We start from the raw sequence: 72089 nt of genomic DNA, 5'->3' as shown, positions 1-72089 counted from the left end.
ACAAGTACTTAGAAATCAAAGAGTATTTATGAATTCATGAAATGTTTAACTATTCAAAGGAGAATTTTTGCATAAATTAAAATGGATGAAAATAGTGCTTAGGGAAATTGCAGACTGGAATATAGATTGCATAAATATATGGATTGCATAAAAGGACAAGTGCTTACAAGAGTAAGAAAGAAAAGAAAAATATAAAAAAATAAAATAAAATATAAAGAACAAGGAACAAGTAACTCGGTTAAACACTTAAACTAAAGAAAAAAAAACATTAAAATAGAATTTCTTTCTTTCTTCTTCTCGGAAAACAGGGCCTCCCCTGTTTGTTTTTTTTTTTCTGTGGACCGAAGTAGCCGAGCCTTCTTCTTCCTTGGACCTGCCTGTTCCCTTGTTTCTTTGGACAAACCGAAGGAGCCAAACTCCTTCTTCTTCCTTCGACGAGTCAGCCACCACCCCCAACCGAGCACTCCTCTCCCCCCTTCCTCTTTTTAAAGCTCCTCTTCCTCCTCTCTTATATAGACCCCATCAGCAAGCACGTGGAGAGGATCGTGATCAATGGGAGCTGATCATGGGTGAAGATCCGGCGCGGATGCAGGGATCGGCTGGGCGGATCGCGGACTTTCTTCTTCGAGCTATGCTGGGATCACGGGATGAGCTGGATTACCAGCTGCTGGCAGTGGGATTCCTTGGATGCGGAAGGATGGGGTTTCGAATCCGGAATGGTTGCACGGCTGGACGCGGTGCGGAAGGAAGGAGGCGCGGGCTGAGGCGGAGGAGGAGCGATCTTGGCGTGATCCGTGGAGGAGATTGACCACAGATGCGGTGGATGCTGATTCGGGAAGGACGTTGGCTGCGATTCCTTGATCACAAACGGAAGGAGATGCGATGAAGACGCGGTGCGGGATCATCGGGATTGGAAGCAGAAGAGGAAAGATGCTGGGAGCTGAAACGGAAGGTGGGAACGGCTTGCATCAAGGGATTCCGGGAGGTGGGGACGCGGGCTGGTGAATTCTTTCTTCTCCCCTTCTTTCGCATGGGACCTGGCACGCGGTTGGGATGCTGAGGATTTTGCCGGGATCACGGATGAGAGGCGCGCTTGGATCTCGGGAGGAAGGAAAGGGCGGTGATGCACTGCGGGCGGCTGGAGTGGAAGTTGAATCGGGAGCTGGAAGACACCAAGTTCCGTCCAATTAGTGATATATATAAAATTAAAAAAATAGTATGATATGAAATTTGGCTTGTAGGGTCATCTGTTCTGACTGGAGGTCAATTGCAAGTCTTTCAAGTCATGGGTCACCAGCACCTCATAGTTATGATATGGTCAAATTAGATTTGCCCAAAATTCTTTCCTAATAGCATAAAGAAATTGGACCCGATTCGGACCCGAACCCGACCCAATCTTCAACCGGGTCGGATCTGGGAAAGGATCATTCTTAAGTCAAATTTATACTCAATGTGCATTTTATTTTCAATTTATGAAAATCTGTGCCAAACCCAAATATAATATTAATCCAGTGAATTTATCATTATCGGTTAGCAATAATACTAATTTAGGTGACATGTGGGTCGCACTTTTGTGCTCTCATCAACAGGCAGAGAAGGAGAATGCCCGCCGGAAGGAGAAAGCAACGCCCGATGCGAAGGCTGACGGAAAGCTCCTAAGAGTGCCCGGAAGAAAGCTCCAACACCACAGCAATGGCGGCTGAAGGAAGAAAACTAGGAGCGAGGAAGGGTCAAGTAATGTCCTAGGACCCCCTTTTCAGGCTTTATAGAGGCCAGTACATCGGCCCTGATCAGGTAGCCTAAATGATCAGACGATCCGGAATTCACCACGTGGCGGGCCATAAGACGGCCTCAACAAATCCCCCTGAATCGCCCCACTATATGTTGATCATTATGGAAGGCGCCCCGGAGCTCGAAATGATGATGGCTGGCCTCTTGCATTCCGTTAGACGAGACACTTCAGAGAAGGGAGCATTAATGGCCGGCTTCTCGCATTCCGCCAGATAGGATGCTTCGGGGGATGGAGAATTAATGGTCGAAACCCTTCTTGCCCTACTCCAGTAACCCCCCCAAAAAGGAATGCCCATGTGGAACACTGAAAAATTTCTACGGCAGATTTTACTCGAAAAAATCTGGCGGCTCAAACCTCCCAAGTCCGACGTCGAGCTTCCAGCTATGAAATGTGCCGAGGTATACCCAGCTCGGTACGCATCTCTTTTTGCCTACATGATCGAAGCACTGGACGATCAGGAGTCTGCTTACTTCCATTGCCCAAGCTGTAGGGCAGCTCGACCTCAAAAGTGGGGGCAAATGATGAGGGGCAAAATGGATCATCTAGCCAACAACTAAAAGGCCACCCAGTTTCGACCCAATAAATGTCAACGCGAATCGGCTGAATTCTCACTTCGGTCCAGAGTCAGCTCGACTTCGGGACTCCGCCAAAAGCTCCACCAGCTTCAGATATTCGCCGACTCTTCCGACCAAATTCGGGGTGCCTCCAGTATTCGCCGACCCGCCCCAACCAAGCTTGGGGCGCCTACCCCAATAGTATGCCCCGACCCTCGAGCTTGGGGCGCTTCACTAAGCACACTTCGGAACCCGGAAAGCCGAGCTACTCTCCGCACCCGTCAAGCCAACCTTGTCAAACGCATGATGCGATCTTCCAACGAGCTCGGTCTTGCCAATGACTGCACCCTTGTGCGAGCCTACGCCCATCTACGTGGCCGTACATCACAACACTACCGTACCATATCTCCATAGCCGGCCTTCAACAGTCAGACGGCACCTTGACTACTTCGGCCATACCCTGCTGTGACTGTCAACATCCTACCATTCTCAAGAACAGGCAGTACTACACGCCACCAACCAACCTGAGCTGCGCGCCATCCGGCTCAGAACCACGCCCCCTCATGATGAGGGCCGACAATGCCTCTACCACATGGGCCTCTCTGTCGGGACTATAAAAAGCTCGGTCAGATAACTTCTAAAGAATTTTTGTCTGGACTAAATTATTCCACTCTAACTTGATCGTCGGAGGGCCCTCACTGGAAACACCGGTGAGGCTTTGTGCAGGTCCACGGCCGTCGTGCAGGAGGTGGCTTCCATCTTCTCCTTCCAACCACCGACGACTCCCTCGACTCTACCAGCGTGGTCACCCTCGGGCCAAATTTGAACCACAACAATATGTATTTTGCATCATCGAGGCTGAGGATGATAGTGTTATTTTAATGATTAACAAGCAATTATCTAGAGTATGTTATAAGTTAAATCGATACGTCATTTATAAGTTTATTACTCTCAGTATATTTTGTATTAATTGATATAGATACATTTCATTGTTCATTTGAATGAATCTAACCTTGAGATGCAGCAAAGTGTGGATTGAGTCGACCCAAAGGATGATTGGGTCGACCCCGGCACATCAAGAAAATATTTGGCACACTTCTGCAAGATTGGCACAGATGAACAGTGAGTTGGGTCGACCCAAGATAAGCATGAGTCGACCCAAACTTCAAGAACCTCAAAACATGAAAGAAATATGTTCTCTGGATTTACTGAGCGGGTCGACCCAAACAGTGGTTGAGTCGACCCAAGCTTGAGTCGACCCAAACCCTGAGAGGGTCGACCCAAAGGCAAGACAGAAAGGCAGACAGAAAATGGTTCTCTGGAATTACTGAGAGGGTCGACCCAAGAAGAAGTTGAGTCGACCCAAGTGAACTTTGAGTCGACCCAAAGAATGGTTGGGTCGACCCATGGGAAGGAAGGCTGAAATTTCAAGTTTCTCTGTTTTCTGAGAGGGTCGACCCAAGGAATGTTTGAGTCGACCCAAGTAAAAGTTGGGTCGACCCAAGGACAGGTTGAGCCGACCCAAGCACGGGCAGAAGCATAACGGCTAGTTGTGCAGAAGTACTTTTTGGACTCCCAACGGCTATAAACGGCTAGTTTCTTCAATCCAACGGTCAGGAAGGACTATTTGGAGGTTGGAGAAGTATTTAAGAGGGAGTATTCATCAGAGGAAGTAAGCTTGGGAAAATACATCAAGTGCATTTGTGGAGTGATTGATTAAAACCCCATTTGATTTTGATGAGCTCAAAGCATTTGAGTATATCTTTTAATTACTAATGAATTCAATTGAGTGTTTCAGTGAAAATCCTGTCTAAGTGTCCCAAGACTTGGTTCATAATTGTTGGATAAGTTAAGGAGTCTGTTTGAACCAATATCTGAGACTCGAGTCGACTCCCGAGTATCACGAGTCGACTCCAAGCGTATCAAGTTCACTGGCACGAGCTCGAGTCGACTCCAGATGAGTACGAGTCGACTCCGACTGAGAACAGACAGAAGAACAGAAAGGATCAACTCAGAACCTGTCAACGAGTCGACTCCTGAAGTGCGCGAGTCGACTCCAATGTTCACCAAGTCGACTCCAGGGAAGTAAGAGTCGACTCCAAGCAGTCACAGGCAGAAAAGTCAGAGAGCAGTTTTCGGGTCTGAGATTCGAGTCGACTCCAGTGGAACGCGAGTCGACTCCGATGGTTGACAGGTCGACTCCAAAGAAAGCAAGAGTCGACTCTCAGCGGTACACAAAGAAAGTCAGAGACCATTTTATGGACTCTGAGATTCGAGTCGACTCCCGCAATACGCGAGTCGACTCCAAGACACCGCGACCCCAAGACAGACAGAAAACCAAGTGACTGCCTCTGAGATTCGAGTCGACTCCCAGACAGCTCGAGTCGACTCCAAGACAGCTTCACGTCAAAAGGCAGAAGACCATCTTTCGGAAACTGAGAGCCGAGTCGACTCCAAGGAAGTTCGAGTCGACTCCAAGACTGGACGAGCCAAAAGACAGAGGATCGGGAGTTCGGGCTCTGAGATTCGAGTCGACTCCCAGGACAGTCGAGTCGACTCGAGTGGACAAAATTCAAAATTGGATCCACGGACTTTAGTGGATGAGCCGACTCCAAAATTGCCAAGTCAGCTCCAGAAGATGACGAGTCGACTCCAGGTCAAGACGAGTCGACTCCCAGTCGTGAAGGCAACTTTAATTCAAATTTGGAACAGTTGCCGAGTCGACTCCGGAAAAGCTTGAGTCGACTCCCGCTACAGCCGAGTCGACTCCTGATCGCGCGAGTCGACTCCAACCCACCAACGGTCATATTGTCAGGCTGCGCAGAGTGTTCAGAACGGGCAGAAAAAGCACTCTAACGGCTAGTTTCCGTGGGGGTTGGCTTAAATAGCCACAGAGGACTGTAGCAAGGGAGAGAACAACTATTTCACTCCAACTAATCAAGCATTCAAGCTCCGCAACGTGCTCTTCAACGAAAAAGAGGAAGATCTGCATTTACTGCTTCCAACTACATCTTCCCAGCAATTAAAGCCTCCTTCTCCTGCATTCAAGTCGACTACTCTTTCAAGAGGAGACCAGAAGTTTAAGAAGCCATTCCTCATCTCCAATCTAAAAGCGTTTGAGGCTTCTTAACTTCATTTATTGTTCATATTGTTTTCATCTGCTTTTTGAGAAGCTCATTTTCTATTTTCTTTTTACAACTTGTATTTACTTGGTTCAATCGGGGATTGAATCAAGGGGATTGAGGTTGGTTGGTGAGCCGAGTTAAAACCAACGTGTGTAAGGGTTCGATTGTGATCCCGAGAAAACAATCGGGGGTGGTTCTAGTCGGTGAGCCTGGGAAAACCGACCGAGTTCGTTGTGAGCTCGTAAAACAACAAGTTTGGTTGTGAGCTTGGAAAACAACCGGCTGTAATCCAAGGGGATTATAGTGAATTCCCAAGTGAGACTTGGGGAGTGGACGTAGGAGCAAGGGTTAGCTCCGAACCACTATAAAACTTGTGTTTGTGATTGATTGTCTCTCCTTCTTCTCATTTCATATTACTCACAGCACATAGTAATTAATTAAATAACTTGCAATAGTTTTTAATTAATCATCCATAATGTTTTAAATTATCTAAATTATTTTAAAACCCAATTCACCCCCCCCCCTCTTGGGTTGTCTATCTGGGCAACAAGTGGTATCAGAGCCTAAACTCTTCCACCCAAGAGTAAAAGATCGAAATGACAACCCCATTTGGATCTTCCCACATTGAGGGTCAGTCCACCCAAAGACCCCCATTCTTTAATGGGTCTGACTACTCATATTGGAAGGCTAGGATGAGAATATTCATCCAAGCCCAAGACTATGAGATGTGGACTATTGTAGTAAATGGGCCATACATCCCATCCATATATGTAGATGGTGTCAAGGTACCCAAACTAGAAACGGATTGGGATGAACATGACATGAGGAAGGCACAACTAAACTCTAAAGCTATAAATGTGTTTTATTGTGCCTTAGATAGAAATGAATTCAATAGGGTCTCTACTTGCAACTCTGCAAAAGAGATTTGGGATAGACTTGAAGTGACCCATGAGGGCACAAATCAAGTTAAAGAATCCAAAATAAATATACTGGTTCATAAGTATGAACTATTTAGAATGGATTCTAATGAGACAATCACTAGCATGTTCACTAGGTTTACAGACATTGTCAATGGCCTAAAAAGCCTTGGCAAGAGCTATACTAACAGTGATCTTGTCAGGAAAATCCTTCGGTGTCTACCTAGGTCGTGGGAAGCTAAAGTGACGGCAATCCAAGAAGCCAAGGACTTGAACAAGTTACCACTAGAGGAGCTTCTTGGATCCCTAATGACGCACGAGCTAACCATGAAGCAACACAACGAGGAAGAGTCCTCCCATAAGAAAAAGGTAATAGCTCTAAAATCTACTTCATCTAACAAGGACTTATCTTGCAGTAGCAGCAGTGACGAAGAAGAGGATGAAGAAGATGATGGTGAGGCTCTTCTTGTGCGCAAGTTCAAGAGATTCATCAACCACAAGAAGTCCTATCATCAAAGGAGAGGCCCCTCAAATTTCTACCGCAAGGACAAAGGTAAGGAAAGGGAAAACGAGGGGATTGGGTGTTACGAGTGCAAGAAGCCGGGTCACATAAGAGCTGAATGCCCTTTACTGAAAAAGGGGAGCAAGTACAAAAAGAAGAAGGCTCTTGTCACGACTCTATCCGACTCCGACTCATCATCCTCTTCATCGGATGAGGAACAAGAGGAAAAGGCCAATCTCTGCTTCATGGCCAATGAAAGTGAGGTAACATCCGAATCACCTTTAGATTTTACTTTTGATGAGCTTTATGATGCTTTTAATGAATTAATGATAGAATATAAGGCAATAAATCTGAAGAATAAAGAACTAAAAATAGCTAATCAATCATACATACTTAAGTACGATAAATTAGTTAAGGATAAGGACTTAATCACCAAAGAAAATATGGAACTTAAGACAAGCAATAAACTTTTAACTCAAAAGACTAATACCTTAACTAAAGAAAATGAAAGGCTAAATAAAGAAACATTAGAACCCAAAAACCATAAACAAATCCTAAACAAGGATCTCACAAAAGAACTTAATGATCTAAAAGCAGAAAATCAAACACTAACTAAAGAACTTAACAAATACAAACCCTTAGTTGAAAAATTTACCTATAGTTCTGAAAAGTTAAACATGATACTTAATAGTCAACGAGCCGTATTTAATAAAGCGGGGTTAGGATATAAACCAAGAAATAAACAAAAACTTCTTAGTAACTTCTTTGTTAAAGCTGGGGAAACTAAAACTAAGAAAATAACCTGCTTTTGTTGTGGAACTATCGGACATAAGGTAAATGTATGTGACTATAGGAAAAGTAAAACAAAAAGGAAAATAAAAAGGGTATGGGTTCCAAAAGGAACCAACTTGACTAACCATGAAGGACCCAAGAAAACTTGGGTACCTAAGATGACATGATTTGCTTGTGTAGGAGTGTCTTGCAGCCAAGGTCAACAAAAACTGCTGGTATTTGGATAGTGGCTGCTCAAGGCACATGACGGGTGATAAAGATCAATTCTTCACCCTCGAAGCTAAGAAGGGAGGTGCTGTGACTTTTGGAGACAACAACCAAGGTCACATCATTGGTATTGGTAAAGTTCAAATCACCCCTTCTACTTTTATAGATAATGTTAGATATGTTGATGGTCTTAAGCATAACTTGTTAAGCATTAGTCAATTATGTGATAAAGGATATGATGTTATGTTTAAACCATCACTATGCATTATAACAAATCCTAATGATAATAGTTTAGTTTTTAAAGGGATTAGGCGTGGAAATGTATATGTTGTAGACCTAGAAGATCTTGCAAAACATAACCAATGTTTAGTTGTTAATGAAACTAAAGAAAATGATGCTAGTTGGTTATGGCACCGTAAGTTAGGTCATGCAAGCATGGACACAATAACTAAACTAGTTAAAAGAGACTCCGTGATAGGTTTGCCAAAATTAAAATTTGAAAAGAACAAAATATGTGAAGCATGTCAATTTGGCAAACAATCTAGGAACTCATTTAAATCCATAAAATGTGTCTCTACTTCTAGACCTCTAGAATTATTACACATGGATCTATTCGGTCCAACTAGAACAACAAGCCTAGGTGGAAATAAATATGGTCTAGTCATTGTAGATGATTATTCTAGGTACACATGGGTCATGTTCCTAGCACATAAGGATCAAGCATTTTCTGTCTTTAAGAAATTCCATAAAGAAGTAACCAATGCTAGAGATAACTCAGTAATAGCTATTAGAAGTGACCATGGTACCGAATTCGAAAATCAGTCATTTGAGGAGTTTTGTAGTAAAAAGGGGATAACCCATAATTTTTCAGCACCTAGGACACCACAACAAAATGGAGTTGTGGAAAGGAAAAATAGAACACTAGAAGAAATGGCTAGAACTATGTTATGTGAAAGTAACCTCCCTAAGTACTTTTGGGGAGAAGCCATTAATACTTCTTGCCATATATTAAATAGAGTTTTGTTAAGACCCATTATAAAGAAAACACCTTATGAACTTTGGAAAAACAGAAAACCAAAAGTTAATTACTTTCATGTTTTTGGATGTAGGTGTTTTGTTCATAATAATGGGAAAGATAATCTAGGTAAATTTGACTCTAAATCGGATGAAGGAATATTCTTAGGTTATTCTACAACTAGTAAAGCCTATAGAGTCTTTAATAAAAGAACCTTAGTTATAGAAGAATCTATACATGTTGTTTTTGATGACTCTAGTGACATCTCGTCTAGTAAGAAGATTAATTTTGATGATGATGTTGAAATACTTGAAGAAAAGATAGATGAGATGGGATTTCAAGATAATAATCAGAAGTTGATTGAAGGAGAATCATCAAGCCAAGAGGGTATTGTGGATCATGGGCTAACTAAAGCTTGGAGGTATGCTCATGGGCATCCTAAGGAACTAATTCTAGATGATCCATCTCAACCCGTTAGGACTAGAGCATCCCTTAGGAATTTGAATAACCATCTAGCTTTTGTTTCATACTTTGAGCCCAAACATATAGAAGAAGCCGAAAATGATGTAAATTGGATAAATGCAATGCAAGAAGAAGTAAACCAATTTACTAGAAACAAAGTGTGGAATCTAGTAGAGAGACCTTCTGAATATCCAATTATAGGTACTAAATGGATATATAAAAATAAGCTAGATGAAAATGAAATTGTTATAAGGAATAAGGCTAGACTAGTAGCAAAGGGTTATAATCAAGAAGAAGGCATAGATTTTGATGAAACCTTTGCTCCCGTAGCTAGACTTGAGGCTATTAGATTATTATTAGCATATGCATGCTCTAAGGACTTCAAACTATATCAAATGGATGTAAAAAGTGCTTTTTTAAATGGGTATATTAATGAGGAGGTATATGTAGAACAACCTCCTGGTTTTGAAAATCATCAATATCCCAATCATGTATATAAACTAAACAAAGCACTTTAAGGTTTAAAACAAGCACCTAGAGCATGGTATGAGAGGCTTAGCAAATTCCTATTAGAACATGAATTCTCTAGGAGAAATGTAGATACAACATTATTTCTGAAAAAGCAAAATAAGGATATGTTATTAGTACAGATTTATGTTGATGATATCATTTTTGGTGCTACTAACAATCGCCTCTGCGAAGAGTTTGCTGATTTGAGGCAGAGTGAGTTTGAGATGAGCATGATGGGAGAGCTGAACTACTTCCTCGGGCTTCAAATCAAACAGTCTGAAGGAGGCATCTTCATCAATCAAGCTAAATATATCAAGGAGATGCTCAAGAAGTTTGATATGGAGGGAAACAAATCAATCAGCACCCCCATGAGCTCATCATGCAAATTAGACCAAGATGAATCAGGTAAATCTGTAGATCAAAAACTTTATAGAGGTATGATAGGATCTTTACTGTATCTTACTGCAAGTAGACCTGATATTATGTTTAGTGTATGCATGTGTGCTAGATATCAGGCTAATCCTAAAGAAACACACCTAGCTGCAGTTAAGAGAATTTTTAAATACTTAATAGGAACTAAGAACATAGGGCTATGGTACTCTAAAGAATCTAGCCTAAACTTAATAGGATACACAGATTCAGACTTCGCTGGATGTAAGCTTGATAGAAAAAGTACCAGCGGGTCGTGTCAATTTCTAGGAGAAAACCTTATCTCATGGTTTAGCAAGAAACAAAACTCGGTTGCATTATCCACTGCAGAAGCTGAATATGTTGCAGCCGGGAGTTGTTGTGCTCAAATCTTATGGATTAAACAACAGTTAGAAGATTATGGCATTAAACAAGATAAAATTCTCATTAATTGTGATAATACAAGTGCCATAAATCTAACTAAAAATCCAATTCAACATTCAAGAACTAAACACATTGAGATAAGACATCACTTCATAAGAGATCATGTATTGAATGGTGATGTGACACTCCAATTTGTTTGTACTGATAATCAATTAGCAGATATTTTTACAAAACCCCTAAGTGAAGAGAGGTTTAGTGTGCTTAGGAGGGGATTAGGAGTGATTGATCCATCCTAGTGGTAGTTTTCACTAGATTCATTGATTTTGATGATTACAATATGGTTAAAATAGAGTTCCTTTTTCAATGATCATCAAATCAGATCTTAATTAGGTGATTTTCCCTCATTTGGCATGATTATAGCATGATTTTTAGGTGCGTGCCAAGGTTAGAGACGACTCGAGTAAGTTACAGAGCCGGCTCCTAAGGGGGAGTCGACTCGCGCATTGGCGGGAGTCGACTCGCAAAGATGGCAGCAGAGGGGGAGTCGACTCGCATATTGTCGGGAGTCGACTCGAGGCCTACAGGCGCATAAGGAGAGTCGACTTGCGCATATTCTGGAGTCGACTCGAGGTCGAGTCGACTCGCGACTCAGTGGAGTCGACTCGCAGTCGGGATCCGACTTTTTAACCCTAGATTTGTCGTTTCGAAAACACTTTTCTCTCAAGCCGCCACTGTTCAAAAAGCCCTAGAGCCGACTCCTAGGTCGTCCCCGATCGTCTCCAACCCTTTTTCCGTCGATTTTTCACCGGTTCTTAGGGTTTTCGTCCGTTCCTAGGTCGTCTCCGGTCCGTCCCAAGCTTCCTCCGTCGACCCTTCTCCGTCCTTTAGGTTCTTCATTCCATTTTAGGTCAAAATGCCACGTAAGACCGTGGTTAGGAAGAGGTCCCGTCCCGAGGCCGGTCCCGAGCGGCGCTCCAAGGCGCGGCACGATCCCGCGAGGCAACCACCTCCGGCTCGTTCCCCGCCTAGGGCGGTTCCTGCGAGGCCATTGGCCGGGAAGGTCATCTCCACCGGGAGGTATGTCGATTTCGACTTCCTCTCCCGGGAAGGTTTCACCATAGGTGAAAGACTTAGGGTCCAGGGCTTAGAGTTCTTCCTTACATTGGACCTCCCCACATATCCAGGGCTCGTTAGAGAGTTTTACGGTACCGTCCATCGGAGAGATGGGGGTATCGAGGGCACAGTAGCCGGTGTCCCTGTGTTTGTCATGGAGGATCTTATTGGCCACATCCTCCACCTTCCACTAGTAGGGGTGGCTCCCACACATCCCGAGGACAGAGTTGAGGCCCTTACGGCCGTTCTCGGGCATCCACCCCAGTCACCCGTAGACGAGGTATCCGCCAGCTCACTACCGATTGAGATGCGGATCCTCTTGAGTATACTGTCTAGGTCCATCTTCCCTAAGACAGGGAGATTTGATTTTGTAAATGAGAGGGACCTAGCTCTTATGTTCTATATGCTTCACGACACCCCAATCAACTTCCCTAAACTCATATATCGATACATGTGTGAGCCCCTAGATAGACCTAGGCTCACCCTCCCATATGGCATGATATTCACCCTTCTGTTTAGGGAGTACGAGGTTCCCATTCCTGAGGGGGAGCCCTTTCGCGCTTTGCGATGGACTGATCGCACGCGTGCGGGGACCCTACACAGGATGGGGTTTCGGAAGAGAGAGGGGGTATGGGTTAGGAAGTCTACCCTCACCGCTCAGACCACCAGACCTTCACCCATTCCTGAGCCCGATTCAGACTACCCAGACCTTCCAGACCATCCAGACCTTCCATCCACTCCTCCTGCTCCTACCACCTCCGCCGGACCTTCCTCCTCGGCACCACCCTCTATGGCGGTCCGGATTGATCCTGAGCAGCTCCGGGAGCTGCGACAGGAGATAGTCAGAGAGGTGAGGGATGAGCTGCTTCGGGAGCTCCGAGGTGCGGTGCCTGCTCCCACTCCTGCACCCGTATCTTCTCAGTTGATCCCTTCCTTGACAGCCGTGACTGACATGACGGCTCATGTACGGGAAGAGATCTACAATGTCCGGAGTTTGGTCCAGGCCCAGTTCCAGAGCATGAGTGAGGTCACGAGCACCACTCGACAGATGCGAGAGGACATAGGTCGTGACATGCACACCACCACCGAGGGGGCCGAGCGCTTGTCGAATGTACTCATCGACAAGCTGGACGCACTTCAGACGTCAGTGACTGGGCTTCAGACGTCGGTGACTGAGCTCTCCACTACACATAGCAGAGCCACTACGTCTATTATCACGCAGCTCGGACATGTTACAGATGCAGTCACCCTCCTCATGGAGCAGAGCCGATTGAGAGGAGGAGCACCATCCTCGAGAGAAGGAGCCACATCCTCGAGAGGAGGAGCCACCTCATCGAGAGGGGGAGATACATCCTCGAGGGGGGGATCTTCATCCTCGAGGAGACCATAGATGTTCTTTTTGTTTTGTTTTGTATTGTTTTGCTTTACTTATTGTATGGTCAAATGTATTCACATTCATATCAATACAATGAGTAGACATCTTATCTTCATTTCTGTGCCATTTGATGATTGGTTGTGCCATTTGTGCCATTGATTGTGTGTGATTACCTCCTTTTTGATATGATGACAAAAAGGGGGAGAAATATGTATAAAATATGTAAAAGGGGAGAAACATGGATAAAATATGTAAAAGAAATCAATAAAAAGATAAACTCTTAAAAACACACACAAATTTGTTCTAAGTGGATTCGGTACCTCGAGGCTCATTATCTCTCTTTTGGGGCTCCTAATGGAGTAATCTCCAGAATCTATTCAAGAGATATTCGGAGATTAGCTGAATCTTACTCATGAACAAATTGACAGATTTTTCCCTCTAAAAACCAAAAAATTCAGTTCAAAAACTTCAAAGCATTAAAAGGAAATTCAGAGAATCAAAATATAGTTGAATGCATATGTTGAGGGGGAGAATCTGAATTTTAATCAAACTAAATCATTAATGACATATAAGCCAAATAATTGATTGCATCATATGAAGGCTTATATAATTCCAAATGAAAGGGGGAGCTTTAACTCCGAAATTTAATGTTTCACTCCTTTCAAGCTTGGATAAATTGAATTACCAGACATTTGAATTCATTTGTGGATTTTATTTCATTATTTATTGAGCAATTCATTTTACATATACTCAATGTTTTGTCATCATCAAAAAGGGGGAGATTGTGGAGTGATTGATTAAAACCCCATTTGATTTTGATGAGCTCAAAGCATTTGAGTATATCTTTTAATTACTAATGAATTCAATTGAGTGTTTCAGTGAAAATCCTGTCTAAGTATCCCAAGACTTGGTTCATAATTGTTGGATAAGTTAAGGAGTCTGTTTGAACCAATGTCTGAGACTCGAGTCGACTCCCGAGTATCACGAGTCGACTCCAAGCGTATCAAGTTCACTGGCACGAGCTCGAGTCGACTCCAGATGAGTACGAGTCGACTCCGACTGAGAACAGACAGAAGAACAGAAAGGATCAACTCAGAACCTGTCAACGAGTCGACTCCTGAAGTGCGCGAGTCGACTCCAATGTTCACCAAGTCGACTCCAGGGAAGTAAGAGTCGACTCCAAGCAGTCACAGGCAGAAAAGTCAGAGAGCAGTTTTCGGGTCTGAGATTCGAGTCGACTCCAGTGGAACGCGAGTCGACTCCGATGGTTGACAGGTCGACTCCAAAGAAAGCAAGAGTCGGCTCTCAGCGGTACACAAAGAAAGTCAGAGACCATTTTATGGACTCTGAGATTCGAGTCGACTCCCGCAATACGCGAGTCGACTCCAAGACACCGCGACCCCAAGACAGACAGAAAACCAAGTGACTGCCTCTGAGATTCGAGTCGACTCCCAGACAGCTCGAGTCGACTCCAAGACAGCTTCACGTCAAAAGGCAGAAGACCATCTTTCGGAAACTGAGAGCCGAGTCGACTCCAAGGAAGTTCGAGTCGACTCCAAGACTGGATGAGCCAAAAGACAGAGGATCGGGAGTTCGGGCTCTGAGATTCGAGTCGACTCCCAGGACAGTCGAGTCGACTCGAGTGGACAAAATTCAAAATTGGATCCACGGACTTCAGTGGATGAGCCGACTCCAAAATTGCCAAGTCAGCTCCAGAAGATGACGAGTCGACTCCAGGTCAAGACGAGTCGACTCCCAGTCGTGAAGGCAACTTTAATTCAAATTTGGAACAGTTGCCGAGTCGACTCCGGAAAAGCTTGAGTCGACTCCCGCTACAGCCGAGTCGACTCCTGATCGCGCGAGTCGACTCCAACCCACCAACGGTCATATTGTCAGGCTGCGCAGAGTGTTCAGAACGGACAGAAAAAGCACTCTAACGGCTAGTTTCCGTGGGGGTTGGCTTAAATAGCCACAGAGGACTGTAGAAAGGGAGAGAACAACTATTTCACTCCAACTAATCAAGCATTCAAGCTCCGCAACGTGCTCTTCAACGAAAAAGAGGAAGATCTGCATTTACTGCTTCCAACTACATCTTCCCAGCAATTAAAGCCTCCTTCTCCTGCATTCAAGTCGACTCCTCTTTCAAGAGGAGACCAGAAGTTTAAGAAGCCATTCCTCATCTCCAATCTAAAAGCGTTTGAGGCTTCTTAACTTCATTTATTGTTCATATTGTTTTCATCTGCTTTTTGAGAAGCTCATTTTCTGTTTTCTTTTTACAACTTGTATTTACTTGGTTCAATCGGGGATTGAATCAAGGGGATTGAGGTTGGTTGGTGAGCCGAGTTAAAACCAACGTGTGTAAGGGTTCGATTGTGATCCCGGAAAAACAATCGGGGGTGGTTCTAGTCGGTGAGCCTGGGAAAACCGACCGAGTTCGTTGTGAGCTCGTAAAACAACAAGTTCGGTTGTGAGCTTGGAAAACAACCGGCTGTAATCCAAGAGGATTATAGTGAATTCCCAAGTGAGACTTGGGGAGTGGACGTAGGAGCAAGGGTTAGCTCCGAACCACTATAAAACTTGTGTTTGTGATTGATTGTCTCTCCTTCTTCTCATTTCATATTACTCACAGCACATAGTAATTAATTAAATAACTTGCAATAGTTTTTAATTAATCATCCATAACGTTTTAAATTATCTAAATTATTTTAAAACCCAATTCACCCCCCCCCCCCCCTCTTGGGTTGTCTATCTGGGCAACAGCATTCAAGAGAAAACCCTAGCAAGGCAAGCTTCATCCAAGTGCTTCATTCAAGAGTCAAAAGAAAGTGGTTGAGCAGATTCTAAGAGTCATTAAGAGCTCCATCCACTCTTGAAGAGTAAAGCATCCTTGACAAAGAAGAGAGAAGACATATCAAGCGATAACTATTCTCTAAACTCTTCTTTGTAGACTATATTGTTATATTTGCTCATCTAGGAGCTTAAATCTTCTTACTTCTTTTATTAATCACCTTGTTGTAAGGTTTGTTGGTAAGCCCGTAAAACCAACATTGTAGGTTGTTGGTAAGCCCGTAAAACCAACGTAGGTTGTTGGTAAGCCCGTAAAACCAACGTAGGTTGTTGGTCAACCCGCAAAACCAACATAGGTTGTTGGTAATCCCGTAAAACCAATTGTATAGGTTCGTTGGTGAGCCCGTAAAACCAACATAGGTTTTTGGTGAACCCGGAAAACCAAAGTGTAAAGGTTTTTGGATTGTGAGCCCGGAAAACAATCCAACTGTAATCCGCGAGATTATAGTGAATTCCCAAGGGGTCGCTTGGGGAGTGAACGTAGGTGCTAAGGAGAGCACCGAACCACTATATATTGTTGTGTTTGTGTTGTGCTTATGTTTACATTTATTCTTGCATTATCTTCCATCTTTGTTCTAGTTTAACTCATTCAAATAATCTAAGAAAGCAACCACCGCACTTAATTAAGAAAGCTTTTAAAACACCAAAATTGAGAAGAAACCAATTCACCCCCCCTCTTGGATTGTCACCTTGGGCAACAAGTGGTATCAGAGCAAGGTGCTCCAATAATAATTATTGATCTCACAATCAAGAGTTAAAGATCATGACAACCCAAGTGGGATGTTCTATGAGTGAGGGACAATTAATTGATAGACCTCCACTATTTAATGGTATAAACTACACACATTGGAAAGCACGCATGCGCATTTTCATTCAAGCACATGACTACGATTTATGGAGTATCATAGTCAATGGGCTACATACAAATGCTAATCATGATAAGAAAATGGCTCAGCAAAATGCAAAAGCCATGAATATTCTATATTGTGCATTGGATGATAGTGAACTTAATAACATATCTTTTTGCATGACTGCTAAGGAAATATGGAGTATGCTTGAAGTTAAATATAAATGCACTAACATTTCTAGTGAATTTGAAACTAGCTCCGAAGAAGAAGAGCAACAAACTGAAATTGAAAATCTATGCTTTGTGACACATGAAGATGAGGTATGTACTCGAATACAAAGTGATTTCTCATTCAAAAATCAAGTACATACTGAAGCTCAATCTGATTTTACATTTGATGAACTTCATGATGCATTTTCTGATTTATACTTAGAATACAAGAAGCTTAATTTAAAGAATAAGAAGCTTAGTTTAAAGAATAAAAGGCTACATCTGAAAATGTCAGAGGAAAGAAATTCTACTGCTGAAATGAAAGACAAATTAAATTCTGAGAATGAACGCTTAAGATTAAATTCAGAAGAATTGATTCAGAAAAATCAGAATTTAATTAAAGAAAATCAAAACTTAAGTGAAGAAGTTAACCAATTGAAATCTTTTATTAACAAATTCACTGTAAGTTCAGAAAGATTAAAAACGATGTTTGAAAGTCAACATGCTGTTTTTGATAAATCAAGACTTGGCTGGATTTCTTTGCTCAACAATAAATCCCTAAAGAAAAATGTTATCAATTCGCCAAGCAAACCATTAAATAAGATAACTTATTTCAAACATAAAAAGATTGGGCATAAAAACTTTACCTATGGTTCTAATACGAATAAATCAAATGGTAAAGTTATTACGTTTAAACAGATTTGGGTTCCAAAAGGAACCATATGCACTAACCCTCAAGGACCCAAGCAAGCTTGGGTACCCAAAATGAAAATATGAGGGTGTAGATATAAGTGTGCCAAGCTACCCATGGAACAAATGAAACCTTCATACAAATGGGTGCATTGACACATAATTAAAAATAAGTCTCAATTTATTCATTAAATCTAGTATAAGGTTTAACATTCTACATCGTGTATCAAAATTATCTTTTTATGAAATTACGATGCTCTCTGCATCAAAGTTCTTAAATGCCTCATATGTTGAATTTTTATCTCAACGATCTTAGCATAAAATTTTTCTAGTGCTTGCATGATAATAAGAAAACAATGAATGAATATGTATAACCTTCTCCTTTAAGTTTTTCAAAATCTAAATTTCTTCTCTAATATAAATGGTTGATGCTGATTTTATGCTAAAACTTTATTGAGCATAATACTTATGAAATCTTAGGTTATCCTTCGTGAAGGTATGAATGTAATTCATCATGTTATTATACCATTCATTCCTTATATGATTATCTGAAATGTATTATGATTTGCTTTATAAGTCTCATATATGCATCATAGGTTAAATCATAATCATTTCAAATTGGTTCAATCATAAATGATTAATGTGTTATGATCATAATAAGAAACTTACTTAAAAGTTTCTATAATAACAAATCGTCTTTCCTCTTACAAGTAATGCTCAAGACTATTCTAAAATTCAAAATCAATAAATCTGATCATTAAAAAAAAAAATATTTCATTGAGCATAATCATTGTATCCATGATTAATATCTTTTCCTAAAAAGATCTCAAATTTCACTGATTAATTTTAACTCATCATGTTTAATCTGAGCATAAAAATCTGTTAAAGCATGAATATTAATTTTCTTGAGCTATCTCTCATAAGTCAAAAATATTTCTTATTTTTTTCTACAAGAAGATTGCTTGTCTTCCTGAAACAAGAGTATCTGTGTTGAAAGCTAAATCATAATCATAATTTTGATGGAAACAACTACTTAAGATAATCTGATTAAAATTCAACTTGTATACTTTATTGATAATTATCTTATGCAAATAGAATCTAAGCTAAATTGATTCTGAAAATAAGAAATTGATTTGACCTTGATGAATCTTCCTATTGCCTCACATGCTTGTTCTTGAACCATCTTGGTTAATGAAACTATCTCTTTAGTTCAAGTGACATGTGCTTGCTTATATTTAGGCAATCTCTTGAGTAAAGTGACTCAACATTCAATTATTGTCATATCTTATGTTGAGTCATCTAGTTAAGAAATATGTTGTATGAATGTTTTGTATCTTGAAGCAACTAATGACTTTCTTTCAAGAAAGAAAAGAAGTTTGTTAATAATGCAGGATCCTTGAGCAAGAAAATGAGAGATTTCAACTTGAAGGACACCTCCACATAAGATATAATAAACATTCACATGCAAACAAGAGATAGGACCTTCTTCAGCCAAACGTTCACACAAAAGAAATCTAGTTTGACTTGAAGAATATAGAATGAATCGGTAATTTTAGATACCTCTCTCATAAATTAGCTGAGCAAAGTCTATAACTTAAATCTTATTGTGGCATGGTTAAAATCTTTAATTATTAATTTCTTGATATCATGTCTATATATGTATTAATTGACTTATGCTTTTAGAAATTGATTCATGGTTTGCTCAAACTAAAATGTTCCTTTGCCTATATCATAACCATCAAATACACAAGTATATGCTTAAAATGCTAATTTGAATTGACTTGTGAGAAGCTATGAATTCTTGAGCATAATGAAAATGTTGTTTGCATGATATACATCTATATGATACATAAGATTATTTCTTTATTCTGCTCTTTCATGTAAATTACTTGAGAATAACAAAAAGAGAGAGAGATAAAGAAAAGAAAATGGATCTTATTCAAGAGAAGTAAAATCTAAGTAAAGGCAAATACTTCAATCTTAAGGAAAAGAAAAACAAGCATAATACATTCGGCATATTTGTGAGACTTGTGAAAGGGATAAAATCCGTAATTAATTACACTTAAACAGGAAGAGTTTGAAGTGAACATTTTAACATTTCTATTTTGCTCATCATAGGGATGGTGCCAATGGGGAGGCTAGTGGTAGTACCCGGCACTATTTAACCCAACTATTCGGTGTAGGGCATATTAGGGACGGCACAAGAGGGAGGCTAGTGGTAGTACCTCGTGCCCCTTTCAACTCCACCGGATAGGGAGCAAATAGAGTATAGAGCATAGAAAAGTAAAACCAAAAGAAATGAAGATTAGAATGTTCATTAAGTGGTTAAAGGAAGAAATTCAAAAATGAGGAAATGAATGACAAGATAAATGAAAGTATATAAAAAGCTTGTGAAAAGCCAAATGAAGTTTCGATCACTTGAAAACACACCTTAAGGATAAAATCAGTGTAGAATTATATATAAATAGGGAGAGTTTATTTGAAAAGAATAAATTTTGATCCTTGACATGCTTGCTCTTAATGTTTTAATACATGATGTTATGACTTAATGCATATTATGTTTTGCATGTGACATGATATTTTGAATTATGTGTTTTCAATATTCAAATAACAAAGATCTTTCCTAAATATAACTTGTAATGCTTCATGCCTATAAAATTTGATTGAAACATGTTATTACCAACAACAACATCATTCTGTTTTAATGAATATATTTTGAAAAATAAAAGAAAAGCATAATTTGAATTTGCAAATTAGGCAAAATGAATTGATTCTGATTTATCTCTTATCTTGCCTAACATTGGTACATAATATCCTGATACTTGTTAAATTGCTCCAATTTGTGCCCAAATTAAATGTTAATTACAAAGATTCTGAATGTGTTCTAATACTTTTGAAATATGTGTTTTCAATCTTAATAACTTAAGATGAGCTACAATGTAGAAGATGCATATCTCAAATTATAATTCTGAAAGCTTCCTTGAAAATTTTTATGAAATTCAGAATCTGATTTTGTATAAAAGCTTAAACTTAATTTAAAAATGCTTCTATCATTGCATTTTTGTAACTTTCATTATATGCTTCAATGATTGCATCATTTTGAGAAATAACTCAATATGATTTCTAGATAAAAACTACAGTTTAAGAAAAATAGAATTAATTTTGATGCCTTAATTGTTTGCTCCGATACGCATCTGAAACATATCATTTTCTATCTTATAAGTTTATTAAAATTGGTCTAAATGATATATTTTTCAATAATCTTGATTGGGAACTAATGTTTCTAAACATATGATTTTATTTTGATACTAAAAAGATTTATTGTGCTTCATGTATACATTGCTGAGAAACTATGACTAAGAAATTGAAATTTATAAATATACACCTTGAATATTTTATATTTGATTCATGATCATTCTTGTTAATTTCTGAATTTAACTGTTTTACTTACAAAGCATGAATTGATATCAAGAGCCTTGCATACAAGAAAGAGACATAACTTAAAGCTAAATCATTAAAGATTACTCTATGTAAATTTGGCAAAGGACTTTTAGCATGCTTTTAATGTCAAATTGGTTTCAAACTGATATCAATTTAAGCATATTTTGGTATTAGACTTTGTGCTTCATTAAATATCTTTTGAAAGTTGGATTTTCATGTGTACTTAATTGGTAAATCACTTGTTTTGAAAACTAAGTGAAAAGGATTCCATTGTCTTAGTATTGAAAATTTACTTTGGAATCCACTAATAAGCTCTTATTGGCTTGCACTTTCGTGTTTCAATCCTGAGCCAATTCATTTTAATTGATTTTGATGCTATGATCTTTAAAGGAGTAAAAGAAAGTCTTTAAGAGAGCTTTAAAAGAACTTTCAAAGCCCTGAATTTTATGTATCCTACATTGCATAAATTCATATTTTGGTATCTATGCTCCAATACTTTTATATCATGAAAGAACTTTGAAGTCATTAAGAATTAAGAATTCAACATAATCTTATATTTTTCGAGTATATAAGTTTTGATCTTTATCTGCTCTTATACTATACTCTAAAAATTAATTAGATTGCTCTCATGTTGCTATATACTTAATATATTAAAAAAAAAAGGTATTGGATTTTCATTCGTGCTTTCTTTGAATATTATTCTTGATACTCCTTGAAATAACTTGAAAAAGATTCCATCTACACTTGATTTCAAAACTATCTTTGGAATCTACATTTAGAGATCACTTCTGGCTTACATCCTTAATATCTCATTCCTAAAGCCAAACACATAGAAATAAGATATCATTTTATTAGGGATCGTGTGCAAAATGGAAACATATGTATTGAGCATATATGCACTGAAAAACAATTAGCCGACATATTCACAAAACCCTTGAGTGAAGATAGATTCTGCACGCTAAGGAGGAAATTAGGCATATGTGATCCTTTTTATTGAAGAGATATAAAAGGGAGCAAGCAGTCTCATGATACATTCCTCCCATTTCTAAAAACCTATGAAACATGAGTCAAACTTGTAATCTATAGATTCCTTACTCATGTATCATTGTCCCAGAAAGAATTTGTAAGGATTGGAAGCAAAGAAAATTTTTAGAAGCGAAAAGGAAGAGAAAGGAAAAATTTCTGAACTTGGGTCGACCCAACCCAGAATAGGGTCGACCCAACGTTGAGTCGACCCAAGAAAATTCTTGAGTCGACCCAATGTCGGGACCCCACTTGTTGCCCAAGGTGACAATCCAAGAGGGGGGGGTGAATTGGTTTCTTCTCAATTTTGGTGTTTTAAAAGCTTTCTTAATTAAGTGCGGTGGTTGCTTTCTTAGATTATTTGAATGAGTTAAACTAGAACAAAGATGGAAGATAATGCAAGAATAAATGTAAACACAAGCACAACACAAACACAACAATATATAGTGGTTCGGTGCTCTCCTTAGCACCTACGTCCACTCCCCAAGCGACCCCTTGGGAATTCACTATAATCTCGCGGATTACAGTTGGATTGTTTTCCGGGCTCACAATCCAAAAACCTTTGTTGGTTTTACGGGCTCACCAACGAACCTATACACTTGGTTTTCCGGGTTTACCAAAAACCTTTGTTGGTTTTGCGGGCTCACCAACGAACCTATACACTTGGTTTTCCGGGTTCACCAAAAACCTTTGTTGGTTTTGCGGGCTCACCAACGAACCTTTACAAAGTGTTTAACAAATAAAAAGAAAAGATTCAAACTCCTAAATGAGCATATGAAACAATATAAACTACAAAGAAGAGTTAGAAAGTATTTATCGCTTTGAAGTGGCTTTGCTCTTCTTTGTCAAGGATGCTTCACTCTTCAAGGGAGGATGGAGCTCTTGATGCCTCTTTGAAACTGCTCAATCCCTTTCTTTGATTGTTGAATGAAGCTCTTGATGAAGGAGATTAGGGCACTTTTGTTTTCTTGTGTATTCCTTGATATCCCTCTCAAAAGTTCTTCTCTCTGATGAATAGTGCCCCTTTAAATAGTTTCCAACCTTCCTTGGACAAGCCCCAATGGTCAGATTTGAAAAACTAGCCGTTACTCACCTTGGGAAGGACAAAAAGTACATCTGCAGAACTAGCCGTTACTGTTCAGCCCGTGTTTGGGTCGGCTCAACCTGTCCTTGGGTCGACCCAACTTTGCCTTGGGTCGACTCAAACATTCCTTGGGTCGACCCTCTCAGAAACTACAGAAACCTCAATTTCAGCCTTCCTTCCCATGGGTCGACCCAACCATTCTTTGGGTCGACTCAAAGTTTACTTGGGTCGACTCAACTTCTTCTTGGGTCGACCCTCTCAGTAATTCCAGAGAACCATTTTCTGTCTGTCTTTCTGTCTTGCCTTTGGGTCGACCCTCTCAGGGTTTGGGTCGACTCAAGCTTGGGTCGACTCAACCACTGTGTGGGTCGACCCTCTCAGTAAATCCAGAGAGCATTCTTCTGTTGTGTTTTGAGGTTCTTTGGAGGTTGGGTCGACTCATGCTTACCTTGGGTCGACCCAACTCACTGTTCATTTGTGCCATTTTTGCAGGAGTGTGCCAGATGACTTCTTGATGTACCGGGGTCGACCCAATCAACCTGTGGGTCGACTCAAACCACACTTTGCTGCATTCTCAAGGTTAGATTCATCCAAATGAACAAGGCCATTTATCCATTTTCAATTAAACAAATATACTGAGAGTAATGAACATATAAATGAAGTATCAATTTAACTTATAGCATGCTCTAGATAATTGCTTGTTAATCATCAAAATAACACTATCATCCTCAATCTCCCCCTTTTTGATGATTACAAAATAAAGAGTATAAGCCTATTGATACTTGTCTTTAAAATCAGTTTATAAAAGGAATTAAACTGCTGAATTTCAGCTTTTCATATATACTTGTGAAATCTCCCCCTATATCATTTAAATGTTGCCAATTTGACTCTTTGAATTGCTCCCCCTTTCATTTATAATTCATTAGTGATGAAACTTCAAAAATTTGAGATAAAATATGAGTTTCAGGTTATGTATCGGGGTGCGAGAGGTGCGTGCCAAATTCTGAATTTATATGTGCCAAATTCTGAATTTTGATAGAAATTTTTGATTTAATCAATTTCATTGTTACAAATTGCTCCCCCTTAGATGTATAAGCTTTCTTATATGATTTTCAATTTGTTTTACAAATTATTTCTCTTTCTTTCTTTACTTCTCCTCTTATTACTCTTTCTTTACTTCTCCCCCTTTTTGTTACTCTATTTACTCTAAAGATATCTTTACTTCTCCCCTATTACTCTTTCTTTACTTCTCCCCCTTTTTGTTATCATCAAATAGGTACATGGGAAAAGATGCAATAAATACCAAACTTCAAACTTCATTGAACAAAATAGGAACATTTTAGTATATCAAAAGCAAAAGCAAATACAATATTCCTCAATCAAAGTTTAAAGATGCATGATAACCACCAAATACATATGAGAACTAGATACATATCCTAGTCTCTAAACAAGATCGTGAGACTCTCCCGGATCGCTTGGCTACGGCTCTCTCGGGTCCCATTTCTCCAAGATCTTGAAGTAATCCACTGTTTGGAGATGATTGGAGAAGATTTGAGAGTGGAAAATAAGGTTTTCGGAAGAGGACAAAGGGTAAACAGTGCCCTAGATAGCTCACGGGTCCCCCTTTTAATAGTGGGATCCCGACGTTGGGTCGACTCAAGAAACTTCTTGGGTCGACTCAACGTTGGGTCGACCCTATTCTGGGTTGGGTTGACCCAAGTGCAGAATTTTTCTTTTCTCTTCCTTTTTGCTTCTAAAAATTTTCCTTGCTTCCAATCCTTATAAATTCTTTCTGGGACAATGATACATGAGTAAGGAATCTATAGATAACAAGTTTGACTCATGTTTCATGGATTTTTAGAAATTGGAGGAATGTATCATGAGACTACTTGCTCCCTTTTATATTTCTTCAATAAAAAGGATCACATATGCCTAATTCCCTCCTTAGCGTGCAGAATCTATCTTCACTCAAGGGTTTTGTGAATATGTCGGCTAATTATTTTTCAGTGCATATATGCTCAATACATATGTTTCCATTTTGCACATGATCCCTAATAAAATGATATCTTATTTCTATGTGTTTGGCTTTAAAAATGAGACATTTAATATGTGAGCCAAAAGAGATCTCTAAATGTAGATTCCAAAGATATTTTTCAAATCAAGTGTAGATGGAATCTTTTTCAATTAATTTTCAGAAATAAATTATTTACCGATGAATATAGATGGAAATCCAACTTTCAAAAGATATTCAATGAAGCACAAAGTTTAATACCACTTTACATTTAGTATTTTTTGTCTCATCTTTAGATGCGAATTTATACGATTAAGTTTTATATGATCTCTTCCTCTGAAATTTTCTTTCTCCCTCTTAATTAATCATTCCATTTGAGAGTTTAGAGTTTGAAGATAATTTTCAATAAAGAGATTGAGTATTTAAAGCTCCCCCTCAAAAGATGCATTTTCTTTCAAACCTTTTTTTTTTGTTCTTCTATAATATCAAGAATGTAGAGTGATCTAGAATTTTTCAAAATTTATAGCAATCACTCTTTTTAATCTTTCAAGAATAAATTATATTGCCTCTTTTTTTTTTTGAATATGTATGGAAATATTAATCAGAAAATAATTCTTTTGAAGCTCAAATTTCTTTCAAAAGTAATTACATTTTCTTTCCTATAAGAATTATTGAAGTGAGTTGAAATATTCTAAGCTTTAGGATCATTAACTCTCTTCTTAAAAATAGCTTTTCTTTTTAATGATAGAAGCATTTAATTATGTAGGAGTGTATATTCAAAATATTAATTTCTTAGTCATAGTTTTTCAGCAATGTATATATGAAGCACCATAAATCTTTTTAATATCAAAATAATATCATATGTTTAGAACCATTTATTTGCAATCAAGATCATTGAAAAACGCATCATTTAGACTAATATTAGTACACTTTAAAGATAAGAAATGATATGTTTCGGATGCGTATCGGAGCAATCAACCAAGGCATCAAAATTAATTCTGTTTTTCTTACATTAAGATTTTATCATATTGAGTTTAAGCTTTTATCAGATTCTGAATTTCATAAAGATTTTCAATAGAGGCTTTCAAAGTCATAATTTGAGATATGTATCTTCCACATTGTAGCTCATCTTAAATCATTACGATTGAAAACACATATTTCAAACATATAAGAGCATATTCAGAATATTTGTATTTATGTTAAGTTTTGGTATGAATTAGAACATTATATACCAAAGTTATTGCCTAAATAGAGATATCCTTCTCTTCTCCTTTTTACAAATTTATTCAACTTTCAGATTTTAACGATGATTGTGAACGACAAATCTGAAATTTCTTTTCAATAATACCAAACAAAAATTTTATGTAGTATTCCAAACATTCAATCGAATTGTCCAAGCATGGAGCATTACAAAATATTGAGAACCCATAATTCAAGACATCATGCCACATGCAAAATATATTATGTGTTAAGTCATGCATTAAAATAACAAGCATGTCAATGATCAAAATTAATTCTTTTCAAATAAACTCTCCCAATTTAAACATACTCTTGCATTGATTTCATCCTTAAAGTGTGTTTTTCAAGTGATTAAAAATTTTACTTGATTCTTTTTATATACTTTCACTTACTTTGTCTTTCATTTTTACTTTCTTATGCTCTATACTCTATTTGCTCCCTATCCGGTGGAGTTGGAAGGGGCACGAGGTACTACCACTAGCCTCCCTCTTGTGCCGTCCCTAATATGCCCTACACCGAATAGTTGGGTCAAATAGTGCCGGGTACTACCACTAGCCTCCCCATTGGCACCATCCCTATGATGAGCAATGTAGAAAGGTTAAACTTTTCTCTTTAAAAAAAAATGTTCACTCCAAATTCTTCCTATTTAATTATAGTTGATTACGGATTTTATCCCATCCAAAGGAATGCTCACACAATTCTTACAAATGTGCTGAATATATTATGCTTGTTTTGCTTTTACCTAAGATTGGAGCACTTACTTAGTTTTATTATCTTAACAGATTTTTATGAATCTTTTGATATCAATTAGATGTGATTCATTAGAATTAGTTTGATATCTTTGCATATAAGCACAAAATGAGCATACAATTTGGCCTACAAGCTGTATGATATAGTGATACAGCTTCAAACAATAAAATTACCTTGCTCATTATTTTTAAACTCTACAATATGGGGTCATAGATATACCTTTCTTCATGCCAAACTTCTGTAAGAATATTCTTGTGAACTTACTTTGGCCAATGAAGATCTCCTTTCTTATTTGTCTTAGTTTGGAGTTCGAGAGAAAAGATTAGTTCATCCATTTTACTTATTTCGAACTCACCCTGCATGAGCTTAGTAAAAACTTTACATAAAGCTTCATTAGTAGCACCACAAATAATGTCATCAATATATATTTGAGCAATTATGATATCAGAATTTTTCTTTTTTTTTTGATACATAGTTTTATCACTATTACTTTCTATCAAACAGTTACTTAATCTTTCATATCATGCTCTTGGTGCTTGTTCTAAATCAAATAGTATTTTATCATGTTTGTAATGAATGTTTTTCAAATATGGATGGTTATTTTTACATAAAAATTTTAATAATATAACCACACAGAAGTTCATTCTACACATTCATTTGACAAAATACAAGTCTCATAAAACAATCAAATGAAAGTGGTTATCTTTGGCTTCTAATCATGCAAAGATTTCATCAAGATCTATTTCATCTTTTCTGATTAATTCTTTTAGTAATCACAAATTCTTCTTAATTAAGTGTGTTTCTGAAAAACTCAGTTTTGTTCCAAATATAAAAAGTTTTCAGATTCTTCAATAAGATTTCAAATTTTATCCCTTTCAAGATGATTTAGTTTAACTTAACCAATTATCATCTTGTTCATTCTTCTTAATGTCTTTTAAATAGAAGCAAAATGACAAACTACATTCTCAATAAAAGATAGTTTTAATAGGAATAATATGAATTAACATTTCTACAACTAGCATTTTTTCATTGAATATTCTATATGCATTGCTTAAAGAGTAATATCCAAAGAAACACTTGTTTTATCAGATTTGGCATATATTTCATTCTTGAGAACATAACATGTATAACTGAAAAACACGAAGGTATGCACCATTTGATTTTCTGTTTTTCATGAGTTCACATGGGGTTTTCTTCAAAAATAGATTTAATAGAAACCTTATAATATGACAAGCTGTGATGATAATATTAATCAACTGCTATCACAAAGCATTGTCCTTACGCAACAAAGGTTCTATTTTTATATTTTTATAACCCCTATATGTAATAGTATTCTTGGTGAAAAAATAATTGTATTCAATACCGTTTTCTGCGCAAACCTTATTAACAAATTGGTTTTCAAAACTGTGCTCTGATACTTTCACAGTTTGCAAACCCTTTTCATTTGAAACCTTTTGTAAGTTTGTGCCAAAGCAGAGAATATTTTAATTTAAGTGCCAAGAATAAAACCAATATTAGCTTTGAGAAATCATCCATAATTACAAAATTAGAGAGCTTATCTCCTAGGTTCACAATCCTAGAGATCCAAATAAGTTCTTATGGAGAATTTTCGAAGGCGAAAAGGTGGGAACAATGTTTTCAGATTTAGAAATGATTCTAGTTTATTTTTCTAGATGACATACATAGCAAACTTTGACCTTGCAAAAATTAATCTAAGTGAACCAATGACAAGGTCTTTTGAGATTAAGTCCATACTAGTATGAGTTGATTTTATATGCCAAAACTAGACTCTTTAATCTTGGTATTCTTAATGCATATATTAAAAAAAATATACCAAGTAGACATTCAATAGAAGATAATGCCATGGATAAGAACTCTCAATCAAGCATATAGAGAATTCAAAGAGTTATTCTAAGAGTATTGATTAAGCAAATTATCCATCAATAACTGAAGCATAATATAGGAAGATGGAGTGATTTAGATATATTTTCTTTTCATACCAAAAGTATCACTTATATCACAGAAATGATTAATACTAGCTACAATTTCAATATGAGAGGATGCAAGGATTACTAATTTCATTATTTCTTCCATTTTAGTCACTCTTCTTAATTATATTTTAAGTCTCATTCTTTAATATATGTCTAGAGCACCCAATGTCTAAATTAACATCTTTTGTTGGAGCCTTGAGTGCTAGACACACCTGCAGAAAATATTCAGATTTTCAACTTAGGAACCCAAGCTCTTTTGGGTCCTTGTAGGTTAGCTATTATTATTCCTTTTGGAACCCATATTTTCTTAATAGCTATTTTGTCTCTTAGTTTGCAGGTTTTAGGATTACAAGTAATATACTTCTGCATTCTCTTGCTAGATTTAAACAACATAGATTTAGCAAAAACAGATAATGAATTTTCAGTTTTCTGTTTCTGTTTATTAGTTTCACCAGATTTGTGAAAAATTGTTTTAGGATGAATAGTGGAGGATTTAAGAAATATATTCTCGAAAGATTTTTGAGTGTACCAAGGTTGATATCCCAATCCAACTTTGTCATATACAGCTCTTAAATTTTCTATCATTAAATTCAGTTTTTCAGAGCTGAGAGTGAATCTTTCAACAGTAGGTTTCAAATTATCAACTTCTTTAGTTAATTTTTCATTATCTTCTGAAAGCAATTCATTGTTTTTCTTAAGTTTATCATGGCTTTCAGTGAGAAGTTGATTTCTCTGATTTAGTTCTTTATTTTCTTTAATTAAGATTTCAATTTCATTAGTCAGTTTTAGTTTTTCATCTATTAGGATTTGATTTTCATTCTTCAAGTTCTTGTTCCTACAAATAAGTTTCTTATGTTCTAAATACAAATCAGAAAAGACATCATGAAGTTCATCAAATGTAAAATCGTTTTTAGTTTTAGCATGTACCTCATATATCTCATCTTCATGTGCCATTAAGCATGAATTTGCAATATGATGCTGCTCTTCTTCTACACATGATGTTTCAGATTTGTTAGTGCATTCATACTTAACTTCAAGCATATTCCATATGTCTTTAGCAGTTATGCAAGAAGATATGCAATTAAACTCATTCTCATCTAATGCACAATATAGCAGCTTCATTGCTTTTGAATTTTGTTGAGCCATTTCTTTATCATGATTAGTGCTTGTGTGTGGCCCATTGACTATAATACTCCATAAATCATAGTTATGTGCTTGAATGAAAATACGCATGCGTGCTTTCCAATATGTGTAATTTATGCCATTAAATAGTGGAGGTCTATCAATTAATTGTCCCTCACTCATAGAACATCCCACTTGGGTTGTCATGATCTTTAACTCTTGATTGTGAGATCAATAATTACTATTGGAGCACCTTGCTCTGATACCACTTGTTGCCCAAGGTGACAATCCAAGGGGGGGGGTGAATTGGTTTCTTCTCAATTTTGGTGTTTTAAAAGCTTTCTTAATTAAGTGCGGTGGTTGCTTTCTTAGATTATTTGAATGAGTTAAACTAGAACAAAGATGGAAGATAATGCAAGAATAAATGTAAACACAAGCACAACACAAACACAACAATATATAGTGGTTCGGTGCTCTCCTTAGCACCTACGTCCACTCCCCAAGCGACCCCTTGGGAATTCACTATAATCTCGCGGATTACAGTTGGATTGTTTTCCGGGCTCACAATCCAAAAACCTTTGTTGGTTTTACGGGCTCACCAACGAACCTATACACTTGGTTTTCCGGGTTCACCAAAAACCTTTGTTGGTTTTGCGGGCTCACCAACGAACCTATACACTTGGTTTTCCGGGTTCACCAAAAACCTTTGTTGGTTTTGCGGGCTCACCAACGAACCTTTACAAAGTGTTTAACAAATAAAAAGAAAAGATTCAAACTCCTAAATGAGCATATGAAACAATATAAACTACAAAGAAGAGTTAGAAAGTATTTATCGCTTTGAAGTGGCTTTGCTCTTCTTTGTCAAGGATGCTTCACTCTTCAAGGGAGGATGGAGCTCTTGATGCCTCTTTGAAACTGCTCAATCCCTTTCTTTGATTGTTGAATGAAGCTCTTGATGAAGGAGATTAGGGCACTTTTGTTTTCTTGTGTATTCCTTGATATCCCTCTCAAAAGTTCTTCTCTCTGATGAATAGTGCCCCTTTAAATAGTTTCCAACCTTCCTTGGACAAGCCCCAATGGTCAGATTTGAAAAACTAGCCGTTACTCACCTTGGGAAGGACAAAAAGTACATCTGCAGAACTAGCCGTTACTGTTCAGCCCGTGTTTGGGTCGGCTCAACCTGTCCTTGGGTCGACCCAACTTTGCCTTGGGTCGACTCAAACATTCCTTGGGTCGACCCTCTCAGAAACCACAGAAACCTCAATTTCAGCCTTCCTTCCCATGGGTCGACCCAACCATTCTTTGGGTCGACTCAAAGTTCACTTGGGTCGACTCAACTTCTTCTTGGGTCGACCCTCTCAGTAATTCCAGAGAACCATTTTCTGTCTGTCTTTCTGTCTTGCCTTTGGGTCGACCCTCTCAGGGTTTGGGTCGACTCAAGCTTGGGTCGACTCAACCACTGTGTGGGTCGACCCTCTCAGTAAATCCAGAGAGCATTCTTCTGTTGTGTTTTGAGGTTCTTTGGAGGTTGGGTCGACTCATGCTTACCTTGGGTCGACCCAACTCACTGTTCATTTGTGCCATTTTTGCAGGAGTGTGCCAGATGACTTCTTGATGTACCGGGGTCGACCCAATCAACCTGTGGGTCGACTCAAACCACACTTTGCTGCATTCTCAAGGTTAGATTCATCCAAATGAACAAGGCCATTTATCCATTTTCAATTAAACAAATATACTGAGAGTAATGAACTTATAAATGAAGTATCAATTTAACTTATAGCATGCTCTAGATAATTGCTTGTTAATCATCAAAATAACACTATCATCCTCACCACTGTTAAAAGGGGGACCTGTGAGCTATCTAGGGCACTGTTTACCCTTTGTCCTCTTCCAAAAACCCTATTTCCCACTCTCAAATCTTCTCCAATCATCTCCAAACAGTAGATTACTTCAATATCTTGGAGAAATGGGACCCAAGAGAGCCGTAGCCAAGCGATCCGGGAGAGTCTCACGATCTTGTTCAGAGCCTAGGATATGTATCTAGTTCTCATATGTATTTTGTGTTGATCATGTATTTTGAACCTTGATTGAGGAACATTGTATTTGCTTTTGTTTTTGGCATGATTGTACTAAAATGTTCCTATTTTGATCAATGAAGTTTGAATGTTTGTTATTGTGTCTTTTCCCATGTACCTATTTGATGATAACAAAAAGGGGGAGAAGTAAAGAAAGAGTAATAGGGGAGAAGTAAAGATAGAGTAAATAGAGTAACAAAAAGGGGAAGAAGTAAAAAAAGAGTAATAGGGGAGAAGTAAAGATAGAGTAATAAGAGGAGAAGTAAAGAAAGAGTAATAAGGGGAGCAATTTGCAACAATGAAAATGTTCAACTCAACAATTTATATCAAATTTCAGAATTTGGCACACATAAATTCAGAATTTGGCACGCACCTTTCACACCTCGATACATAACCTGAAACTCATGTTTTATCTCAAATTTTTGGAGTTTCATCTTTAATGAATTATAAATAAAAGGGGGAGTAACACAAAAAGTCAAATTGGCAACATTTAAATGATATAGGGGGAGACTTCACTCTTATATATGAAAAGCTGAAATTCAGCAAGTTAAACCCTTTCAAAAACTAAATTTAAGATAAGTATCAATAGGCTCATACTCTTTATTTTGTAATCATCAAAAAGGGGGAGATTGAGGATGATAGTGTTATTTTGATGATTAACAAGCAATTATCTAGAGTATGTTATAAGTTAAATCGATACGTCATTTATAAGTTTATTACTCTCAGTATATTTTGTATTAATTGATATAGATACATTTCATTGTTCATTTGAATGAATCTAACCTTGAGATGCAGCAAAGTGTGGATTGAGTCGACCCAAAGGATGATTGGGTCGACCCCGGCACATCAAGAAAACATTTGGCACACTTCTGCAAGATTGGCACAGATGAACAGTGAGTTGGGTCGACCCAAGGTAAGCATGAGTCGACCCAAACTTCAAGAACCTCAAAACATGAAAGAAATATGTTCTCTGGATTTACTGAGCCGGTCGACCCAAACAGTGGTTGAGTCGACCCAAACCCTGAGAGGGTCGACCCAAAGGCAAGACAGAAAGGCAGACAGAAAATGGTTCTCTGGAATTACTGAGAGGGTCGACCCAAGAAGAAGTTGAGTCGACCCAAGTGAACTTTGAGTCGACCCAAAGAATGGTTGGGTCGACCCATGGGAAGGAAGGCTGAAATTTCAAGTTTCTGTGTTTTCTGAGAGGGTCGACCCAAGGAATGTTTGAGTCGACCCAAGTGAAAGTTGGGTCGACCCAAGGACAGGTTGAGCCGACCCAAGCACGGGCAGAAGCATAACGGCTAGTTGTGCAGAAGTACTTTTTGGACTTCCAACGGTTATAAACGGCTAGTTTCTTCAATCCAACGGTCAGGAAGGACTATTTGGAGGTTGGAGAAGTATTTAAGAGGGAGTATTCATCAGAGGAAGTAAGCTTGGGAAAATACATCAAGTGCATTCAAGAGAAAACCCTAGCAAGGCAAGCTTCATCCAAGTGCTTCATTCAAGAGTCAAAAGAAAGTGGTTGAGCAGATTCCAAAAGTCATTAAGAGCTCCATCCACCCTTGAAGAGTGAAGCATCCTTGACAAAGAAGAGAGAAGACACATCAAGCGATAACTATTCTCTAAACTCTTCTTTGTAGACTATATTGTTATATTTGCTCATCTAGGAGCTTAAATCTTCTTACTTCTTTTATTAATCACCTTGTTGTAAGGTTTGTTGGTAAGCCCGTAAAACCAACATTGTAGGTTGTTGGTAAGTCCGTAAAACCAACGTAGGTTGTTGGTAAGCCCGTAAAACCAACGTAGGTTGTTGGTCAACCCGCAAAACCAACATAGGTTGTTGGTAATCCCGTAAAACCAACGTAGGTTGTTGGTGAACCCGTAAAACCAATTGTATAGGTTCGTTGGTGAGCCCGTAAAACCAACATAGGTTTTTGGTGAACCCGGAAAACCAAAGTGTAAAGGTTTTTGGATTGTGAGCCCGAAAAACAATCCAACTGTAATCCGCGAGATTATAGTGAATTCCCAAGGGGTCGCTTGGGGAGTGGACGTAGGTGCTAAGGAGAGCACTGAACCACTATATATTGTTGTGTTTGTGTTGTGCTTGTGTTTACATTTATTCTTGCATTATCTTCCATCTTTGTTCTAGTTTAACTCATTCAAATAATCTAAGAAAGCAACCACCGCACTTAATTAAGAAAGCTTTTAAAACACCAAAATTGAGAAGAAACCAATTCACCCCCCCCCCCCCCCCCCCTCTTGGATTGTCACCTTGGGCAACAGAGGCCTGTCTAAGATTGGATAGATGACTTATCCTTGATCTCGAAAAGGGACCATTATTGCCTGCTATATTGTTGTGCCAAACATAATTGACATGCCAAATGGCGAGCAATGTGATGCAATGTGGTGATAATTTTTTTTCTTCAAAATACACTTGATGCTTGTTTACAAAATGGAATTCCTCGCATATTGAAAATGTTATGGTATATACGTTTAATCTTTTCCTTCTAATATGATTATAGGTGCTCCATTCCAGGTGGCAATGGACTTAGAATGTTAATCATCCTCTTTGCTCTCTCCTCTGATCTCCATCTCGATATACCTTATTATGTAATGAGGGCTATGGCCCTTCCAGATATAACCATGAGGAAATTGAGCCATTGGCATAGGTCACCATGAAGAACTACTTTGTGCACAATACTTCAATTGACCAACTTAAACGAAGGGGTCATTGGACCATTGTATTGCAATGAACAAGGTTAATTTGAATGAAAAGAGTATATGTTGCTTTGATCAGCGATACATGGGATTGATGCATACGAGTGAATATGTAATGGATGATTATGATCAAAGAAGAAGGAGAAATTGATGGGCGACAACAATCTCATCTTTAACCAAAAGCCCTATGTTAGAATTTTTAATTGCATTTCATCTTTCTTTATAATGACATAGATTGATAGTTAATCTGCTAATCAGTAGGTGCATTTGTTATAAGATGCTACCTTTTTTTCCTAGTTTTTTTTTTTTTGATGCAGTGAATAGAAATGCTTACATACTGACCCTGTCAAATGTTTTTTTCCTCGTAGAGAAGAAATTCTTGCATAACATGTAAGGAAATACACAAGCATTACATGAAACCGTCAATTTTTGCTCCATAAGAGCTCCTTGAGAATGTTAGGTTACCTAATAATCATGGTTGTCAAGCAATTTTACTTAGAACAAGCACAATTATTACATGATTCCATGTTCAAACACTTTTGTATTGTTATCCTAGGAGCTCGTTTAGTTCACAGGGAAAGAAGGAGAAAAAATAAAAAGATGCTTCTTGTTTGGTTGGAGTTTTCAAATGAGAGAGACCGAAAAGTTGTATTCCTACAGAAATATGATTCCCACATTTCATGAAAAAGTCTTTCCCATAAGAAACATAGAAAAATTACTTTTCTGTGAGCCGAAAATCGAAACATTTTTATTTTTTTTCCAAAAAAACCCTTTTCAGGTCATTTTTATTCTATCACTGATTCACTGAGCATTAAAGACCTAATTTTTATTAAGAGAATAATAGGAATTATGTATAATTTTTTCAGGAAAGTGGATGGTCAACCAAACATAAGCACTCTGAAAATCTGTCATTTTTCTATGATCAACCAAACATGCCAAAAGTATTTTCTCAGGCATCTACTTCCCAGGAATCTACTTTCCAAGAATCATATTTCTATGAGAAAAAATACTTCCCACGAACCAAATGAGCCCTAGGTGTTTTTTTCTTTCTATCTTTCAGTGGCATGGAGAAACGTAGGGGTGCAAGGTAGGTAAATTGCTAGCTTACGTTGGTTCCAACTAGAGCTAAGTTGGTTAAGTTTATTAAGTAAACTATCAGAAATTAATAAAGGATTCTCTTTATCTAATAAACCCATTAATTGAAAAACCTTTGGAGGAGTAATATATGACTATTGGACTACCATAGATAATTTTGAAATGATTATTTTGTATTTTTTCTTTTTCTCTCAAGCGCCATAGTGTTACATTGGCTAATAAACAAGGTGCTACATACATTTATTAGCCCAGGCCTGTCTTCCTCCCACAAGCTTAAGCTTTTGGGCTTTGAGTCCATAATAAGTGGCGATAGAGCCAAATCCATTATGGGTAACTATCTTTATGAGTCATGCAAATCCCTCGCCGAGGTATACTAAGGTCGAGGAGGATCCAAGCAATAGATGGGCCCCCTCTCTCAAGCAGTGGCCAACCATGATAGAGTTGTGAGCGATGGGTGAGATTGTTATAGTCTCACCTTGATTAATAAACGTGGTGCCACATAGGTTTATTAGCTCGAGCTGATCCTTCCCCCACTAGCTTAAATTTTTGGGTTATGAGTATGTGACACAAGCTACCCGTTAGTGTTTTTGCATTGCACATTATTTTTACTGATCACAAGCAACGGGTTTGGTGCAAAACATGATAAATTGTGGTTGTCTTTTGAGAATTGTGAATTTGGGATAGAAAAAATCCCGGCTAAAACTAAAATAAGGAAAGGCCTTGAACTTGAATTCTTGTGACTTGGCACCCTCGTAATAAATTGCCTGAGCATGCCCAAATTAGTGCCACCAATGTCCATTGAAATGAATCAAGCACCAACATTTGATGTGCTATATTACTAGCTTCAAAAATTTGAAATCATAATCAATGTTGCAAGATTTTTCATGGTACATCCTTGCTCACATGGAGAGGTGTTCCCTTGTGAGCATGCATTGCGTTTGCTCTTGCATTAAATATGTCAATAAATTCATGCCATGTATGTATTCTGCGCGATTAAACACCTGCATCATTTCAAATTGCAAGATAAAATATGCAGACGCTCATGCCATCATATCCTTCTTTGATTATACTTGAATTAGGTCAATTTCCATCTTCGCGTGCTTGGCCCTTGTCCTACATTTATGAGTGAATGCAATAACACACTACAATCATGACCAAGATTTTATGACACGGATGTCTCTTAATGGTAAATCCCCTCACAATTAAATGTTAACCATGGTTGTAATAATACTCGTGCAACACATCAATGGATTAATTTAATAATTTTTTCGAGGGAGGCCGGTGATAACGAATATATCAAATGATAATCACATCTTAACAATGCTATATGATTTTTATCACTATTTATATAATACAACCTAACCCAGGAACTAATATGAAAATATAAATAGTATAAAAATATAATTTTAATAGAATAGTAGTAAAAAATATTAATCAACATGTGTTAATTATATTGTATTATGACCACTATTGTGCAATACACCGGTCTCGTGATAACCAATCACAATATAATATAAGGTAACTAATTTTTCTCACATACGTACACAAGAAAGGACTAAAAAAAAGTATTTTGAATATATATCTTTGCAAATATAGTTTATTATATATTTATCCTCCAAAAAATATTAGCGATATATACCCTCAAATCATTTTATTATGGATACCTTACCTCTAAATTTAAGGTTAATGCTCTTCATAAATTACCGTTTTGAGTATGAAATTATTTTATTACTCTTTTGGATCAATGTCCTTAAAACATTTATATAAAAACAAAGCGCTTTTTGTTACAAATTGAATATTAGATTTTTAAGAGATATTAACTTAGAAAGATAATAGTGCCGAATAATATTCAAAATAATTATTTATCAACGTCATCAACCAAGAATCTAGCATGGGGGGTTATATATACAAAAATAGGATGATTTGAAAGGTATATATGCAGAAAGTAATTTTCAGAGGATGAGTATATGTAAATCATATGTACAAAGAGTTATAAGCAAAAAAATATATTAATATTGTATAGTGGTATTTTATATTATAATATCAATATTTTAAATATTATACTAGCGGTAAATAATGTTATGATATTATATTCTAATATTACTATTTCATTATACCGATAGCTATATATGATATTTCAATTTGCAACTAGAGCTCTCTATGATAATATTGTGTTATAATAATATTATTAAAGTACCATTGTAATTAATATGAAACATTAAATACAATAATATTACTATAGTAGAGTATCAACATTAGCAAACATTGTCCAAAACACTTTATTAATTTACAATAATATAATAAATATTTAATATTTATTATAGCAAATATAATATCATGTAATGTTATTGTTTTATATAATATTATCAATATTCTATTATAACTATATATAATTAGTTATATTATAGTTATAATATTTTATAATGCTCATGTAGCTTAATTGATGATATCAAACTAAATTCATCAGTTACATCTAAATGGGTGAAATGAGCATAGAGAATAGGTATAAGGCATTGAACATGGAGTAGCTTATGTCCGAAAAATAGGTATGAGAAGGTTTGATGGGACTAGCGGCACTAGCCTATTTGAAATTTAGATTTATTTTATAAAAAATATTCGGCTGAAACGAGGCCTTATACCTGGTGTCTTGCTTCAAGCAAACGCCAGCTGAAAGGCCAACCGTAATTTATAAAGCCTAAGCTTGGCTGCTCGGCTCCGGGCCGAGGCTGAGCCGCGAATTAGGTTGCGCCCCCCCTACTTTGAACTCGCCCTCGCCGCCTTATAAATAGAAGCTCCCAGACGAAAACAAACCGAGGGCGAGGGGAGAACAAGGAAGAAGGCAAGTGCAAGGCGGGCCTGGGCGTTCTTGCTCTCGCGGCTCGCCTTCGAAACGATGGAAACCGAAGCGCGGCCTCCCACCTCTCCTCGTCCTCCATCTTCTCCCCCTCCACTTCCCGCCGCCGCCGCCGTCGATCCATCTTCTCCCGCCGATCGCCCTCTCGATGCCGATATCGCTTCTCCGGCCCTTACCGGACACGGAGGCCTCCAAGAGGCGGTGGAGTCCTCCACAGACGATGCCCTCCCGGACGCCGAGATCTTTTTCGACGCCCTCGAAGACCAAGGTCCCCAGGAGGGGATGGCCGCCCGGTCCGATCCCGCTTTTCTTACCAACGAACTCCGAGATAAGATCGTGCGACAGGTCATCTCTATCCAAGTGTTGTTTTTGGTGTTCGTATAAAGATTTATATAGTTAGATAGTTGTCTATTTGTTCCTTTTCTTGGATTTTGCAATCCAAGAATCCAAGAAACAAGGATAATAAGACAGACGTTTAAGTTTAGGCACTTTATTGTTAAAGAAATCGTGTTCGTGCTCTAAAATGTTGTCCATTCTGTCGTTATCGATCAGTTCCTTTCTTTGCTTCTTTTTCTTGGATTCTTGATCCAAGAACTCGTGAAATAGGTCAGACTTTTTAGGTTTTGCTTACAACCTTACATGTTATGTGAAAGAATTCGTGGTTTCAGATATTACATATGGTTTTATTTCAAGAATTATGCAGGGTCAGAAAAAAAAAGCTGTTATATTACAGTATGATGGCTTTGTATTTGTTTGGGAATTTTCCATATCATCAAAGGAAAGTAGGGGATTAAGTGCACTGATGGTGATGCTAATTAGATATTAGGGTAATTCTTGAGTCTCTAAGTGATCGAGAAAGTGGCACTCTTTGTAATCAAGATAAAATAGAAACTGGAAAATGGATAAGTTTTAATGAGTTGCAAGAAATGAACACTTCAATGAACAGCTACTTGTTGACCTTATTGCAATCTAGAGTATGTATAAATATTGGTTTGCATGGAAAAAGGAGCGTTTATGTCCAAGAAGTTTGGCCTGTGATTAGATGAGGTAAGAATAATCATGACCCTCTAGTATTTGTCAGGAAAATTTGACAAGATTTCATGTGATATTACTTCGCTGTCAACAATAATTTTTTTTTTTGGTTGAGCTATGGAAAAAATGTTAAACTGATGCACCTTTCTACATAAAGAAACAAATGAAATATCCTCATTTTTTTATGAAAAACCTATACATAACCAAGTGTCCAACAATGTACTTTTTATATATCTAAGAAAATAGTTGTATTTTCTGGAAAAGGTGAGGAAAAATAGATATTACGGCGGTCCTGCGTGGAAATGGGCTAGAGAAGAGAGAGTCACGAGAAGAAGCCAATAACTATACAAATACCACAAGGAGGGTCATCTTAGGGAGACCCAAAAAATAAAGAGAGAAAAGAGAAGAGGTCTAGCCTTGTATGGTTTGGAGAGAAGTGCTCCAGTTAAAGCTATCCTCCTTTTAAGAACCAATGTTATTCTTAACAAATGTTCTGTTTTTCTGATTCCATCTATGAATCAGCTCTTCTTCTGAATTCCTGTTACTACCAAAAAAATACTCCTTTCCCACATTTATTGGAATGGTTTCATCTAACTATCTTATAATATTGTTCCATCTAAACCAGCAAGCCTGCTGAAAGGAACAATGGACTTTAAGGACAGGGAAGGTAGCTGAAAATATTGCAAGCAGTGTGGCAAGGGACATGAAGGCATTGCACCTGTGTACCCTTTTGGCCCTTCTATGCAAGAAGTTTTTGGATTGTTACTGGTTCTCTTTGGCTAGGCACAAATGCCTTGCTCTTGTTGCCTTTGGAGTTGGTGGCATAGTGTCTTTGGAAGTGATTATATTCCAATTAAATCTCTCTCTTTTCTTTTTATTTATAACTTGGTGAGGAGGAGGGATCACGACAGGAGAGTTTTAAGATGTGGCTAGATATGGAATGATCTTGTAGATAAAATTAAGTGCTGTGTTGATGCTTAGTATAGTAATGACAGTTGGTTAACTTCTTATAGGAGAAGCTTTGATCTCTTTAGGTGGATTTATTGAAGGTTTGGCATTCTCCCTTGTTAGCTCTTTCTTGTTCTATTTGGTTCTGTTTTCATTTTATACAACCGTGGTATGAGAGACTTGTATTTCTATTATCTATATTACACAAAGTTCCTTTAGTGGAAAAGGTTAATAAGTTGCACTTAAAAATGACTTATACATGATTTGAGTTGGATTTGTCTAAGATGTACTTAAAAATTGGTCAAGCTTCAATTGGAAAATTAATGCAAGAAGCAGTTTGCTGGTTTTACTGCTTTAGGTTATAGGCTGGAAGAGGAACATATCGACATGATAATAAATTCTGTTGGGTTTTGGTCGGTCAACTGAAATGATTTTATTTTATAAATGCCAAGGTTTTAAGATTGTTTTGCTCCACGTTTTGGAGTTTTGTTCAAAAATATTAGAATAAAATCTTAAAAAGGGAGGAAAAAGGTTATTTTGCATCATTCCATTTTATTTTGAGCTGCCTAGGATCATAAATAGTGTAGCATGAGTAGTTTGAAAAGTAAATTGTTGAAGCCAAATGCTTTGATTATATCGCAAGAACGTATCTGATGTATTGATGGTTAAATTCCAAATATCACCTACTTAAGCATAATCTAACTATATAAGAGTGTGAAATTAGTTATATGTTCCTGCACTTTTTTTTTTAACAATTATGCTTGCTTCACTTATTTAACATTTTTAATAAAGAAGCAAACAAGATGCATTTCATTATCTCTTGAAATCTAAAGTTTCTAGCATGGCTTCATGTTGGTTCAGTTGAATTCTGCCTAGTCTCTTCTTTGGTGTGCAACAAGGAGAGGAACTGCAAGAGAAGGGTCTTGACCGTTGAGTGACTAGCCATAGGGATGAGCTGTGTCCATTCCATCCCCCACCAGACAATTTTTAAAAGAAAACAAGCGAGGGACATTGTGGTGATCTCAACAGTCCCTTGTTGTCCTCCAAGACTCTGGGAAGTTAGAAAAGGCCTTTTATGAGTCCCCAAACAACAATAGGATAATTCGACAGTTTTGGTTGGTTCTGTCTGGTTGGCTGACACCAGGCAAACTGCAAAATCAAAAAGTTCGGTCAATTTCAGATTGTTTTAGGCCAAATAGTTTATTATTGACATATGTGTTATTGGTTGGTAGACACCAATTTCTGTTTGCTTTCCCATCACTCCATTGGAAGTGCAACTTTTCCTTGGCAAACTGGACCAAACCCGAATTTATATAAAATTGCTTCTTACTTCAATCTAATACATACAGCTTTTTAGGGCTGTCAATGTGCCCAACCTAAATTCGGCTCCAGTTGAAGCAGAGACATGATCAGTGTGTTATTAAGATTCAGCCTGAACTTTAGCCATCCAATTTAACCTAAATCGTGTGATTTAGTTGAAAATTTTGATCTTTGGGTGGGTATGCTTTCGATTTTTGGTATCATTGTTAGGCCAAGTTGAGTTGAGGTTGGATATTCTATGGGTTGAAGGGTTTAGCTTAGCCTTCATCCAAGACAATCTGCCCAAATTGCACCCTTGTCCTTTATCACCAATGTGTCAAAGAGAATGGGACAGGTTAATGAGGTAATAATCATTCTCAGTACATCAAGAGTACTTCTGTTTGTTCTTTTGGAATCGAAACTGCTTTTGTACCACGGTGATACTGATAAAATGAGTTATTCTTGTCAAATAGAATGAGAACCATAAACATAGATCTGAAAATTCTGTATATCAAGGTAATTTTAGTTTCATAAGTAAGTTGAACCAATTGTACACTATAATGGTCAATTTTATGTGTTGCCTAAAACTCACTTCAACATGTAAATAATTGATTTTCTTTTTCTATAAACAACACCTGAAATTTAATGATAGGGTTTGCTTTTGTCTTACTGTAGCCATATTTTAAATGATTCAGTCCTTTTATACTAGTGACTTTTGTGTATTATTGTTTGGTGGTCTGTTAGGGGACTGGTAGTATTTTGGAGCCATCTTGATTTTCTAACTGAATGATGCACTTGAATAGTTTTGAGTCTCACAAATTGTTTTAAGTTAATTTAGTAAAAGTGGATAGTTTTGCAGGTTGAATACTACTTCAGTGATGAAAATCTTCCTACGGATAAGTTTTTGTTAAAATTTGTGAAGAGGGACAAGGAAGGATTTGGTAAGTACTATAGATGTCCCATGTGCATGCTTAACTCGTTTCTTTCAAGATTTTTTCCTAAGATTATATGACCGACTTAGATAAAGGTCTCTCTTTTAAATTCCAACTGATATGCATTCTCAGGCCTGAGATTGGTTGTTTGCAATACTGAAGCGCAATTATGTACACAAGAGCATGTGTGCATTTTATGTTATTTATTTTATTTTTTGAAATGGGTGCCTGAATTTTTTAATTTTGATACTTTCTTTTCCTTGTTAATTAGATGCATGCAGTAGTTTGTCTGAAGAAATCAATTTTCACCTGAAATAATTCTTATAATTGGTTAAATGTTTGCTTCTTAGAAATGATCTTTAGTATATGTGATCCCATTCCCCAACCCTCTGAGCACAATAGAGAAATCAGATATTGTTTCTAAAATCATTTTTGCAAGAGATTAGGTACTTGATTCATGCAACTAATGTGATGTCCCTTCTTTGTTTATGTGATAAGAGGCTTGATTTATCATGACATAGTTTTTAGCACCTGTTGTGTGCTTAGAGAAATCAGATTTGTGCCTTGTATGATTTGAGAGCTATATGTGTTTGTGGCTCCAATTTTCCTCCATTCTTTGAAGAGGCTAAAACTGAGATTGCGGGCAAGTGGCTGGTGAATATGGAATTACCTTTGGTCTTGATTTACCCAGCGTATGGAGAGTCCAGAGCATCTAATTATAACAAAGAATGACGAAGAATTGTTGTTTATCAGGATTCAAGTGCTATAGCAGCAAATGGTTGTTTTTTTTCTTGCTTAAGTTGAACCAATAAAGCACATATTTATTTTGTCACAGTTTTGTTTAAGAATTGGTTGTCTTTTGACTTTATTTGGATTATACTGTTGTTAAAAGAGCAAGATTTTACTGTTTTTTTTTCTTCTTAATATCTTGATATATTCTCAAATGGGCGGTAGACTTTACTTGGTTATTATGTTTCTTCATGCTTTTCTCTTTTTTTTTGTTTGTGTTGGCCGTATTGCTGGAAGGAGTCATTTAGTTTTGTTTTCTTCTGGTTTAACATTTGTATTCTTGTCAAGGGAAGAGCGAATGCAGATGATCTTGTAAAAGATGACTGTCACCATGTGCTGTTGAAGGTGGCTGGTCACTTTGCTTTCTTACTAAGATGTGGTTTCTCACTTACTCTTCCAAGACCATCACTCAGTATGCTCTTATCGAACATACATACATGCCTGATGCATGCATGCATGCTATACACAGACATGATATATATGTATCTATATGTATTTTGTGGTTGTGTGTGCATCCTTAGGTGCAGAGGTGGGCAGTCTTCTGAGTGTAGTGTTGGCATGGTTGGATGTGTGCATGTGCGTCTTTTAGTTAAGATCATGTTCTGAAGAATGGAGATGAAACTGATGAAATAAAGCAGGTACTTATGACAGGTTGCCTTTACTAGATGATTCTCCTGGTGCAGCTATTGAACAGTTGTGCCGACCATCTAGTTTAGGTGTGAATGACTATTCAACCAACTGCTATCTGATTATCTCTGTTCTTAGGAGCATTTATGGAAATTCAAAACGAGTTTTTTATCGATAAGATCTTAAGGTTCTTACCGTATTTCTTTCAAAGGTTTATTATTCTTATGACATCATCATTTTCAAGAATTATTTTACGTGGGTGGTTGATAATGTAGTGTTGTTTGCTTTGAGCCAAGAGAATCTGAAATTGCTATTTTCAATTTCTTTGTTTTTTACTTGTTATTTCCTTACATTATTGTTAAAAGAGCAGTCTTGTCAATTTCTTGTTATTTTTGTGCAAATTAATCTAGTATTTTCTTCTTTTTTTGTTAAGTTTCACTTCGTATCCTTTTTCTATATTGCTGATAAAATTGTTGTCTAGTTTCTCCTCCTTCTCGTCCTCTCTCACTCTATCTCTATAAGGGATTTTAACGTATTTGTCCTTTCTCAGCTCAATACCTACATGGTCCTCTTTTTTATTATATGACATTTGGACCTAACTTATTTATGAATGACAAAATAGTCCCTGTTGTCCAATTCTTGTCAATTTCTTGTTATTTTTGTGCAAATTAATCTAGTATTTTCTTCTTTTTTTGTTAAGTTTCACTTTGTATCCTTTTTCTATATTGCTGATAAAATTGTTGTCTAGTTTCTCCTCCTCCTCCTCGTCCTCTCTCTCTCTATCTCTATAAGGGATTTTAACGTATTAGTCCTTTCTCAGCTCAATACCTACATGGTCCTTTTTTTATTATATGACATTTTGACCTAACTTATTTATAAATGACAAAATAGTTCCTGTTGTCCAATTAATAACTGATTTTTTTGATTCTTTATAGTTAAATGGTAATTGTAACTATGGTCTGCTGTGTCGGTATCTAGCCCCAGACCGGTTGCCCGGCTGCACGGGTCGGTACGGGCCTGCGCCGTGCCGTGCCAGGCCTATACTGTCGCAGTAGAGGAGGTAGGGGAGAGGGTGAACGGGAGAGAGAGAGAAGAGGGAGAGAGAGAAGAGGGAGAGAGGGAGGGAGAGAGAAGGAGAGTGGTGGAGGCCGGTGGAGGGTCGTCGGAGGCCAGCGACCTGGGCAAGAGGCGGAGGAAGGCTCCATGGTTGGGTTTCCTATTTCGTACAAAATAGGGCCCGAGCCTCTTTTTAATTTCGCGATATTTAAGTGAAATTGGCAAGCGATTTGCTAATTTCACTTAAAAATCGTGAATTAAAAAAAGTGGCCCGGAGGAGCATTCTCCGCCCAGCTCGCCGACCTCCACCTCCCTCCCTCTTCCTTCCTCTCCCTCTTCCTTCCTTGCTCGCTCTCTCTTTTTCTCTCTTTTCTTCTTCTCCCCATCCGGCAACGGGTTTCGTTTCCGTTGCCGGAACCGTCCCGGTCTGCCGTCGGAACGGCTTAGTACGACTAGAATGGTTCCTCCGACCCTGATTATAACATTAACCTATTCTACCATATAATCTGAAACAAAGAGAGTGGATACATAGATCATTGGAGATGTTTGCATTTTATAAAAAAAAGATCAATATTATATTTAATATCTATGATGAACTTGTTAAAGGAGTTAATTATTAATGGGACAATAAGGACTATTTTGTCCCATTTGTGGTAAACTACAATCTTTTGTTTTCTTTAAAAAAAGAGTACTGCTATGGATTGTGTTGAAGGAAAGAGACTAAACCATCAAAATCCCTCTCAATAACCCCCCTTCCTTTTTCTCTCTTGCTTTTCAGTGCCTTTTCCATCTTCTATTAAGGGACAATGAAGATACAACGTAGCTGATCTTGTAGTTGGTGACTGTTGCCTAGCTTTTGCTAAAGGTGGCTCATCAACTCAGTTACTTCCAGGAAGTGATGTCTCCCTTACTCATCTGATGTCCCTTCAGTATTTTATCATTTCATGCATATATTATGTGCCTTGGTAGGTGGCTCTTGTGCATGGGTTCATGGTTGCAAACATGCATGTATGGGTTATTCAGTAGGTGCCTACATGCATTGATGTACTATTATACTTATGCATACAAGAATGGGGACTAAGTTGATTAAGGTTTAGTTAGGTAATTTTAATGGGCTCACAAGGTTGGGGTGAGGATTTACCCTTGAGGGGGGCCCAAAATAATATGCCAACTCTTAACCCTGTAGGTTCAGAAGCAGAGAACCAAAACGGAGTCATGCCGGAGAAAAGAAAGAAGAAAAATTGTTGAACCATTATAAAATTATGAATCATTTATAATTTAGAAGGGTAAATTTCAAAAAAAAAGTAAATATATTATTTATTGCTTACAATCTTTTCCTTAATTTGATAAACAAGTAAACGCATTCCTTAATGTCAAACAAAACTTGAAATGCATAGAAATTTTGAAGTCATATCACATCTTGAAGAAGAGCAGCAAAATGAATGATTGTTGGCCGACTGCTATTTTTTCCAAAAGTAAAAAGAAAAAAATCAAACAAAAACAAGAATAACATAAGTTTGTATTTTAAAGTAATCATAAATGATCATAAATTCCGTAATTTTTTTTAAATATTCTTATGAGTTGCAGGTCACAGCCAAAATTTCATGAATTTACTAATAGTTCATACTCAAATGTTGAAAAGTGCAAGCCATTCACATAAATGAAAGCTGCAAACGAAACATATAATGGCACATTATCTGTGGATTTCTAGCAATGCTGTGGATGGAAACCATCATGAAAGTGTATCAGCTCATTATCTGTGGATGTTCTAGCAATGCTCTTTAAACTTGGAAGATGCTGAGCTCCTCCACTCGATGTCCCATGGGTGTGTTACTTGGACTTGTGAAACATGTGTCAAGTGTCCAGAAGAATCTAATATGCGGACCTTTAAAAATCAGATACACGGACATACATGTCTATTTCTTATATTATTTATTACTACACAGGTAGCAAGCTGGACTTATTGCTACTTTAGATCAAAAATTGATAAAAGATTTGCTGGTTGATATGTCAGACCTCCTTCAGTTCACATAATTGGTAAAATATTTGCTCATTGATATGTTACACTTAATAACTCTCATGTAGGAGTACCAAAAGTAGCAATGTAAAATGATGACAAAATGATTTCATGGTGCAGAGTGCTGAGTGTCATGAGGTGCCCGAACTATCGAGTATCCTATACACCAAAAAACCCAACATTTGGATTTTGGAGTGTCTAGGACATTGCCCCTGGGTACTTGATGTACATTTTAACTCCCATAATATCTTTAGTTGCATTGGATAATCTTTTTTGGTATTCTAGTTGGATGGAGTTAACCACATAGCTATTTTCAGCAAATAAAGAGCCTTTTATGATTGAGTTGGGGTCCTAATTTGGAAATGGACAAGAGTATTCTTGTTTGCCAATGATGGATGTCTGTGTATGGCACAGTGGCTGTGATTGAGCGGGCCCCTCATGCTTTTGTCATAGCCTTGCTGGGCCCACTCAATCATGGCTACTGCACTAGACATGGACGGCTGTGATTGATAAATAAGACTTCAGTCCAACCTGAAAAGATAGGATCCAAACTCTTTGATTTCCAAACTTATCACTTCCATTTATATAGGCAATGTTAATATGGAATTTGACTAAGTCTATTACAATGGAGGTTTGTGCCTTACTAGCTGGAATCTTCTTCCTAGGTGACACACCCGCTTTGGAATTTTCCTGGACCCCAAGTATCCCTGCACCAGCACCTGCTTCCAAATTTGGCGACTAAGGAAAGAACTCAATGGGAACATATGTATCAAATCTAGGGAGGGCCACATGGGAAGAAGGGGGGCATGCTAATCTGAAAAAGGCTGGATTATATGGATACAATAAGATTTTTTAAAAATCTTGGTGGAGACTCTCCCTCCCCCCAAAAAAAAGGAAAAAGGAAAAAGAAAAACACACACGCAGAGTCCACTTGTGGACTTGTTTGTTATCCAATGCAGCTACTTTGCTGTCTGCTAAGCATCTAAGTTAGGTCAGAGTGGCTAATTAGTCAACTACAACCTGATTCTCTTTTCTTAGCATCGAATGTTTGTCACTTAATTCCTTCTGGAATTTGTTATATTTGTTGATGTCATTTCTTTCAACATTTACTTTTAGTCAGTGATCTAATACAGCGGGCATATAGATATAGTCTGGTTTTATGGGTTTAAGATATTTTAATTCAAAGCTTAAAGGAGTTCACAATATGCTCCTATAATCTTTAATTCTCATTCTTGTGCCTATTTTTTTATGTAATGTCTGTGGCCTGATTTCCTTTCTACATTTATGATTATTTTAAGCAAGTGACCTTAGCTTCCAGCCATTGGTGTAAAAGTGTGGTTATTCTGAGCAAAGTTTTATGTACTCAATGCATGTAACCTTGTGGCAAAAAATGAGAAAGTTTTTTTAATTTATGATGACAGAAAATTTAATTTAAAACATTTGTGGGAACTTAATAATTGCACCAGCAGAAAGGAACTGTTGGGATTGGTGGATTATGTGTGGTAAGGACCAGAGATTGTCTGAAACTTGTGGTTTAGGATGATACCTTAAGATAACTATGACGGGCATTGATGAGAGGATTTGTGAGGTGTCATGTGATCGAGTGCATGACAAATAGCTGTTCACTTGTGCCAACATGCACTGGTTATTTATAATTTTAGGCAACACGGATTGTGATGACTGATGTGTATTATCAATTCTTATGCCCTTCCATGCATTTCAGTTTTAGGTCATAAAAAATTAAAATTATCTATATTACACCATGCACCAGCATTCTAGGTTTGCTACATGCTGGCAACATCATTAGACTGCAAGGCGGATTTTGTTATTTTGAAGATGAATTGTATATGCCGGTTTTTTGTGCTTGGGGGTTGTATGAAAATACTCAATCTATAAATGGCATTTTTTCTAATTTGGAGAGAAGTTATCTTTGCCTTTTTTTCCAAAAAATAAAAATTTGCAAGGGAGAGATGTCCATGGCATGAGGCACGCCAACTGTCAGTGAACCTGAATGTCTTTGTGTACATGGATGAGTATGTGTTTGCATGTGTGTGTCTCTTTATGTGTACATGCATGTGCACGAGTATGACCTGTTATACAATCTTAGTCTATATTTTTTAGTCTAAGAAATCCTAACACTTCTAGAATATTAGTGGCAGTTTGAAATACAAGCTCTTGACTTTACTCTCCACCCGAGATTAACATAGAACCCTCAAGAACTCCATACCAAGTAGTCTTTTTTCTCAATTTATGTTTGTACGAGAATATGTCATATGGTAAATTCAGATGGCACAAGGATTGTCCGTTTTCATTGATTTGATGTACAAGGGACGTTATGTTGTTCTTCTGATAAATTGACTTGGAATATTAGGATAAGCCCTACATGTGTGAAATGTATCAGTGCCTACAGTTTTCAAACTTAAATTCATCTCAGACTTGTTAATGCAAAGCCGGTGTGGAGGTTCATTCACATATGGAGAATTCAACTAACCAACTAGATGATTTCATTTTAAAAATATAATGATATAAGCAGCATAAAAACTTATGGAATAGGAAGGTATTAATCTTATGCATGAAAATTAGAAATGGACACATAAAAACCGCGATTATTGTTCAATCGAGAAAAATACAGTTTGTATGGATTTCTTTTTGTAGAAGAGAATTTTTTTGAACCTTTTTGTTGGTGGAATGTTAAATTGCTAATCCAGTTGTTCTCTTCACCGAAAAAAGGAAAGGAATCAAGTTATTTCTTACGTCGTTTCTGAAATACATCGTAAGGTCAAGCTGTTTTCAGTGGTTAATGGTATTTTGTTGTTGCAGTTCCTATTGCAATTATTGCATCCTTTAGAAGAATGAAAAAGCTTGTTCAGGACCTCTCTTTGATAGAGGCTGCGCTCAGGACATCATCCCAGCTTGTGAGTTCTCATACATGGTTTTAAAATGATATTGGTATGCAATACTTGTTGGATATCTTTTTTGGATGGAAAAGGTTGGGTACTTTATCAAACTTGCATAAACTCTGTTTGTTGGGATTGTATTCTGGAGGTCATTTTGCAGACTAGCAGCTGTCTATCCCCTGGAGCTTTGCTCTGACTGTATTTGCATGATACCCTTATATGCAGGTTGTTAGTGTCGATGGGAAAAAGGTGAAGAGATTACATCCATTACCAGTTACTGAAATTAAGGATACAAAGGTATGTCCTTCATACTTTATTTGCATTGTCGTCTGTTGCAGTTAGAGATTGGTCTGAACATCTAAGACGTGATCTTATTACCTTCAGCCATGCACTGTTTTAGTGGAGAATCTACCAGAGAATTACTCAAAAGATAGTATCCAAAGACTCTTTGGTAACATTGGAAAGTATGTCATTTCAATATATTCTAGCCTTAAATTGACGTTTCATTATTTAAAAGAAATTTACAAACTTACTTTAGTTTTTAAATTTCAGCATTTTGAATATTACCATTCATGATCCACATTCAAAAGAGGAATCTGCAACAGCCAGGAAGGCCGAAATTGCAATCAGTAGTAAGGTATGATCATTAATACATACACACTGTTTCTGAAACTTATCTTTAATACATCGGGCCCTTCTTTACTAGCTTCTGGAATTTTATTGCTTCAGGTATAGTCTCCCCATTATGAAAACATATTTATATTTTGTGTGTCCCAAGTCTGGTCAACTTAAGACATTTAAGGAATTACATAAGCAATCAGAAAAGTTATTTTGTAATCTTTGTCGAGGTTGTTAGAGGTGGCCGCTTAGGCACCTGGTGCTTCCAGGTTGCCCAGGTGGGCTGCTTCCCAGGCACTCGACTGCCTGTAAACTGCTAGTTTTCCCAGTGGGTTCCTACTTGTGATTTTATCTACCTCTTCAAATTCCAGCCTTTTTATATATTTTATAAATTCTATATTTTATCTAGTAATGTGGATGCATTCATTGAGCCTTTGTATTAATCTTCATATTCATTTGTCGTCATGTCGTTTGTTATCTATATGATCATATTTGTGTTCATGTTTTTGTGTTTTGTCATCTATGTGACTTCTATGTGGGCATGTACCTTAATGTATTTCATCATCCATGTCACCATCTTTTTGGACGTATGCTGTCATGCATTTTTTTAACCTTTCTGACCATTTCAGTGAACACGTGTTTTTAGTCTATGCGACTACCCTATTCAAAAGTACTGTTTTGCTGTTTATAATCTGTTTTAGAAGATATACAGATGGATGCTAGATCATATTATGAATAGTCCACTAGTAATGACCTACCATTTATGAATATGGCCTCTTTTTCGTGCATGTTCTCTTTGAACGAAATATGTCTTGTGATAATTTGATGGACAAGGCTATTATATTAACTTCATTAAATCTCAAACTTTTTTATAAAAGAAACTATTTTTTATAATTCCATGTGCCTGCCTAGTCACCTGGGTATTCTGCCTGGGCATTTCAAGCCTCAAGGGGCTACTTTCTAGAACCACTTAGGCGTGTAGACAACCTTAGTCTTTATCAATACTTGATTTGAATGATTTAGCATTATTCTTGAAGCTCAAGAGGAAACTATATTTATTTGTATAATCTTTTTCTTCATGGCCAGGAAATCTTTGAATGATTTAATTTCTTTTCTTGAGCACTTGGCTGTGGAACTTGTATCATTGATGAACTGTTCTTCTGCAATGCAATCTTCCTTCCATGAACACTTCTGGATCTTGTAGTTCTTAGTTTGTTCATGTTTTAGATTTCTTACCCTCCTTATGGCTGGACGTAGATGATCATAAGGTGCACATGAGCCATCTGAGCAATTCTTGCCTTGTTGGTTTTTTTAAACCCAGGTCCTCTATATCATGTTTTATTTCCATCACTGAGGGGTTCTTTTCCGTGATTGCTTTCTGGATCTGATCATTGATCACCATGTTTATGCCTGTCACTTACTCCTAGATTTTCTAAGACCTCTGTTAGGTCACCCCTATAATACAATTTTCTGCTTGAACCTACATCACTTCTGATGCAATTTTCATGTTCCAGTTTATCTCTGCTAATGCTTTATTGTTGTTGTTGTAGCATGCCCCCCAACTAAATCCATCATAATGAATTAACAAATCTGGCATTTTTTGGCGGAATGGTGTAACTGTGCTTTACAAAGCGAATTGGACTATTAGTGACATTAGTGAAAGAAAAAAATTCCCAATTTGTTGTCATGTTTGCATACTCTTTTTCCCTTGAAAGTCAGTTGATGCCCTTATGCTGCTCGTCCAATTGTGGCACCAGTCTCAATGTCTTGTTTGAGACCGTCAAAAGATGGTTATGCATTGTTTAAACCAGATTTACAGCAAAAAAAAAAAAAAGAAAAAAGATGGTGAAGACATAGATCTTTGGAAGCTTCTTTATCCTTCTCCTTTGGATCTGATGGCTTTTTTTAACTTACCAAGAACTAGCTTGTCTCTATGTTAAGTAGAGGGATGTTGCTATAGATAATTTCTTAAGTTGTTCATGGTGTGTTCTGATTGTACAGGTTCATGCCCTTGTTGAGTACGAGACAGTTGAAGCAGCTGAGCGTGCTGTGAGTGTCATATATCATGTGTTGCAATAGTCGGGTGCTGAACGTCTTGCGAAATTAGCATCATATGAGAAAGAAATATGACTCTTGTTATTCTGACTCAGGTGGCCACTCTGAATGATGAAAAGAATTGGAGAACTGGAATGCGAGTTGAGCTTTTGCTCAAGCGAATGGTAACATGCAGACTGCCCTTCTTCTTTAGGGTTTTCTTTTTCTTTTTCTTTTTTGCAATTAAATGTATTTTGTTTCAGGAGAAGTATGGACTAGTCCAGCAAGGACACAGAGGGACCTTTTCCGAGAAGAACAATGATATTCAAACAGCAGAAATGGCTGGAAATGGGAAGAAGATGAAATCTGTTGACTACCATGATGAGATGGCTGAGAAAGTGGTTGGTATCTTGTGATTTTAATTATGAGCAATTCATGATGCTTCTTTTGTATGCAAATCCCAGTTTAACTGCAATGGTCCTTCTGATTGGTATGAAATGAAGCTTTTTGCGTGTTCACTTCATATGGTTGTAACTGAGCGAGAACTTTTTGTGACATCACAGTTTCAGGGAAACAGAATGCTGAAGAGAAAAGTTTATCCCATTGAAAATGGTCGAAGTTGATTTTCTTTTTCTTCACTCTTTTTGGTTGGCATATAGATTAGTTAAACATGAACTGGTTCTTTGGCTCTTTGCTTTAAGAATAATTTGGTGCAACAACCAGGTCCAAAAAATAAAAAGGAAATGAAGACATAAAAATGTTTTACCGGACTATTTTGATGTAGCTGTTCTATTTCTTCTGTTTTGGTAATAATATCTTGATGTAACAGTCATTGCTAACTATTATACATTCTCAATGTGCTTTCCAAACATCCTCTTTTGAATAATTATGTTCTTCTAACATTTCCAAATTGTTCTCCATGTAGGAAGAGCAATCTGCTATTGTCAAAGGCGGGCGGAGGAGTCGGTACAAGAATCGAGGAAAGGATCACAGTCAACGAAATGATGATGGGCATGGTACCATAAAATAATTTTCTTGATTACAGATCTTTAGTTTATTCTCCTTATCTGACTCTATTCTACTTTGTAATCTTTTGTCATATTTTTCCAATTAAGAATATTCCATGAAAGGATTAAGCTTCATTGATGAGTTTGCCAACCAAACATCAATATTGAACCAATTCTGCCAGCATTCTGCTCATAGGCTAGGTTCGTGGGTGGGATGAGAGACCAGATGGGGAGCTCTTGAATTGGGATTACATATCAGGATTCCACCGGACCATTGTCTGACCATTAATTCTATAAGAAAAGCCTCTTTAGATATTCCAGTCCATGTCCATTTATGTGATATTAGGCCTACCACCCTTCAATTTCTTTTACAGGCCTGTCCCTCATCTAGTAGACACTTTCTTTTGATTTCATCAAACTATATTTCATGTATAAGTAAATCTAGGGATGGAGCCAAAGGGAGCAGCTCTGGGGGTGGGGGTGGGGGTGCGGATGGTGCAGGGGCCATGTACCCCTTGCCTCCAAAAGATCACATATTATGTTTCCTCTACAATTCTTGTGTGAAACCCTGATAAATACTGTGCTCCCCTACTTAGAGCTCTACTATCTTAATCTAAGGTACAGGAATTGACCCCTTTGTTATGTTCACTATTTCCTAAATAATAACCAATATATAACTTCTGAGGAAATCTCTCCACGTCAAGTATTTGATTCCTATTATAACTCCCAGTAGTACAAAGAGGCTTCTTATAGGCTGTTTGGAAGAACACTGCTTCATAAAGAATATTAAATGATACTTCTTTAATTGGCTTTCTGTGCAAAATGATATATTTCGAATTATTTGTATGCTGTTGGATGTTCCTTTAAATTTGGATTATAAATAATACATTTACTCATCATTATTCTAGATATATATTTTGTTTTTCATTGATTTTAATATAGTACTCGTGTACTCTTTTAATTTTTTAAGCTTAAGAAAGCAATTGAGGAGCTTAAGAACATATATAATCATGGTCTGCCGTACCGGTCCGGCCTGGGACCGGTACCGGATCAACGTGGAATCCGGTACCGGTAGTTTATTGTTGAAGAACCGGTACGGGACCGGTTCGGACAGGTTCGGACCGGTACACCACCGGTACGGACCGGTTTGGACCGGTACGCCACCGGTACGGGACCGGTTTCGTACCGGTCCAGGCCGCCACCGGTACGCCGACCGGTACTAGTATGGCGGACCTTGTATATAATGACAAGTTGATATTCAATAGAAATGGATTAAAATTCTATTTGTCAGTTTAATTGGTGAGATTGTTCATCTGGAACAATCCTTGAGAAAATACTGATACAATTTTCTATCATATTTGGATTTGCTTTTCTCAACACTATATTTTTGTGCCCCCTCTCCCCACAAAAAAGAAAGAAAAATCTTGGCTTTATGCCTAACAAAATCACATCCTTTACTCATGCATCTTATAGGCTTTCTATGGTTTCTTTTCATTTTTACTGCATATCCTCCTCAACTCCCAAATCTTTTTTTGTTTTACTACAAATCCACCTCAAATTGCAATCTTTACTACTATCGCTATTTGTATATTTACTTCTATTTTTCAAACTTCAAAGACTCCAATCTGGTGTTGTTAAAATTGCCCAATCCACAATCTGGTTCATAAAAGTACAAATTGATCCGGATCATATGCCGAGATTGATTTTTGAAAAGATCAAATGATCCAAATTGGAGCATGCGATCCAAATCATGGATCAATAGGTGCCATGGATCGTCCGATTCACTAAAAAGGGCCTTCGGATGCCTATTTCGGCACGTCTCTATCTTTGTTTGAAGCATGAAACAAGGATGCCTCATTGTTTTATGTGAATAAAATCTGACACCCAAAAAGTTTATCTTTTATTTTTATTAGAAGTTCTAGTACTCTCTCTTATCTCTTCGGTTGCCATCTAAGCACTTTTCAAATATTATTGTTGGGCTTTCTTTCTCTGCAAGAGAGTTTTTTTTTTTTTTTTTTTTGGGGGGGGGTGGGGGGGAGGGGGGGACGGGGGCTCAAAATTGGATTGAGCAAAATCGTGGTTCCTTTGATCCATGGATCATCGAATCCACTAAAAAAGGGTTTTTTGTACCTATTTCACATGGAGATAGAGAGATGCCTCACTATTTCACATCAATAGTGCATGATGTGCCAAAAATATTTTTTATTTTTTGTTTAAAAATTCTATATGATTCCCTCCCATCTCTTCATCTGCCCTTTAAGCACTTGTAAAATATTATCTTTGAGCTCTTTTCTTCTCCAAGAGGGAAAAAAAGGTTTTGGGGTGGGGAGGGGGTTGGAAGAGAAGAGGGTTCAAATCCGAAGGTTTTTTTGATCCTAATCCGCAAAATATTCTTTCCATGTGCTTCTACATCACGGGAGAGCCAAAAATATGTGCTTGGTGAAAGATTTGGCTTAAGTTGGGTAAACCTACCATAACCTTAAGTAACTAAGTATTCTTACCATTATGCTAGTATTGGCTCATGTTCTATTTTGTTCTAAAATTTTTTTTGCTTGTTTTGTTCTTGGACTCTTTATAGTGATTTGTATCTTGTTTTGCCTTTTGCTTTTGTTGTCATGAATTTTGGGTTGTGAGATATGGGGAGAAAGAAGAAGAAGAATGATGATATTACATGAAAACAAGGTCTCTCATACCACCCAATATGGGATGTACCATACTATAATGGAAGAAAACTGGTACGAAACACACATTCAAGTCGATAAGCCCCGTACCGCCTATACCAAAGTGCATACCGAGGCGTACCATATCATACTGTACCGAACTGATAAGGTACCGATACGGTACCAATATCGAGATTGCGGACCTTGCATGGGAACATTGCAAGCAAGTTAATCCTGATAACAAAAAATATTTGCATTGTAATTATTGTCATGGAAAGTTTTGGGGAGGGTTTTTCTGATGAAACATCATCTTGCTTGAACACATCAAAATGTTGGAGAGTGTTTGAAAGCAAGTGATGAAGTTGTTAGTGGCTTCAAGAAGCCTTTGCAGGTTAATCAAAATGCAAAAGAAGGGAGGAAATAAGATATGTTGTTAGTTGTCCAAATTTTTGTTACAACAATAGGGAAGTTCAAGTGAATGATAAAGGGAAAAAATGTGGCAATGGATGACTACCTTGTCCTAGACAAATAATGTTGGAACAAGAGGCATTCTACACTTAATGACATTTGAAGAGGATAGGGGATTCGGTTCTGGTGCAGTTGGAAGATTCTTTTATGCAAGGTCCATCTCTCTTAATGTTGTTTGAAGTCCTTATTTTGTAAAAATGATGGAGGGTGTTGCAAATTTCTGAGAGGCACTAAAACTACCAAGCTACCATATGAGGTTAGAAACAAGTATCTTGAAAAATAGTTGAGAATGTGGACTCTTTGATGGCAACACAAAAATGAATGGGAGAATTGCAATATCATATTGGATGGTTATGTGGGTAGAGCTAATAAATCAATTATCAACTTCTTGGTGAATAGTCCATGTGACACATACTTTCTAAGGTTGGTTGGCACATCGAATATCTCCAACAATGCGGACATCGTGTTCCTTCTCTTGGATTCCATTATGGAAGGAAATGGGGAGGAGAATGTAATGCTAATTGTAATGGATTGTGCAGCAATGTTGTTGGAGAAGCGGAAAATGTTTTCTTCTTCTCCTTGTGCTGTATATTTAGTTAATCCAATGTTGGAAGATATTGAAAATTGGATGTTCATGCAGCCACCATTGCGGAAGTCTGAATCATTATAGTCTACATTTACAAGCATTCATGGGTGCTCAATTTAATGAAAAAATTCACCAAGGGATCTAATTAGACCCACCATGACATGCTTTGCCACAAGTTTTCTCACTTTTAAGTGTGTTCTTGAACAAAGTGTTGGACTTAGATCCAGGTTTGCAACTAAAGAATGGGAGACTAGTCCTTATGCTTAAAAGGATGATGGAATGAAAGCTAGAGATATCATATTAGGTAATACAATATTTTGGCCTTCCTTGAAATATTGTATTAGAAGTGTCGCACCTTTGGTAAGAGTACTAGGAAAGGTGGATTTGGATGAGAAGCTGGCCATTCCCTACATGAATGAAATGATGGATAGAGCAAAGGAAGCAATTGCAAAAAAAATTAGATGGTGTTCAAAAGAGGTACATGCCCATTTGGAATATTATTGATGAGTGGTGGAACTACAAATGCATCGTCCACTACATGCAACAGGCTACTATATAAACCCGGCTTTTCACTATGAAGATAATTTGGTGCGGATAGTCAAGGAAAGGTTATATGATTGTATTGAAAGGCTATGGCCTACTTTCCAGGGGAGAATGAAAATTGATTCTCAACTTGGTTGCTTTCATATGGCGTTAGATAATTTTGGTAGAGGGTTGGCAAAGCTAACAAGAAAAACCAAGCACCAGTTAATTTTATTATCTAATGAAGCATGTTTTTTTTAAATATTAAAATAATAGATATCCAAACTAATCTTTTGAACTATGTTCTAAAAATCTAGATTTATGGTGGGAAAGCTATGGAGGCTAATGTCCCAAACAAAACTTGGCCATTCATATTCTAAACCACACACGTAGTACTAGGGTTGTGAGTCCAATTGGAGCACTTTTGAAATGGTAAACTCATTAGTTATTATTTGAAGATTTTCAATATCTCATTATTTCCAAAATTTATGAAACCAAAAGAAATCTATGGAGATACTTTCAAGAAAAGAAGTGTTGGACTAGAACAAAAGAGATTGAATGTTCTAGTCTGTGTGAAGCATAATCTCAACCTTAGAGGCAAAAGATTGAGGGAAGCTAACAATTCTTTTGTTCCAACATCGAGAAGGAAGGCTCCACACTACCAAATGTTCTAGCATGGATGGATATGGTGAAGTGATTTGTAAAATCTAGATGTTGTCATTAGCTCTTCAAGGAAGAGAAGAAGTGTTTCTAAGTTAGCCATTAGTTAATATAGCGCACAAATTTGCTAAACCATCAAATTTAAAATGCATTTAACAATTTCATAAAATTTTAATTGTAGGACCAAGAAAGCTCGCATTTAGGAGGCCTAACAAGATTCAAGTAGTAGATGATGAAGAGGAATATCAATTCTCTCATGAAAGTGAATAAAATGATGAAGGGTTGATTCAATATGTGGAAAGCAGTGAGGATGATTATCATGATAATTTGAGCACCTGAATGTTTATAGACTTTATAGTTCTTTTGACTACATTTTTGCTATCCTTTTTGGGTTGATGGCTTGATATGCACTTATGTTTGTATTTGTCTAATTGGAGTTTAGGTTATTTGACTATATGACTCTATATTTAAGCTATATATGATTGTATAGACTTTTGTGTTTTGCCTTTTGGAGATATATTTAATGGCTCAAATCCTTGTGTGACCTATGGATATACAAATACAAGGCAATGACAGTGTTGAGTAATTATTTCTATAGTGATACAAGTATGCTATAGCTTGGTAGAGGTGTTCTAGACTTCTTGTCCTCATGGGATTCAAAGCCATGACCTTTGGCTTTTGGCCACTGCTCTAACCAACTGAGCTATGGGACTTTAAATCCTCATGTTTAATTGCATATTATAGCTACTTAGATGATGATTCTCATATTATTTAGTTTTTTGATTTATTATATTTTTTCATATTTGTAACATATGTGAAAAGGTCTTATAACCCACAACCTGATCCAATCCTACCCCCTCTGCGATTTACGATCTGAGACTAATCTTAACAACATTGTTCTAATCTGTAAAACATAACCAGGCCATGACCAGGTTTTTAGTTCCCTTGTATAATTTTGTCAGTCAACCTAGGTAGTGCTCTTTTATTTCACCCAGAAGTATCTAATTCTCATGAAGATATCTTGATCTATTTCCCTCTGTATGACATTTTTAAGGTCATGGAGATCATTAGTGGATACTTGATGTTCATCAGCAGATCACCTATGTAAGCATGCATGTTTGCATTCTATGCTGTCATCTGGAATTCATTAATCATCGCTTGACCCATAGGTTGTGCACATTATTTTTTTGTGCTGTAGTACATTTTTTTTGGTATAAATAAATATTTCATTAACTTAATTTAAACATCACATTTACACAAACAAACTTCTGATGTACCACTAAGACTGGTGGTTAGGCCAATCATGCAATCTCAAAACCAAACATACCTGCCGTAATTATCTATCTTGCCCTTGGACTACCAGTCAGCTACTTGTTTGGCTTTCTGCCAACCTTTGCGTTAACACAGTCGACTTACTGTTGCAATATTTACATTTTCAACTAAGCCATGTATTTTTTCGTCTGTCCATTTATCTCTGCATCTAGATGACTCTGTACTTGTGGAGAAACAGCCTACTTTACTCTCATGCATCTACCACACACATCACTAAAACCATTTTGTCTGTCCTATCTAGATATTTTTCACCAATGCTTAAGCAAGGAAATTTTTCGCCAATCAATTTTGCTGTGATGAAGCAAAATTGGCTTATCATGTCTTAATTTTTGACAGGTCGCGCGCTGCCCCTCACATAATCTTTGTTCTAATATTTTTTGCTTATATTATTAATTTTCTAAATATATCTGACCAATTAGTCAGAATCTTGTTTACGATTCCAGCTCTTTGGAAGCTGATAGATCTCTTACATGCTGATACTATGTTTACAATGTTCATAATTAGGTCTTACTCCGCCTTCCTCTCATAGGGAAAAATGTATCTGAACAACTTATTATAAGAATCTTCTCATACAGCTCCTTTGCCTTTTTAATTGCATATATAGATTTTCTACTCTTTTTTCGGTAATTGGTAGCCTTTTATCTTTCAAACAATCAATATTATTGAATTAAAGCAAGACCATAATGGTGCTCATTAGTGAGTCGAGCTTCTGTCTTTTCATATGTTTTTAGCTATAAAATTGTATATTTATTAACACAACTGAGGTTTGGAATGAATATAATCTTCATTTGTTTGTATTCTCAGGACCTGGAAGTGTGGCAGCCGGCTCCGGCTGCGAGTATATGAGCAAGCCCGTTCCTGGGCCGAGGATGCCAGATGGAACGAGGGGTTTCACGATGGGACGGGGTAAACCAATTGTTTCAGATCACGAATGCACATAGCATGATGTATGAAGGCGTTTCAAAACTCTGACAACGATGAGGTTTTCTTACAGTAAAAAAAAGGCAACGATCAGGTTTTCTTTGGATATCTCGTGACAACCTTTGGATGAAGGGGTGGTGGGGAGTGGGGGACAATGTAAATACAGTTGTTAGGTAGACTGTTAGATTTGATGTTAATGAAATTATCGTTTCGATTGCAGCAATAACTTTTGGAAAGATCTCACCATGTTTCACCTGCAGCAATAAATTAAATTTTAGAAGGATCTCACCATGTTTCACCTGGAAGCCAGCGAATGGGGATGGCAATGGGTCGGCGAATACCAGTGCCCGCCCCAGAAACCTCATACAACACGAACCCGCCTCGTACCTGCCTTGAGTCAGGTCGGGTCAGTAGGGAAAAAAGCAAGAAAAAGGGAAACCTGGTTTTGGGGCAGCGGTCCTCCTTTAGGTTGGTGCTTTCAGAGCGCGTTTCGTTCGTGAGAAAAGAAAGAAAAGTATGGTCCAGAAAAAAATAATGAGATGTCTTTTGTTTTTTTCTTCCTTTTTTTTCTAGAACGGACATTTCATACATTACAGGTACGTATACACCTAATAGAATCAGAAAACAAAAGGTTCCGAAGTGCTCTGGACATATCTCTCTTCAGGTCATAGGGTAACTTCTGAGTGGTTCGCTACATAAGCTGTTATTCAGTCGGCCGCTCCATTGGTCTCACGATATACATGTATAGCCTGGAATGTGACACGCTTCCTCACCATCTCCCAAATGTCGCGAAGCAGGGGATGATCTCCTTCATAACTGCACGGGCCTCTTCAGACCCAGCTGATCACCGTGACCGAATCTTCCTTCAGTAAGATTGAACTTGCCTGAAGCACTCGCCGCGCGTAATACATACCCATCCAGGCCGCCTGCAGCTTTGCCCCAGGAATCGAGGTATCGAAGATCTGACAGCCCCCCACTGCCACCGCACAAGAACTCGGCCCCTTGATGATGAATTCAACCCTACCTCTCCTACCTCCATCTAAGACTGAGCCGTCAAAATTGACCTTGAGGAAACTCGGGGGTGGGGGCTTCCAGGTAAAGAATACCGTACGTGGAGCTGCCGAAGCAGTATGGGAGCCTCAGATGTTCTGAGCTGTCAAAGGTCTATGAGCTGGATCCACATGTATGATCTCTACTGCCTGAGCTCTAACCCGCTCCATCACGAACCTCGGTGATGGGATGCCCTCATCAAAAATTCGAGCGTTTCTAGCCAGTCATATCTGATAAGCTGTACAAAACGCCCAAATAGCCATGCAACGCATTTGAGGGCTACCAGCCCATCGCCGAACTTCCTCCAAAAAATAATCCCTCTGACTCCAAGTGTCCCTCGGGATCCCAGTCAGACTCCAAGCACCTCTCGCCCATACGCACTGGAAGAGCACATGATCCATCCACTCGTCCACCCCACAATCCTAGCATAGGGGAGAAATGCCCACTTCTCATCTACTCAACACTGAGCTCGTCGGCAGACGCTCCCAGGCCACCTTCCAGAGGAAAAGAGCAACCCTCTAGTGTAGCCTAAACCCCCACACCCAGCCACAATCTAAACCCGGCTCTGATCTTTGCTGAATAGCCCGGAAAACATCACCGACCTCGACACTAGCTCTCTAAGTACTGCTCTAAACCTTAACATCTAGACCTGCAGCTCTCGGAATAGGGAGCGCCCGCACCCACTCTGCCAAATGCTCTCCAAACAACTGGCCCGGTTTGTCTCCATCCCACTCCGCCGCCTCCGGCCTGAGAAGGTCAGAAACCTGGAGCCCTTCTGCCTCCGCACCATTAATCATCGTCGGCTATAGTCTTAGTGGGAGCGCATCCACCCACGGGTCCTCCATCACATTAATGCTCCGTCCGTTGCCGATCAACCATCTGGAATGCGCCAATGCTATCGGCAAGTACCTCTTAATCTCTCACCACATAAAGAAACACCTCCGGCTGCCTACCGCCTGCGCGGTGAATCCAGCTCGACCATATCTAGTCGTCATGACCTGACTCCAAAATCCATGCGACTCCAAAACAACCTGCACTGCCCGCCATGCTAGAAGAGCCTCGCGCTGCATCAAAAGTGATTGCACCCCTAACCTGCCCTCCCGCAGAGGCAAACATACTCTCTCCCAGGCCACCAAATATACTCCATAACCCCCTCCATGGGAGCCCTAGAGGAAACTCCTCATGAGCCACTCAATCCCCTCCAGCACCGTCTTCAGCACAACAGTATGTGCCATCAGATAAATGAGTATAAAACATAGAACTGTCCTGATCAGCGTCAATCTGCCCATCATGGAGAGTGATGATGCTCTCCACCCCTCTAGTCTACTCCGCACTCTTTCCAACAAGATAGAACACTCTTTCCTCTCGACTATAGTTGAATGGAAGTTTCATTTCCAAAGTCTCAAATAAATTCTTTTATTGAGTCGCCCGACAATACTGACTTGAACCGGCTCCCGCTTTGAAGAAAGTTGGAGAGGAAGATTCGTCATTCCCGTAGCGGTGACCGAGTCTCACGATCGGGCATGAGTGTCCGGAAGTTTTCATTGTATACTCCCGCGGGTCGGAAGGCCCGCAGTCTCCTCCCTGTAAGGGGAACCCGTAGGTAAACCAATGCCCCCTCCTCCTCCTGCATCCCCAGAATCGCCCTGACATCCCGTCGCACCCTCCGCTCCGTGCGCGGACTGAAGTATATAGCTGATTTTTGGAGGTTGACTCTCTGCCCGGACATCTCACAGTACTATGTCAAAACACCCTGAAGGGCTCTCGTGTCCGTTACCCTCACCCTGGCGAGCAATAGGCAGTCGTCTGCAAAAAGTAAGTGAGAAATAGGGCGGGCGCTAGGGGTTGGACTATAAGCTGCCAACTTCCGGTTCCCACAAGCAACATGTAAAGCATGCGAGAGTACATCAGAGCAAATGATAAATAGATACAGAAAAAGAGGACATCTCTGACGAAGCCCCATGTGGCTTGAAAGAATGGCGATGGCGTGCCATTGACCAAAATGGAAAAGCTAGGCCCCTGCACACATCCTAGTATCCAATCAATCCAAAGCTGGTGGAATCCGAAGCTCTCGAGCGCTCGCCGAAGAAAGTCCCACCGAATTCGGTCATAGGCACGCTCCATGTCCAACTTCACTGCATCAAGCATCGCCTCCTCGAGGCTCGCAGTAGGTCCCCCATCATCTTCCGAGCCAGCAAAATGTTATCAAAAATACTCCTCCCTCCCACAAAAGCTCCTTGCTCCTGACTGATGACCCTCAGTAACAAATTCTTTATCCTTCCCACTATGATCCTCGCCACCACCTTGTACATAGTAGTGCATAAACTAATAGGTCTATTGTGACTTGGCTCTGAAGCATCCTCACGCTTTGGTATCAATGTGATATAAGTGGCCTTCCAATCATCTGCCATCACCCCCTGGCTGAAGTAAAGCTGTACTGCCTCTACCACTCTCCTCTGAATAATACACCAGTACCTCCGAAATAAGAAGGATGGGAATCCGTTCGATCCAGGGGCCTTATCTTCGACAAGACTCCATACCGCCTCCTGCACCTCCATCTCTGATACTGGATGAATCAAAGCTGCATTCTCTGTCTCCTCAATTCTGACCGCCGGCCTGGGGAGCTGACCTGTGACATAAGTCCGCCATCCTCCGTCCACCTAGATCTGAAAAACTCCAATAATACCTGTCTCACTGCATCCTCCTCCTCCACCCACTGGCCTGCCCCAACCCTCAAGGAGCAAGGATCTGAAATTTCCACTCACCATCCTTAACCCACTGTACTCTGAACTTTTGTCTCCAAAAGATCTCCTGCTGGCGTAACAATGAGTGATGAGTAGCTAGGGATCGCCGTAAGTCCGCTATATCTACCTCCGTAAGCTCCTCTCCCTGATCCTCCCGAAATCCACTATCAGAGCCTCCACCTCCTCTAATCTCTGGAAGACATTGCCGACTACCTCCCGGTTCCATCGATGAAGATGCCGCTTGGTGAGCTCCAGCCTACGCGACACCCTCTGCATAGCATCACCCCGTACTGGCATACCCCAAGCCTCTCTGCCTCTTGTTTGGTTGGAGTTTTTAAAGAAAAGAGACGGAAAAGTTGTATTCCCATGGGAATATGATTTTCACGCTTCATGGAAAAGTTTTTTCCATGAGAAACATGGAAAAATTACTTTTCCGTGAGCTGGAAATCACTCCGTTTTTATTTTTTTCCAAAAAAGTCCTTCAGCATTAAAGAGACATTAAAAACCTAATTTTTATTATAGATATAATAGGACGCTCGACGCGTTTGGGGCTTCCTGACTCATTAATCTCATGGTCATAACTCAGGCGCTTCCTCTAGCACCAGAAATGTTGTGGTTCAAATCTGGCCCGAAGGTGACCACGCCGGAGGAGTTGAGGGAGTTGCTGGTCGTTTGGAGGATGAAGAGAGGGGCCACCTCCTGTGCGGCGGCAACGACGGACCTGCACAAAGCCTCACCGCTATTTTCGATGAGGGCCCTCCGACGATCAAATGGGTCCAACCAAAAGTTCCTTAGAAGTTACTTGACCGGGCTATTTATAGACCCGATGGAGAGGCCCAAGTGGCAGAGGCATTATCCGCCCTCATCATAAGAGGGGGTGGCTCTAAGTCGAATGGCGCGCAGCTAAAGCTGCCGGTGGTATGTGGTGTTGTCTACTCTTGAGAACGGCAAAGTGTTGACAGTCGTAGCAGGGTATGGCCGGAGTAGTCATGGTATTGTCCTTTGACTGTCGAGGGCCAGCTATCGAAGCGTGGCGTGGTGGCATTGCAATTAACGACCACGTAGGAGGGCATGGGTGCGGCTGTTGGCGAGCTCAAACCCATTGAGAGGTCATATCATGTGTTTGGCAAGGTCGGCTAAATGGGTGCCGAGGATAGCTCGGCTCTCCGGGTTCCGAGGTGTGCTCGGTGGAGCACCCCGAGCTCGAGGATCAGGGCGTACTACTGAAATGGGCACCTCAAGCTCGGTTGGGGCGGGTCGGCGAATATTGGAGATGCCCCGAACTTGGTCGGGCGAGTCGGCGAATATCCGAGGTTGATGGAGCTTTTGGCGGAGTCCGAGGCCACGCTGATTCTGGGCAGAACTGAGGATTCAACCGGTCGGCATTGGCGTTTATTGGGCCAAAACTGGGCGGCCTTTTTGCTATGGGCTAGATGATCCATTTCGTCCCCCATCATTTGCTCCCCACTTCCGAGGTCGAGTTGCCCTTCAGCTCGGGCGAAGGAAGTAGCCAAACTATTGATCGTCCAGCACTTCAGTCGAGTGCTCAGGAAGAGGTTCGTACCGAGCTAGACATACCTTGGTGCATTTCATAGCTGGGAGCTCTGAATCGGGCTTAGGTGGCTTGAGCCGCCGTATTTTCCTAAGCAGGATCCGCCGTAGAAACTTTTCGGTGTTCCACGTGCGCATTCTTTTCGGAGGGGTTGCTGGAAAGGAACGAGAAGGGTTGACTATTAATACCCCATCCCCTGAAGCATCCCGCCTGATGGAATGCGAGAAACCGGCCATTAATGCTCCCTTCTCCTAAGTGTCTCGCTTGATGGAATGCGAGAGGCAAGCTATCAACGTTTTGATCTCCAGAACACCCTCCATAATGACCAGCATTTAGTGCCACGATTCGGAAAGATTTGCTGAAGCCGTTTTGAGGCCCGCCATGGGGCGGACCCCGGCTCATCTGATCGCTCGAACTATCCAATTAGAGCCATTGTATTGGGTTATATAAGACCTGAGAAGGGCCCTAGGATTGTTATTTGATCTTCTTCTGCTCCTGGTTCTTTTCTCTCAGCCGCCATTGCCGTGGTGTTCAAGCTTTCCTTTGGGTGTTCCGGGAGCTTTTCGTTGACCTCTGCATCGGGCATTACTTTCACCCGCCAGCAGTCATTCTTCTTCTTTTCTCGATCGTCTTCTTTGGCGAGCTTTTGGGTAGGCATTTTATCCTTTTCTCGATCCCTCGAAGAGTCTTTTATTTTCTCCCTCTTTGTAATCTTGTTACCAAGGCAATGGATTCGCCCATGAGGGCCTTAATATTTGGTGCAAGTCCGTTCCGAGCCCAGGCCTCTTCTGACATGGGGGAGGCTGAGCTCGAGGCGGGCCCGAGCCCATATGGGACCGGCTCGCTCATGAGTGATGAAGATCTGAGCTCGGTCCAAGCCCGATTCTTCATTCCTTTGGAGTTTGTCCTTGAACTTCCGGACCTCGGAGGGCGAGTCACCAACCCGCCTAGTAGTTGGATCGAAGTGTACGTAGAGACGCTCCGAGCAGGGCTAAGATTCCCTCTGCACGGGTTCGTGGGGAGCTTCTGATGGCTTATGGCCTGGTGCCTGCACAGCTCGCCCCGAACTCGTGGAGAATGATTATTGGCTTCCTCGCCCTTTGCCTTGCACACAGTCTATCCTTCTCGGTGAACGTCTTAAAGAGTTGCTTTATATTAAAAGGCAACTTCGTGGACAAAGGGTGGTGGTACTTCTCCCTTAAGAAGGCCTCAAGCTTTTCGGGGGCATGCCTACTTCCATCCATGGGTGGAAGGATGACTTTTTCTTTATTTTCTCCGAGCAACTGTAGGGATTTAATCTGACCTGGAGCTTTTCGCTGGCTTCGGCGAGTAACAGACTCCCGCGGTTGTTGCAGTCCGAGCAGGGGGTCTTAGATAGTTTGCTCGGACTGCGAGAAATTCCTCGGCTCCCTGACCTACTCAGCGAGGAGGTTTTAGTGAATTTTGGCCTGAGCCCAGCTCGTCCCGAAGGTAAGAATAGCTTAGCCTCTTCTTTACCCTTCTCATGCTAGATTCTGATAAGATCTTTTGTCACTAGACATTGCAGGGATGATCTTTAGCACTGAGACACTGATGGCCACATACGGGAAGAAAAAGGCCGCCCCCGAAGGGGTTCGACCTGAAAGGAGGCCAATGAAAGCTAGAGTTGCCTCTGGCTCTGAAGCTGAGCGGGGAGAGCTTGAGGTCGTCGCCCCTATTCGTGCCGGATTGAGCCAGGGCCTCGTGGTAGAGGTCGAGGTGCCCCAATCAGTGGTTAGAGGAGATCCTTCTGACCAAGTGGCGGTCGCACCCGCCGATCATGTCCCAGAGGTCGGAGCTGTTGCCCAACTATCTGAATCGGATCTCGGGTTCGGGAGCAAGCTTGGGGCTTCGATTTCCTCCGCGGCCCCGACGTGTGCCAAGACCACGACTTTCCCTGAGGTTCTGGCTTCGGCAGGGGTCAAGCCTATCCTTTCCGAATCTGGTGGGGGGCAATTGCTGCGCCAGCGTCATGCATCTAAGGACGGCACGGCCCTCGAGTCCGAGGACGTTGCTCACGAGCTCGTGCGCAGCATCATGCTCTCGTGAGACCGTGCTCTAATGGAAGAGAACCTCGGCGACTTCGTCCATCACGTCTACTCGGCGAGTGTGCGGGTGAGTAATGCGGCCCTTCCGTTCCTTATCTATTTTCTTTGCGAATGCTCAACCTTTGCTGACACTTTGTCTTTTCATGCCAGTCTCTTCATGTGGTTGACATGTTAATGTCCAGCATGCTCGCCGACCGAGAGGAGCTGAAGGCGGTCAGGCCGAGGATGGGGCGTGCCGAGCTTCAGGAGCAGAAGGCCAAGGCTTGGGGGGCAACTGCTGCGCAGCGGCAGCAAGAGGCCGAGGAACGGGCGGCGGCCTTCGAGCGGCAGCGGTGCGAGGCCGAGGAGAAGGCTACAGTTGCTGTGCAGCGGCTTCGAAAGGCCTAAAAGAAGGTACGGGCTACCGAAGGCCTGATAAGGGACAGGCTCGCCTAGATCTAAGATATGGAGGCCGAGCATTCCCGGGCTTGCTCATCTGCCGCAAGCTGCATCTCCGAGCTCGAAGTCGCCGCCGGGATAGAATTGGTAGCCATTTCTAAAGCCGGCATTGAAGCTGAGGTCGCCTCCAAGGTCAGCGGGGACGCCGCTTCTGGGGTTGCGATTGGGATAGAGGCCGCATCTGACGCCAATGTAGAAGTCGTCCATGTCAATTAATTATCATTCTTATTTTTGTAAAGTCGGCCGTTTTGGCCTTTTATAGTCATTCCGACCTCAAAGTCGGACACCCTTGTATTTGGCTTTCGGCCTTTGTTGTCATCAATGAAGTCCAAATTCTTTTCAGCATGTTGTGCCCTTGACTAAGTATTTGAGCTCGTCCCGTTTCACGCTCGATTATCGAGATTCAACCTGTGTAGCTTAGGTCCGAGCCTATCTCGCATAGCAGGAGCCGCATTTGGCATTTGCTGAAATCCTTGGGCTCGACATGTGCCTTCAATTCAGAGATAATCCTTCCGTAGGACGAGCTTGTAGCTCTTTATCTAATATCGCGGGTCACTTTGAACCCCACCCAGGAAGGCAATGTTGGAGGAGAAAAGAAACTGACTCGAGACTAGCTTGAGAATAGGAGCCCGCCCGAGGGTCAACGCCAGCTCGGGAATAGAGGTGAGCTCAAGAATAAGCATCCACCTGAGAGTAGAAATCCGCTGGAGAGCTAATGCCGACTCGAGATTAGAAGTCCACCCGAGGGTCGACGCCAGCTCGAGAATACAGATGAGCTCGGGGATAAGCATCCACCCGAGAGTAGAAATCCGCTCGAGGGCTAATGCCGACTCGAGATTAGAAGTCCGTCAAGAGACCCCGTTAATTGGTGCAGCAGCGACTGTAGAAATTCTTCGAAGAGTCATGTCGATGTCCCGAAGTTAACTCGAGGGGCGCCGTAGTAGATTCCTGCGGTCGTAGAAGCTCTGGGGCTCGCGATCGACACAATGAAGGGCGTCCCGAGCCAGACTCAAAGGACGACTTTATAGATGCCCCCCATCCAGATCGGGGGCGTGCTTGTAAAATTCTGCGGATGGGTGTGCTCTTCCTTGGCTTCCTGTTGACACCGCAGGATATTCCGAGCCGAGCTCGAGGGATAACTTTGTAGATGCCCTCCGTTCATATCAGAAACATACTTGCAAAATCCTACGGACGGAGGTTCTTTTCCTTAGCGCCCCGTTGACACCGCAGGGCATCCCCAGCCGAGCTCGAGGGATGGCTTGGTACATGCCTCCTGCTCATATCAGGAGCGTACTTGTAGAATCCTACCGACGGGGGTGCTTTTTCTTGGCTTTCCGTTGACACCGCAGGTCATCCCGAGCCAAGCTCGAGGGATGACTTTGTAGATGCCCCTCGCTCAGATCAGGGACGTACTTGCAAAATACTACGGACGGAGGTGCTCTTCCTTGGCTCCTCGTTGACGCCGTAGGGCATTCCGAGCCGAGCTCGAGGGATGACTTTGTAGATGCCCCCCGCTCAGATCAGGGGCGTACTTGCAGAATCCTACCGACGGGGGTGCTCTTTCTTGGCTCCCTGTTGATGCCGCAAGGCATCCCGAGCCGAGCTTGAGGGATGACTTTGTACATGCCCCTCACTTAGATCAGGGGCGTACTTGCAAAATTCTGCAGACGGGGGTGCTCTTCTTTGGCTCCCCATTGATGCCGCAGGGCATCCCGAGCCGAGCTCGAGGGATGACTTTGTAGATGCCCCCCACTCAGATCAGGGATGTACTTGCAAAATCTTGCAGACGGGGGTGCTCTTTCTTGGCTCCTCGTTGACGCCGCAGGGCATCCCCAGCCGAGCTCGAGGGATGACTTTGTAGATACCCCCCGCTCAGATCAGGAGCGTACTTGCAGAATCCTGCGGACGGAGGTGCTCTTCCTTGGCTGCCCATTGACGCTGCACAACATCCCGAGCCGAGTTTGAGGGATGACTTTGTAGATGGAACCTGCAGTTACGAGGCCCTCAAGCTCTTGCTAAGTCCTGCAGGGCGCCCGAGGCAAGCTCAAGGGGCTACTTTTTAGAAAGATCCTACATTTGCGAGGCCCTTAGGCTCTCGCCAAGTCCTGCAGGGCACCCCGAGGCGAGCTCGAGGGGCGACTTTATAGATAGAACCTATAGTTGCGAGGCCCTCAGGCTCTCGCTAAGTCCTGCATGGCACCCCGAGGTGAGCTCGAGGGGCAACTTTATAGATAGAACTTGCAGTTGCGAGGCCCTCAGCTCTCGCTAAGTCCTACAGGGCGCCCCGAGGCGAGCTCGAGGAGCGACTTTATAAGTTTATCGGTATATAACTCGTGCCGCCGGGGCAACCAGAGCGCGTCGAGCCCACTAGGGTGTTTCAGAGACGCCTTGAGGAAATTCCAGAGGGTAACTTCATTAATTGACAGAGTCTGGGAAAAAGAAAACCCGACCTAGAGGGGCTAAGGTCCTTTTCAGGAGGAGTAATTTACATCTCGAGTCGCCGGACCCGAACTGATGAGAGTGTGGCATCTTCCCTGCCCCTGAAGCCAGGGTGCCATTAATGCATAAAATGCGCGGACGAGGCATTGATGGTGCCCACACTGGGGCGATTGTCGTCGGGCCCATCAGATGGTCCTGAACTCTGTCTGTTGAGCTCCATTCTGTCGACCGGCCCATAGATG

The 72089-nt window shown here is 39.6% G+C and overlaps 1 protein-coding gene across 1 annotated transcript; it reads left to right on the top strand.

Annotated features, from left to right (window-relative positions):
• Positions 1 to 38964: 38964 nt before the first annotated feature.
• On the top strand, positions 38965 to 61841 carry LARP6A (RNA-binding protein). Its single transcript, XM_008791822.6, has 11 exons — positions 38965 to 39498; positions 43292 to 43373; positions 50674 to 50768; positions 50976 to 51047; positions 51135 to 51214; positions 51303 to 51387; positions 53370 to 53417; positions 53519 to 53587; positions 53666 to 53803; positions 54328 to 54418; positions 61442 to 61841. The coding sequence occupies exons 1-11, from the start codon at positions 39193 to 39195 to the stop codon at positions 61576 to 61578; spliced, it is 1203 nt and encodes a 400-aa protein (XP_008790044.3). The 5' UTR covers positions 38965 to 39192; the 3' UTR covers positions 61579 to 61841.
• Positions 61842 to 72089: the final 10248 nt, after the last annotated feature.

The sequence above is a fragment of the Phoenix dactylifera genome, chromosome 1 (genome assembly GCF_051530095.1).
Source record: "Phoenix dactylifera cultivar Ajwa chromosome 1, Ajwa_hap1_PhDact_Kaust_v1.1, whole genome shotgun sequence".
NCBI classification, from domain to species: Eukaryota; Viridiplantae; Streptophyta; class Magnoliopsida; order Arecales; family Arecaceae; genus Phoenix; species Phoenix dactylifera.
This window is presented reverse-complemented; position numbering and strand designations above follow the sequence as displayed.

What these genes read in the sequence shown, in the direction of transcription:
- LARP6A (XM_008791822.6), top strand. Translation starts at nt 39,193, where the DNA reads ATGGAAACCGAAGCGCGGCCTCCCACCTCTCCTCGTCCTCCATCTTCT. An exon ending in AGCTTTTGCTCAAGCGAATG is followed by an intron (nt 53,588 to 53,665) that starts GTAACATGCAGA and finishes ATTTTGTTTCAG; the next exon opens with GAGAAGTATGGACTAGTCCA. An exon ending in ATGAGATGGCTGAGAAAGTG is followed by an intron (nt 53,804 to 54,327) that starts GTTGGTATCTTG and finishes TTCTCCATGTAG; the next exon opens with GAAGAGCAATCTGCTATTGT.